The following is a 70545-nucleotide window of genomic DNA, read 5'->3' as shown; positions in this document are numbered from 1 at the left end:
CTCAGAAACGCGACTGGAGGGTCACCGGGAGTCAGAAGCACCTTGACAGCAGTGGGTTGGGTTTGTGTGAGCCTGTCTGTGAGTGCGGTAGATACCAAACAGGGGTGAGCTGTGGAGAGGAGGATCATAACAGGAGCAGAGACACAGCGTGACAGCGTGTGCACGAGTGGTGCCGCAGACCTGCTGGGCGCCGGGTGGCCACAGCCTTCCATTATGAGAACCACCACCGGTGTCTGGGAGTGCAGAGAAACGAGGCCTGCTGTGCTGCATGCACTGACCTAGTCCTCCGGCTGGTGCTCACCGAGCTACTTCTTTATCTGAAGTACAGACACCTACTGGCTGAATAACAAAATGTGACAACGACGTTATTATGCGCAGTTGAGTTGCTTGCAATTCATAGTGACCCTGTATACAACAGCCCTAAACTCTGCTCTGCCCTGTGCCAATCGCACTATCTTTGACACACCCACCCCCATTACCCCAGTCACTGAATCAATCCATCTCATTGAGAGTCTTTCCCTCCTGCACTGTCCCTCCACCCTCCCAAGAATGACGTCCCTCTCCAAGGACTGGTCCCCTCTTGCAATGTGCTGAAAATATGTCAAGACGAAGCTTCAGAGTCCTTGCAGCCTGTTCTCACCCTCTCCAGGATGAACCTGTTTTGTTCTCATAGCAGTCCATGGTATATTCAACACTCTTCTCCAGCACCACAGCTCAAAGGCATCAACTCTCCTTCTATCATCCCTAGTCATTGTCCAGCTTTCTGATGCATAGCACGTAATTGCAAAGACTATGGCCAGGAGCAGGTACACCTTAGTCTCCAGACTGACATCATTGCTCTTCAGTACTCTGGAGAGGTCTCTGACAGCAGACCTTCCCAGTACAATTCGTCTTTCAATTTCCTGGCTGCTGGTCCCAAGAGTGTTGATTATGGAGCCAAGCAAATTGAAGCTGACAGCAGTTTCAATCTCTTCACTGCCTACCATGATGCTACCAATTGGCCCAGTGGTGAGAATCTTTGTTTTCTTGATGTTGAGCTTCAGTCCATATAGAAGGCTGCAGTCTTTGACCTGCAGCAAGCACTTGAGGTCCTCCTCAGTTTTAGCAAGCAAGATTGTGTCATGTGCATAATGCAGGTTGTTGATGAGACTACCTCCAGTCCTGATGCCACATCCCTCCTCATAGAGCCCAGCCTTCCAGAGGATCTGTTCTGCATAAAGATTGAAAAGGTATGGATACAGGAGAGGTTCCTGATGCACACCCTTTCCGATTTTAAACCATGCAGTATTTCCTTCCTCTGTTCTGACGACTACCTCCTGGTCAAAGTATAGGTTTTGCATAAGCACAATCAAGTGTTCTGGGGTTCTTCTCAGAGTCAGCCACAGTTTGTTGTGATTCACACAGTAAAACACCTTTGCAGTAAATGAAACATAAATAGACATTCCTCTGGTACTCTGCTTTCAGCCAAGATCCATCTAGCACCAGCTATAATATCCCTAGTACCACGACCTCTTCTAAACCCAGCCTGCACATCTGGCAGTTCTCTCTTAATGTGCTATTCCAGTCATTTTTGGATAATCTTCAGCAGGATCTTGCTTGCACGTGATAATAATGATATTGTTGGATAATTTCTACACTCTGTTGTATTACTTTTCTTTGGAATAGGAACAGATCTCTTCCAGTCAGTTGGCCAGGTGGTTTTCCTACAGATTTCTTGGCACAACTTGGTGAGCACATTCAGGGTGGCATCTGTTTGTTGAAATATGTCAGTTCATATGCCTGCAATTCCTGGGGCCTTGGGTTTTGCCAGTTCCTTCAGAGCAGCATGAACTTCTTCCTTCATCACCACAGGCTCTTGCTCATACAGTATTTCATGAATTCTTCTATGTCAGCTAGTTTCTTCTGGTACAGTAACTCTGTAGCCTCCTTCCATCTTATTTTAATGCTTCCTGGATCATTTACTATTCTGCTAAAAGCAGCCTTAAGCATTGCAACTCGAGACTTGAAATTGTTCTTCAGTTCCTTCACCTTAAGAAATGCTGAGCAGGTTTGGCCCTTTTGATTTTCTGACTCCAGCTCTTTGCACATATTTCATTTCAGTATTTTGCTTTGTCTTCCCACACTGCCCTTTGAATCTTCTGTTCAGCTCCTTAAGTTCTTGATTTCTCCCCTTTGCTTTGGCTTCTTGACACTGTAGTGCAATATTCAGGGTCTTGTCCGGCTTCCATCTTGGTCTTTTCTTCCTCCTCTGTCTTTATAATGACCTTTCACATTCTTTATGGGTGAGTATAAGCCATTGAAGACTGACCATCTTGCAGGGGATAAGGAGATAGGAAGCCCATCTACAAATCCACAACGGGACCTTTCAGTTACTAACTGAAAAGTCAGCAATTTAAGGCCACTTAATGGAGTCATAACCTCTGGCGGCCTCATAGTAAGGAGGTGCGCTGCAATCCCAAAGGTACACAGTTCAAACCCACCAACTACTCCACGGGACAAAGATGAACAAAGCCTTTTCCGGTTGGTTCCAACTCACCACGGCAGCAGAACAGAGGCTGCCCCTTGGGGTTCCTGGTCTCTAATCCTTATGGAATCAGACGGCCTCATCTTTCCCCCAAGGAGCAGCCGGCGGGAACACTCTGCATCCGCCAGGAGCCCTGCATTCAGGAGTTGAGGAGCTCGTCAGGGTGATCGTCATTCTAGGGAGCCTCCACTCTCAACCGGTCCTGTCGATTGGGTTTTCTGTTTGTGCTTTCATTTTTAGGAATTTGAGATTCCGTTCCCCATTTTTCTCCCATCCTATTAGGGTGTGTCCACTGTGACCCTGCGAGAACCGTTGTTTGATGGCACCGGGGCACCGTTACAGTTCCCCGCTGTATCTGCTTCTTCTGATCTCAGGGCAGATGGGGCTCTGGGACGTGGCTGGTCTTTGATGACCAGGATTAGCGGCCCTGTGTACTCTTCGTAAGGACTTTCATCTGACTAAAACAGTGGTTAAATTAATTTTCTTTGCCAAAGAATTTTATTAGCATACAGTTCTACCCTGTGAGCTCTGTTATCGGTACCCACGTTATAGGCAGGGGGTCTTTTATTTGGAATCTGTCACTAAGGAGTCCTGGCCAAACAGCAGTTAAACAGTTAAGTGTTAGGGGCTGTCCAGTTGCTTTTGAATGGCCCCGTACAGGTTCCTAGGCAGTCATCTTTTCTTCCATGGAGCTGCTTGTGGATTCGAACCATCACCCTTTCTGTTCGCAGCCTGGCACTTAAACATTGCACCACTTGGACCCCTATCACAAAGGTAGGTAATTAAAATTAAACCTCAGTGCATTAGAATAGAAGGGTTTTGGTGTTTGGGGTTTTTTTTTGGTTTGTTTGGTTGGTTGGTTTTTCTTTTTGAGACTTATTACTATGTAGTTAGAAAGAATATGTGAAGCCAGACACTAGAGTCCGTTCACAATGAGATTTGAAAATCTTCTAACTTAGCACATAGCTTATGTTTTTCTAGAGAAGAAAAACAAATGAAGCTGAGAGAGGGAGACTGATTTGTCTCTGGGAAACGACTCCCTGTCGTGTACACTGGGAATCCCCACTTCCTTCCAAGGGTCAGAAGTCAGTTTGGAGGCTTCTCCTGACCCAGGCAGCTGCCGGAGCTGACAAAACCAAGACCAGCAGGTTAGACAGCAGGCTGCTGGCCTCTGAGGCTAAGGAGGCTGCCTGGAAAATCTGGCTCAAGTTCAAGTAACCAGAGGTCACATGGTGGCAGGACAGATACAGAATCCCAGATGAGCCAAAACAGAGAAGAAAAAAAAAGCCAGGGAGCCTTGCCAGATCTTCCGTGTATATTTAATGCGTGCCACACCCAAGGAAACTCCTTTATCAACGGGTTGGCTGCTCATAGCAGATCTTATCATGCCAGTGATTTTATATTCCAGGTCACACCGAGGGAGGTCGCATGGGGGGGGCATACCTCAGAGGGATTGTGGGCTCAGTTCCAGAACACTAGAGTACAGAAAAGTGAGCTACAACAAGCTTTGGTTTCCCAGACTTAGACTATGCTGTAGTCTGCAATAATGCTGTTGTTGATTGCCTTCAAGTCGAACACAACTCATAGTGACCCTATGCACACAAGGCTTGAAGCCCCTCTACAGCTATCGACATTTATCAGAGTTCATGGAGTTTCCGGAGGCATGCCGTTTAGGAGGTGGATGCCCAAGTTCGATCATGTTGTTGTTGTTTAGTGCTGTTGAGTCGTAGACGACTCATAGCGACCCTATGAACGAACAGCCTGAGCACTGTTCGTACATAGAGTTTCCAGAGGCAAGCCATTTCGGAAGAGGATGCCGCTCCTGCTTCCAGGCTTGATTTAGTCGGGAAGCTCCAGCCAACACTGTCCACCATGGGTGCCCATTACCACGATTGGCACATCACTGTCACAGGCTTCAGCATCACAGCAACCACGAGTTACCTCTGTACAGCAACGCACAGACCAGTGCTAGTTCGATCATAGCAGTATGAAAATGTTTCTGACCCTGGGGACTGGGTTTGGCCCCAGAGCTATGTCCTTGTTTTGACCATTTTCCTTCATCTGGTTGCGCTTTGGCAGGCTCCTTTCTGCAGACAGTAGCCCTGTTGTTGAGTCCGTTCAGACTCTGCAGACCATGTAGAACAGAGGAGGCCTGCCCGGAGTGCTCCCAGGCTCTGAGGCTCCATCGCAGCCAACGTCCATCTTTCCTCCCGAGTGAGCGGTGCTGGTGGATTTGAACTGCCAGCTTGTTGGTTAGCCCTTGATTCGTTGAGCCTCCGGGCCTCCTTCTTCTAGGTGACGTGGTAAGAGAACTCTGGTGGCCGAGCAGTCAAGCATCGGGTGCCCACCAGCAGGTGGGTGGGCGCTTGACACCTGCTTACCCAGCAGCTCCATGGGTGAGACACCTGCCAGTCGCGCCTGTGAAGATGGCAGCATGCGAAGCCCCACGGGCTGGTTTTCCTGTCAGCCGAGGTAGCTGCACGTCAGAACAGACTGCACCACGACCAGTGGAATAGCAACATGTAAGCTGGACAGTGACGAGGGAGGATAGAAGGACAGTAGATGCCTTTGAGCTGTGGTGCTGGAGAAGAGCATTGAATATACCATGGACTGCTAAGAGAATGAACAGGTTTATCCTGGAGAGGATGAAACCAGGCTGCTCCTTGGAGGCAAGGATTCTGGGGCTTCGTCTGACATACTTTGCACATGTTGCAAGGAGGGACCAGTCCTTGGAGAGGGACGTCAAGCTTGGGAGGGTGGAGGGACAGAGGAGAGGAAGATCCTCTATGAGGTGGATCGATTCTGTGATTGCGGTGGTGAAATGAGTGTGTCGGAGATGGCGAGTTTGGTACAGGATAGAGCGGCATTTAGGGCTCTTGTACGTAGGATCTCTGTGAGTCACAAGCGACTTGACGGCATATAACAAGAAGCTGGACAGTGACTAGAGATGATAGAAGAATAGATGCCTTTGAGCTGTGGTGCTGGAGAAGAGTATTGAATACACCGTGGATTGCTAGGAGAACAAACAGGTTCAACCTGAAGAGGGTGAAGCCAGGCTGCTCCTTGGAGGCAAGGATTCTGCAGTTTCGTCTAACTAACATACCTTGGACATGTGGCAAAGAGGGACCAGTCCTTGGAGAGGGACGTTATGCTTGGGAGGGTGGAGGGACAGCACAGGAGAGGAAGATCCTTGATAAGATGGATTGATTCAGTGACTAAGGTAATGGGGGTGGATGTATCAGAGACAGTGAGGTTGGCACAGAACAGAGCAGGGTTTAGGCTGTTTCACACAGGGTCACTATGAGTCACAGGTGACTCAACGGCACATAACAACAACAAAAGAGATGTTCGCTTGCTTAATATCTTCCAGACTTGAAGCCTTTGCAGGAGACCCAGGAGTTACCTCCACAGAAGGAGTTTGATGAAGAAGAGTTGTCCTTGGCACGGATGATGGGAGGATTTGGAACCTGTACCCTGGAATGTTCCATAGGAGGAGGAGTCGGGGATTCTGGCGTGGTGCTTGGGAAGCAGAAGGTGAGTAGGCATGAGAGTGCCGTCTTCCTCAGGGGGACGGAGCCACGCTGCCAACCCAAAGGCCGGGCCTCGTCGGTGGTTCAAATCCACCTGCTCTAAGGGAGAAAGCCAGATGTACCACCCCAGACACCCCCAGGGGAGGGTCCGCTGTGAACCCACTCCACACTGACAGTGAGTGGAGAGGGGGTTTGTGGAGGGAGCATGTAACCCCCGACTGCAGTCTCTATGGGGGGAGTTTCTTTTGGAATGTAGGACCTCATACAGACGAGATTCCTGCTTAAGAGGTAAGACTATGTGGTGATACTTGAGAAAAGCGTCATAAAATCAGTTGTGATGAATCACAGACAAGCTGTGCTGTTCACAAACACTTGACATGTAATCGAGGTGAGAGATGTGAGCAGAAGCTCAGCCAGTCCTTGCCCCTTCTCAGAGTCTTAGTCCCGGGAAGAGCCACGTGCGTGCAGATGGGAGCATGTGACTGTGGGAGGGCCTTCGTGTCCATGGGAGGGCCTCTGTCTGTGGGAGGGCCTCCATGATGTCGGGAGGGCCCCTGTGTCCGCGGGAGGGCCCTTGTGTCCGCGGGAGGGCCTCTGTGACCGCGGGAGGGCCTCCGTGACCGGGGAAGGGCCTCTGTGACCGCCGGAGGGCCTCTGTGACCGCTGGAGGGCCTCCGTGTCTGCAGGAGGGCCTCTGTCTGTGGTAGGGCCTCCGTGTCTGCGGGAGGGCCTCCATGTCCGTGGGAGGGCCTCTGTCTGTGGGAGAGCCTCCGTGATATCAGGAGGGCCTCCGTGTCCGCGGGAGGGCCTCCGTGACCGGGGGAGGGCCTCCGTGACCGGGGGAGGGCCTCCGTGACCGGGGGAGAGCCTCCGTGACCGGGGAGGGCCTCCGTGTCTGTGGGAGGGTCTCTGTGACCTTGGGAGGGCCTCCGTGTCCGTGTCCGCGGGAAGAGCTCCATCACCGCAGGACAGTTCACACTACGTGGCTTCTCCTGCTCCTCTCCAGAGTTGCCCTTTCTCACTGGAAGAAACCACAAGGGATCCACTGGGACAGGTTCCTAGAGGTTGTGCAGCTTTCCCAAGGAGAGTGAACAGACACATGTCTGTTATCTGGTGTTGACAGGAGTCAGAAACTGTTCACACTGATTTTCTTTTTCCCTTAAACATAACCACGTATCTCTGTAGTGACACGACCAGACCAGTTTAGTGAATGACTTGGATTCCTCAGGAACCTCGTTGACAACCTGGGTTATGCACATGTTACAGCCTTGCTCACCGAAACTGAGGGGGACCTGAAGTATTTGCTGCAGGTCAAGGACTGTAGTCTTCAATATGGATTGAAGTTTAGCATCAAGAGGACAAAGACTCTCATCGCTGGGCCAACTGGCAGCACCGTGATAGATGGAGAAGAGATTGAGGTGGTTAACAATTTTCAGCTTGCTCAGCTCTGCAGTCAGCTCTTGTTACTAGCAGTCAGGAAATCAGAAGACGAATTGCACTGGGGAAGTCTGCTATCAAGGACCTCTCCAGAGTGCTGAGGAGCAATGATGTCAGTCTAGAGACCAGGGTGCGCCTGATCCAGGCCGTGGTCTTCACAGTTACATGCTGTGCCTCAGAGAGCTGGACAATGACTAAGGATGATAGAAGAATTGATGCCTCTGAGTTGTGGTGCTGGAGAAGAGTCTTGAATTTATATACCATAGACCACCAGGAACACAAATAGGTCTGTCCTGGAGAGGGTGAAACCAGGTTTGTCCTTGGAGGCTAGGAATTTGAAGCTCCGTCTCACATACTTTGGGCACGTGGTCAGGCGGGACCAGTCCTTGGGGAGGGACATCCCTTGGAAGGGTGCAGGGGAGGAAACCCCCGGATTGTTTGACGTGATAACTGGGGCAGTGGGATTAGGTGTATCAGAGTCAGTGAAACTGGCTCAGGATGGGGCGGAGCTCAGAGCTGTTATGCATTGGGTTGCTGTGAGTTGTAGGGGACTCGACAGCACATAACAACTCGGGAAACTTAGTTGCAAATTTTTAAAATTTATTTTCTTGTTGGTGAAAATATACACAGCAAAATGTGCACCCATTCTCCAGGTCCTAAGTATAATGCTCACTAACGTTGGTTGTATAGGGAGCACTGGTGGCCTAGTGGTAGGAAGCTGTGCTGCAATCCCAAAGGCACATGGTTCGAATCCCCCAGCTGCTTCATGGGAGAAGATGGACAGTCTCCTCCCATGCGAGTAACTGCTTCTGAACACCCGTTGGAAGGTCAGCGGTGGATCGGTTCCGACTTGATGGTACACAGCGACAACAACAACGTGGGTTATATTCTTCACATTTTGTCAGCACTCCCTTCTCGGTGTCTCTCTCCCTTGATGTAGGCACTCTACCCTCTGAGCTTCTCATCTGGGATTTAAAACATGCTGTCCGCTTTGTTTTATATAGATACGGTTCTTTTAAATAGCACAGCACTCAAGACTGATAGTCTTTACTCTAGGAGCTAACCTGTTGCTCAGTTTAAACATGTCTTCAGGGGATGGGAGCACTCGAAGGCTTCACGAGCTGCCCAGAGCAGTGGTCTTGGGGATTCCACCGACGTGCGTGGGTCCAATGGGTCTGGATTCTTTGACTGGAAGTGCTCCTTCCGATTCCTGCCGCTTCGGTCGGTGGCGTCCTGAGCAGAGCCCTCACGGCCAGCAGTTGGGCACCTTCTAGTTCTTCTGTCTTGTGGTGGAGGGACCAGCTGTTCCTGGGACAGTCCTGTCATCTGGGTCCTTCTCTCGCTTTCCTTCCTTCTCTTTTGTTCCACATAGATTGAGACTGATTACTGTGTCATTGATGGCCCGGGTGACTCCTCGGATTCTAGGATATAAACGTTCAGTCTGTGATACACCACTGACTGGAATATCCCACAAACGTGGTTACACTTGTTGCTACAGTAACTCCTTGGCAGCGTGTGCACAGAACCTATCTCCATAGAGCTGTGGGGGCCCATAAACACGGGATGCTCAAGAATATGTTTGCCCTTCTCAGGACCTGGGGATTGTCAGGGGCGTGGCTGCAGACTTCTACCCGCTGAAGGATTTCTCTAAGAATGCGATGCAGGAGAACCATGGTGACCCGGGGTCAGCAGGTAAGGAGGTGTCTGTTCCCAAACTGCAATGTTCCTTCCAGGCCTCCCTTTTTCTCTATTTTGAATCCTTGTGGGGAGGGGAGGGAAGAGTGGGGTATCTTCTGAAGAGCCAGTCTCAATCTGTGCTCCCAGTTTCCAAGGTAAGAGTTTGACATTTGTAGAGCTGGTCAGTCTATTGTGGAGGCCTGGAATGATGCAGAGGTTTAATGGGCTCCACTCCTAACCAAAGAGAGTCAGGTTCACTAGAAAGTCCTCCAAAGAAAGATCTGGAAATCTGCCTCCAAAAACGTCCACAGCTGAAGACCAATGAGCCGACGGTCGGGCTCTGACACAGCAAGGAGGCCGCGGTTCACGGTCGGTTGATGCTGGTGAGCACCACTCCCACGGGAAGCACCAGCTGTCATTTATGTCACACGTTCCCCGACTTTCTGTTTCTTCCTGTTATGTCACTTTGAGGACCCAGGGTCAGTTGTCTGTTCTGAATGCCAGTAATCTAACCAAACGTCACCTGTCTTCATAGGTACAGGACGCAGAGTTTCTGAGGCAGACCTGGCCTTTGCAGAGCCCAGGACAGAGCCCCAGGGGGTGAGACGAGAGCAGGCTGGAGGTCCCTTCTCAGGTGAGCTCAGGAGGGTGAGGCGTGAGAAAGCCATGCGGCTTCCAGTTGACCTATTTTCAGGGGACAGAGCCTCCCCGCAGTGCATGGTCACTGGTCGGGGGCTGTCACCTTGGCCGAGACTCCTCGCGGTGACCACACACGCAGCAGAACCAGACACAGCCCGGGCCCGCACCGTCTTCATAGTCCCTGCCGGGCTTGAGCTGCTGCTGTCCTCCGCGTCAGCCCCCTTCACCGAGGGTCTTTATCTTGTGTGCTGGGCCTCCGTTGGCCCTGGGCTCTCCCCTCAACACGCCCCGAGTGTGCGAGGTACGTCTTGCCGTCCTCGTGTGCTGTGGACAGCACCTCCCTCTCCTCCTTCCCACTTTGTGTGAATCCCGACAGTATTGGGAGGAGGGGAGAGAGAGGGTCTTCATACCCTGGAGAACCAAAACCAAGCCAGCCGTTGTCCAGGTGATTCAAGTTCAGAGACCCTTAGCCCAGAGGAGACCTGCCCGGTAGGGTATCTGAGGTCTTTAGTGTTTGGAGAGCAGACCGCCCCGCTCTCTCCTGCAGCAGGTTCAAACCACTGACCTTCGGGTGAGCCCCCACGTGCTTTACCACCCACCGCCCGGCTCCTGTGAAGACGCTCTGCCTCGTCCCGCAGTGTACATGGGGTGGACAAGGGGTGGGTGGCAAGGCAGGTTGTGCTGGGCTGCCGACTGAAAGACTGACCATGTGCACCCCCAGCCTCACTGGGGTGGGGGGGTGGGAAGGTGAGGCAGGCTGGCTCTGTTAGCAGTTAGAGGCTGGGGAGCACAGTGGGCCAGCCTGAACCATCCCTTAGGCCGTCCTGTAGACTGTCCCGTCGACTGTCCCTTAGGCCATCCTGTAGACTGTCGTAGATTGCCCTGTAGGCCGTCCTGTAGACCGTCCCATAGACTGTCCTGTAGACTGTCCCATAGGCTGTCCCATAGACCACCTTGTAGACTGTTGTAGACTGTCCCGTAGACCATCCCATAGACTGTCCTGTAGGCCGTCCTGTAGACCACCTTGTGGACTGTCGTAGACTGTCCCGTCGACCGTCCCATAGACCATCCTGTAGCCTGTTGTAGTTTGCCCTGTAGACCATCTGTAGGCTGTCCCATAGTCCTGTAGGCCACCCCATAGACTGTCCCGTAGGCCGTCCCGTAGACCACCTTGTGGACTGTCCTAGACTTGTCCCATAGGCCGTCCTGTAAACCACCTTGTAGACTGTCGTAGACTGTCCCGTCGACCATCCCATAGACCGTCCTGTAGCCTGTTGTAGTTTGCCCTGTAGACCATCCGTAGGCTGTCCTGTAGTCCCGTCGACCATCCCGTAGGCTGTCCCGTAGACCGTCCTGTAGACTGTCATAGATTGCCCTGTAGACCGTCCCATAGGCCATCCCATAGGCCACCTTGTAGACTGTTGTAGACTGTCCCGTAGACCGTCCTGTAGCCTGTTGTAGTTTGCCCTGTAGACCATCCGTAGGCTGTCCTATAGTCCTGTAGACCGTCCCATAGACTGTCCTATAGACCGTCCTGTAGGCCGTCCTGTAAACCACCTTGTAGACTGTCGTAGACTGTCCCGTCGACCGTCCCATAGACCGTCCTGTAGCCTGTTGTAGTTTGCCCTGTAGACCATCCGGAAGGCTGTCCTGTGGTCCTGTAGGCCGCCTCATAGACTGTCTCGTAGGCTGCCCCGTAGACCATCCTGTAGACTGTCATAGACCATCTGTAGGCCATCCCATAGTCCTGTAGGCCGCCCCGTACACTGTCTCGTAGGCTGCCCCGTAGACCATCTGTAGGCCATCCCATAGTCCTGTAGGCCACCCCGTAGACTGCCCCGTAGGCCGCCCCGTAGGCTGCCCCGTAGGCCGTCCCAGCTCCACGGCAGTGAATGTTTCTGCGTTAGCACTGCGCTCACCCACTTCTCGTTCAGGCGATTCCTCCGTTCCAGCACCCACAAAGGAACCACTCACTTGTCGGTATCTTGCAGGCCCGCAGTCGGCTCGGGAGACCCAGGAATTCTTGCTGAAGCAGGACACATGCAGGGAAGTGGTGTCAGATACGATTGCCAGCACGGACCTTGGGTGTCCCCTCTTCAGAGAGAAGTGGGTCCCTGTTGGCGTGTGTGGAAGGAAGTGTGTGGATCCGGAGACCCTGTCCCAGCGCGAGGTCTTCTCCCATGCCGATGGCCTCTCCAGGGACCCGGGCCGGCTGGTTGGCGGATCTGGGAGGGGATTCTGTTCAGATGGTTCGGAGGCGGCGGTCCACGGTCTTCAGGTGGTGAAGAAGGAGTTCTCCAAACCCCCGCTGGCCGTGAGATGCGCAGGCCTTGGTGCAGGGCAGAGCCCCTTCCGATGCAGCGAGTGCAGGAAGACGTTCATGCAGAGCTCGTCGCTGACTGCGCACCGACGTGTCCACAGCGGGGAGAAGCCCTACCGCTGCGGCCAGTGCGCCCGGGCCTTCAGCGACGGCTCGTCGTTCGCATGCCACCGGCGGGGCCACAGTGGCCGCCGGCCCTACGAGTGCGGCCAGTGCGGCCAGGCCTTTGTCCAGAGCACGGCCCTCGCGCGCCACCGGCGCTGCCGACACGCGGCCGAGAGGCCCTTCGGCTGTGCGGACTGCGGCAAGGCCTTCAGCGACCACGTCGGGCTCAGCCAGCACCAGCGCGTCCACAGCGGCGAGAAGCCCTACGGCTGCGGCCAGTGCGGCAAGGCCTTCCGCTACGGCTCGTCCCTGACCGTGCACCAGCGGGTGCACACCGGCGAGAAGCCCTACGAGTGTGCCGTGTGCCGCAAGGCCTTCGGCCACCACGCGTCCCTCACGCAGCACCGGCGGGTGCACTCCGGGGAGAAGCCCTTCGCCTGCCAGGAGTGCGGGAAGGCCTTCCGTCAGAACATCCACCTGGCCAGCCACCTGCGCACCCACACCGGCGAGAAGCCCTTCGGCTGTGGCGACTGTGGCAAGGCCTTCAGCATCAGCTCGCAGCTGGCCACCCACCGGCGCGTGCACACCGGGGAGAAGCCCTTCCGCTGCCCGCTGTGCAGGAAGGCCTTCACGCAGAAGGCGCACCTGGCGCAGCACCACAAGACGCACACGGGCGAGAAGCCATACGCGTGCAAGGAGTGCGGCAAGGCCTTCAGCCAGACCACGCACCTCGCCCAGCACCGGCGCGTCCACACCGGCGAGAAGCCCTACAAGTGTGGTGAGTGTGGCAAGGCCTTCGGGGACAACTCATCCTGCACCCAGCACCAGCGGCTGCACACCGGCCAGCGGCCCTACGAGTGCGTGGAGTGCGGGAAGGCCTTCAAGACCAAGTCCTCCCTCATCTGCCACCGCCGGAGCCACACGGGCGAGAAGCCGTACGCGTGCCCCGCCTGCGGCAAAGCCTTCGGCCACCGCCAGTCCCTCAGCGTCCACCAGCGGATCCACTCCGGGAAGAAGCCTTACGAGTGCGCGGAGTGCCGGAAGACCTTCGTCCAGATCGGACACCTGAACCAGCACAAGAGGGTCCACAGCGGGGAGCGGGCCTACGGCTGTAAGAGAAACAGGAAAGCCTTCAGGCAGATGGCGCCCTTCGCCCAGCACCAGAGAACGCAGAGCGGACAGGCGTCCGCCCGCCCTGCCCTGCCCGCCCCGGCCCGGCCTGTGGATCTCTTTCCCGCATTTCTCTGGAATCTGCCAGCCCTCTCATGACCACAGCTTCAGGGTATCTTTCCCCCTGGACTGTGTCAAGTTTAAAGACTGTGGTCCTGTCCTTTCTGTTCTGTTCCAAGCTTGTGCCTCACTCTGTACTCACCATGATTTTTTTTTTGTGATTCTTGGCCTCATGTGAAAAGTGTGTTGAGATCATGCGACGGAGTCTTTGATTGTGAGAACCTGGCAGTCTCTGGGCCAGGCCAAGTGTTCAGTAACAACAGGACTGGTAGAAACATTAGTTTTGGACCCTGAAGAGTCATCTTGGTCCACTGTGAAAAAAAGTGTTGCCTAAAATAGGGCTAGGGGATACCAAGGTTTAGAACAGACACAGACGTTCTGAAGGTCGATCAGGGAGGGTCGCCTCTCTGGGTTGGACACCTGGCTCCAGGGTGTGGCGTTAGTGTGGAGGCTTTCTGACTTCACTAAGTTAGGTGATGTGCCCGGTTGGTGAGAAACTCACCCTTCCTGGGGACAGTGCACATCTCAGTGACCAACAGATAAGCTGGCACGGGTCTGTCTAGTGGCTGAGTTCTGAAGGATCTAGAGAACAGGCATGGTTGGGCTCCCTGAAGCAGAACTGCCATGGTTTGCAGGAATCTGTACAGAGGGGGGCCCTAATCGATTTAAGCCCACACAACTTCATGGCGAAGCAAGTCATATTTGTGTCTGGCCCTTTACAGACTGAGTTCTAGAAACACTAGAGGAACCGTTAAAGGTAAACCGATCAGAGCAGGCATCAGTGCTGTGACTCGTGCCCCCATTCCTGCCGGCCGCTTTTGTGTAAGGAGCCGTGGTGGCATAATGTGCCGTACGTTCGCCTGCAAACCCAAAGTCAAGGTCAGGTTCACTTCCTACACACAGGACACCCCCCAAAGCCAGACAGTCTCATGGGTAAGGATTTGCAGGCTTGGGGACCCAGCGGAGGGGCACTGTGAGTCCTGGCAGCTGGACAGCAGTGAGCTTGTGGACGAGCCCCTCGGTGGAGCACTTAACACAGTCGGTAGTCAGCCAGGGTCCTCCCAGAAGCACCGCAGCACATGACTTAGGACCTTCTTTGAGTCACAATTGCAACTGGTGGGTTGGTTTTTTTGTGCGGCTTGTGAGCTAAGACTGGTTTTCCACTTTTTTTGTCATTGATAAAAGTGAAGTATCTTCTGTCACCATTCTATAATTTTAAGGTCAAATCACCTGACATTCATGACCTTGTCTAATTATATGAGATTCACATTTCAGTATTCCTTCGTAAAGTTACATTGGAACATAACTGCTTATTTCTTTAGGTGCTGCTCATGGCTCCTTTCAGAAACCTCTAACAGTGGGGTTGAAAAGAAGCGATGGCAACTGTATGTCCAGCAAAACCAGAAATGACTAGCCGTCCCTGTAAAACATTAGCCAACTCCTGCGGTAAACCAGAGGCCCCTAAACTATAAATCACAGGACACATCCACCTGCTGCAAGTTTTTGAAAATGGAATTTTACGGGACTACAGCGCTATTTTTTTATGGTGGTTTACACACTGGTAGTGAATACTTCCTTGGTACCTTGGTGGTACTGAATACAGCTGACCCTTAAACAGTAGCGTTTTGAACTGCACACGTCCACCTACATGCAGATGTTTCATTTCTTGCTGCTGTCACAAGATCGAGCATTGTGAGATCTGCTTAAAACGCCATTAAGTGAACAGTTCATCTCTCCGGTCGATGGCGGCTTCTCACACAGTTGGAGAACTGCAGATGAGGACTTTGTGGAGAGAACTGCTCACGCAGGCATGAGCGTCACGTGGCGTTTGGAGCAGATCCTCAGTGCGGGGGCTGACTGAACCCACAGTGAGGAGAAGCTCTGCGAGTAGGTGAGTCCACGCCACTCAGAGCCGAGCTGGGAAGGGTCTGCTGGAGGTTACACAGGGGTTTTCAGCTGCACAGGGTGTCATGCCTCCTCCACACGTTTCAGGGGTCAGCCGTTAACCACAGTAACACCACATCCACTGCCATTGTCGTTGTTGTGTTCTCCCGAATCGGAACTGACCCACAGCTGACCCTCCGGCAGGTTTTCAAGGCTGGAACTGGCATTGCCCATTTTTCTTCCACAGAATCCAGAGGTGGATTCAAACTGTGTACCTTTCGGTTGGCCACGCACCTCCTCACCACTAAGCCACCAGTGTTCCCTCACTGCCACTCCGGCGATTCTGAGTCATGGTGACTGTCACCAGATTTCCAAAGCTACAGATCTTAGGAGAGTGGAGGTGTGCACTCACACGCATCACCTTTCTGTTGGCAGCCCTCCGGTGACGCATTGTGCCACCAGGGCTAGGAGCCCACAAAGTCACGAATAACTTTCATTTTACTGAGCAATGTTTGCCGACCACCTTTTGGGGCAGAGACGTTTTTAAGCTTTCCACGACAGCACTGCAAAACAAGAAAGCAAGTTTTAAAGCAGTTTGTTGAAGAATGTCAGTGAAATTAAATGACTGTCAGACGATAAGAAAATACAGTAGTCCATTACTCCACCACACCCCTTGTTTTGTTTTCTGAGGTTGCGGTTTCCCAAGGTCTCAGAACATTTCGATCAGGTGCTGTTCTGAGCGGTGTGCAAAATCTCACCCGTGCCAGGGACATCTGGGCGAGGAGCTAGCTGTGCTGTGCCAGCAGGTGTCCAACAGTGCCCACCTGGGGCAGCCTGGATACCTGCTGTTTGTGTGCATAGGAAGAATTACATGTACAGGGCTCACACTGTCCATGGGTTCAGGCATCCTCTGCGAGTCTTGGAACTTACTCCTATAGACAGGGAGGCACTGCATCTCCCAGCCCTGAGGGAAGATGGGCAGTTTACTCCTGGGCAGTTCACAGCCTATGAAAACCAGCTCAAGGGTCTGCTATGAATCAGTTTGACCCCATGGCTATGAGTTTGACTAATAAAGACAGAAATAAGGTATTTTTCTAGATAAACAATTCTGTTAATTTTTTTAAAAAATTGTGATTCTAAGCAGAATCCCAGTGGAATGTGTTTACTCTGATTTTTTTTATTTGAACATGTCGGGCAAGATTTTTGTTGTGTACCGTTGGGTCGGAATCGACCCATAGCTGACCCTCTGGTGGGTTTTCAGAGGCAGTTAGTTGCAAGGGAGGAGATTGTCCATCCTCCCCCACGTTCTGGAGCCTTCTGGTGGCTTTGAACCGTGTGCTTTCAGGATTGCAGTGCCTCTTCTTGCCACCAGGCCACCAGAGCCCCCTAGTTGGGCAAGATTTGTGAAATCCATTTCTGTGCATGTGAAATATTGTTAGATAATAAAGCTGGTCTTTAAGTAAATGCTGGTAAAGAGTCTTTGATACATTCTTGTTCCATCTCTCCCTCGAAATTGGATGCATGCTTTGGGTCTTCAGAGCAGCTTAAAAAAAGTCTATTTAAGGTCTCTAACAACCAAGTGTTAGAGGCGAATAGAATGTGTTGCCCCCTGAGGGACTGTCCAACTCTCACATGCATCCTTCCATGTGTCTTGGCACTGTGGGTCTAGGAAGTTCTCAGCAAAGTGACCTCAGATCCAAATGATGCCCATTCTACTCATGGCTCTTCCTTATCGGTAATAGTGAGAGGTAACCCTTCCTCTATGTCTTTTTCTCTCTTATAAGATGAAATGTGTGACTCAAAAAAGAGTTTGGCTTAAGTAAGGAAAGTACTTAAGTCATGCCTTCTTTGTAAGGCTGTGACTCATGACAGAGCCCACATTGATCCTAGATCATTAACATATGTTGTTATGTGCCATCAAGTCGTCTGCAACTCATAGCGACCCTATGCGCTGAACTCTGCCCTATCCTGAGCCAGTCTCATGGACTCTGACATTCCCACCACCATTACCCCAGTTACTATGTCAATCCATCTCATCCGGGGTCTTCCCCTCCTGTGCTGTGCTGTCCCTCCACCCTTCCAAGTGTCCCTCTCCAAGAACTGGTGCCTCCTGGCCATGTGCCCACAAAGTATGTGAGAGATGGAGCTTCAAAATCCTCGCCTCCAAGGAGAGGCTTTATCTCACCCTCCCCAAGACAGACTTTTCTCTCGGCCCCTCCGCGCGCCGCCCCTTTCCAGCCACATCCTCCTCCCCCCTTCATCCTACTGTCCTCCTTCCCACCTTCAACCTCCCTGTCCCCTCCCCCATCCTCCCTGTCCTCCCTCCCCACGCCCCCGTCCTCTTCCTCTCCCCCCCAGCACCCCTTCCTCCTCCTCCCCCGCCCCCATGCCCCCATCCTCCCGGAGCAGAAGGGACTGGGCGGCGCGCGGGCTTCTGGGACCTGTAGTCCCGTGTCGGCTGCGCATGCACACTGAGCCGGGCGGGCCTGTCCGGCTCAGGTCATTGTCCCGGCATAGCGGCCAGGTGAGTCCCTGTCCCGGGCGGTCATGGGGACGGGGGCCTGGAGGACAGCCCCTCTCCACGCAGGACCTGTGCGGGGCTCGGCCTGTGCTCGGGCGGGAAGAAGGGAGATGGGCGTGCAGGGCGGGGGTGCGGAGAGAAGGGGGTGCAGGGTGGGGAGAGGGGCGTGCAGGGCGGGGGTACGGGGAGAGGGGCGTGCAGGGCGGCGGTGCGGGGAGAGGGGCGTGCAGGGCGGTGTGCGGGGAGAGGGGCGTGCAGGGTGGGGCGCGAGGAGAAGGGGGTGCAGGGTGGTGGCGCAGGGAGGGGGCGTGAGGGATCTGGGTGCAGGGAGAGGGGCGTGCAGGGCGGGGGCGCAGGGAGAGGGGCGTGCAGGGTTGGGGTGCAGGGAGAGGGGCGTGTGGGATCTGGGTGCAGGGAGGGGCGTGCAGGGCGGGGGCGCAGGGAGAGGGGCCGTGTCTGCCCCGGTGAGGGGAAGGTGAATATGAGGGACAGGAAAAGTCGGGGAGAATGGGCATTCAAGGATGCAGTGACCCGTGAGAGGGGACCTGGGGTGAGAGGAGTTGGGAGGTGAGGACTTGAGAAGGGGTCTCCATGAGAACTTTGGAGAGGGGAGACTTGTGTAGGGGAGTGAGAACCGGCAGGGCTGAGAAGGAGGAATGCGCAGAAGGGTGGGTGGCCATACAAGCTGAGGAGGGCCACGCAGACAGAAGTGGGGGTGAAGCTTTGGGAAGAAGGACCCTGTGGTGTGAGAGAGGATGACTTCTTGGCTGCCTGGACAAAGGAGCCATAAGGCATGAGGAGTGTCACTGGGATTAGAGAGGAGTGGGTGGGGCTGAGGGGTTTTGTGACACAGAGAGTTAGGGGAGGGGCTTGCTGGTGCACTGGGGTGTGCTGCAGAGAGACTTCTGGGCTGCATAAGGATGTTGGGTCTTAAGGTACGGGGTATTTGGACCCTAGAGTGGAGAGAGGAAGCTGTCATTGATGGTAGTGGTCCTGGGAGGAAGGTGAGTGGGGTATGCTTGGGTGTGTGTATTGATACAGTCCCCGATGATCTTCCCGTCCAGATGTGCCTGTGAGTGTGTTGTCTGCACAAGGTGGGGGGGGGCGCAGGGGGGCCTCTGCTGCCCCTTTCATGCATGCTGCCTGTAGGACGGAGTACAGCTGCTTCATAGGAATTCCAAGGCTGTAAATATTTTTCTTTTTTCTTCAAAAGACAAGGTTTATTTAGTTGCAGTGTGTGGTGTGTCTAGATGCTAATGGAGAGGACAATGACTAGAAAGGTATATTCGGATCCAGGTGACAAAGGATCTTACTGTCCAATTAAGAAGGTGACACTCTAAGCACACTACTTACTTATATCCACCACTCTTGATGCCACATTCTTTACAGAGGCCAAATTCTCCAATGCTTTATAAACTACCACCACTGACCTCCCTAAAGGAGATTAAGACACTAAAAGTCTGAATATAGGACACTCGTTTCAAGGGAAGCAAAGGACCTTGTCTGTTTCAGTTTCTCTTCCTAGATTTCTTGATGATCTTCGCATGGCATCTGTCTTTCTTTCTCTGTGCTTCCTTGCTTCTGTGTCTAATCTGCTCCCCTTGTATGAAGTAATTGGTGTAAGACACAGCCTGCTATGCCGCTGTGTGTCATCGACTTGGAAGCAACTCAGAGCTGAACTTCCAGCAAGTTTTCAGAGGCGGTTAAGGCTGTAAATCTTTACGGAAGCAGCTTGCCGCATCGTTCTTCCGCGCCAACATCCAGGAAAAAAGGATCATGTAATGTTTCAGTGCTGTCGTTTCTGTCATCAAGTCCATTCGTGACTCAGGTTGACAGAGTAGAAATCCCTCCTTGGAGGCGAGGCTTTGGAAGCTCCGTCTCACATACTTTGGCACGTGGCCGGGAGAGACAGGTCCTTGGAGAAGGACATCAGGCTCGGAAGGGTGGAGGGACAGCACAGGAGGAGGAGGACCCTGGATGAGATGGATGGACAGAGTAAATGGGGCAATGAGGGTAGGTGTGTTGGTCAGTGAGACTGGCTCAGGACAGAGCCGACTTCAGAGCTACTGTTCGTAGGGTCACTGTGAGTTGCAGGAGACTTGACGGCACAAAACAACAACAAAAATAACAAGGCTGTAAATGTATTCTTTCCCCTTTTTTGGTTATTATTTTTTAAAAATATTTTTTACATTTTATACTGGTTTACTTACACGTGGGACCATTCCCATTTCCTTGACCCCACTCTCCCTCCCCTCATCCAATTGTATGACCCTATAATTAACCCCTCCCACCCTACCCTGCCCATCCTCACCCCTCTGCTTCCCCCCCCACTTGGATCCTCATACTCATTCTACAGTAATGGTCTTATACAGTATTTGTCCTTGTGGGACTGAGTTAGTTCACTCAGCAAAGTTAGGTAATAATTTACAAAATCATTGCTCCTGCATGCTGCGTAGTATTCCATCATGTGATTGTACCATGATTTCTCGATCCATTTTGTGGTGGTTGGGCATTTGGGCTGTTTCCATGTTTTTGTGATGGTGTATAATGCTGCTGTGAACATTGGTGTACAAATCTCCATTTGTGCCTCAGTTCTCATTTTATTGGGGTGTATTCCAAGCAGTGGGATAGCTGGGCCCTATGGAATTTCCGTGTTCAGATTTCTGAGGAAATGCCAAACTGCCTTCCAGAGTGGCTGCACCAAGGCTGTAAATCTTTGTGGAAGCAGACGGCCTCACCTTTCTCCTACAGAGCAGCTGGTAGATTTGAATGACCGGCTTTTCTGTTAGTAGCCCATGTTAATCCACTGCACCACCAGTGTATATTTGCCTAGTTCCTACATGTCCTAATCACCGTCAGGATTTGCTGTTTCTCTACGTGTGTGTGTGTGTCTTGTCAGAAAGGCCTGGTCTCTCACTGTCCCTCTGTCCTCCTCCCACCCCTCACAGCCGTCTTGGCCCAGAAGGCCTGCCCACCTGTCACTGTAGGCTGCCCAGCTGCCGATGAGGTTTAGTGGACAGTGTTTGGTGGAACTCCCCAATTAAAACAAGCTTGGAAGCAGGAGTGGCATCCACTTCTGAAATAGTTTGCCTCAAGAAACCCTGTGAACTTGGAGAAACGATGAAAGTTATACAAGTGTTCAGGTCTTTCGTTCATAGGGTTGTTATGCATCGTCTATGACTTGATGGCACTTAACAACAACAGTGGCTTTTATGTACCAAGAATGGATGTGTAGGAGCTAGGGGCAGGCAGGAGTCCTTGACCTGGTGGATTTCACCTCCCAAGGGGTAAAGATGATAATAAACAGATAAAAGGGTGTCCGAGCTTCCAGACAAAGGAAAGACTCAGATCAAGTCTGGAAGTCAACTTGTAAAAAATTATCCACTGTTGAATAGAAAACTAGTTTGTTCTTTATACTTTTGTTCACATTGCATTTTTTTGAAAAAAATAAACAATAAAATTCAGCCTATGAAAACTGTCATGGATCACAACAATCTGGTCTACTTCTGTCTTAGTTATCTAAGAGAAATACCACTAGTATAACTAAATTCTCTTAGTTATCTAAGAGAAATACCACCAGTGGATGTCTTTAACACACAAATTCCTTTTCTCACAATTTTGGAGACTTGAAGTGTGAATGCAGCGTGCTGGCTCTAGGTGAAGGGATTTTCTCTCTGCTGGCTCTGGAGGAAGTTCTTTGTCTGTTTTTTACCATCTATGAGCCCAGGGTCCTTTGAAGAACTCATTGTAGGTAGGAATTGATCTCCTTTTGGGTCTGGAAAGTTCTTAGCATGAGGACCCCAGTTTCAACCAGCCCCTGGATCTTCCTTCTTGTGAAAGTAGGTCCTTCTACTCTCTGTTCTTTTAATCTCTTTTCTGTGTCAAAAGAGATGGACGCAGAATACAGGATGATCTTGTAGACTGCACTCTGCTGCATTAACATAACACAGCAGACGATTCACAAACACATAGGATGAGGGCATCAGATCATACATCATGGGACGATTACAGAATGCTCAGAACTTGGACTGGTCAAACTGACACATGTATCAAGGGGATACAGTTCTGTTCATAGCCACAGCAACTGACCAGAGAGATGGTTCTGGACCTGGTGGCATCTTGTTCCACATGATCAAAATCAGCAGGAGGTGAGTGTCAACCCGATGACTGGTCACTACGATGACCCATTTGTGAGAACCTCCCAGTGTGTTCTCACCATCCCCAACTTACTTCCTGTTGTTAGTGTCTACGTCACTCTCTTCTGAGCACTCTGCTGGCTGTCCTTTGATCCCTTTCCCAGAAGAACATTTCCTGTTCTCTCTCCTCACTTGGCATGTTGATCCTACCACCTTAAACCACTGTTGTCTTCACTTCATGGCCTCCTTTCATCGTCTGTAACTGAGAAGTTGTTATTTGAAACTGCTCACCTGTGCTGTAAACTCACTGAGTCAGTTCTAACTCATGGTGAACCTCCATTGGGTATTTTAGGCTGTGAATCACACCAGGAGGAGACTCCCTGCCTGTCTTCCTCCCGAGGAACTACTGTTGGAGACAAGCAGCCCTGAGGTTAGCAGTGCAACTCAACAGAAGACTACACGAAGAACTGATGCCTTTTTAATTGTGGTGTTAGTGAAGAGTATTGACCAAACTACGGGCTTCCAAAAGACCAAAGAAGTAGGTCTTGGAGGAGGTGCAAGCAGAGTGCTCCTTAGAGAGGAGGATGGTGAAACTTCCTCTCACATATTTGGGCTTGTCAGGAGGCGCCAGTCCTTGGAAAAGACATCATGCTTGGAAAATTAGAGGGTCAATGAAGAAGCAGAAGACCCTCAATGAGACAGATTGACATGGTAACTCGAACAACAGGCTTGAGCGTGGTGGAAATTGTGAAGAGGGCAAGATTGGGAGGGATTGAATAACAATGAAAGAGTTTTTCTTTTCAAGAAGAGTGAATTAGGGGAAGGGGGCGGGTAGGGAGAAAAGTGCAACAATGAATGACTGGAAACCCTAAGTCTCTGTAAACTTTCATTAAAATGAATTTTGTTGTTGTGTTGTTAAGTGCCGTCAATTCATAAGTGATTCATAGCGACCCTATGAACGAAAGTCTTCGACACTTGCGTGCATGACTTTCATCCTTTCTCCAGGTTCATAGGGTTTATGGAGGCAAGCTGTTTACGGAAGTGGATGACACTCCTGCTTCCACAAAATTAATGTTAAACACTTTTTAAAAGAGAAAATAAAAATCCTAAAGAAAAAAAAAGAAGGCAAAGTTTTGGCCTATTTTTCATAGAGTTGCTATGAGCCATTGACTCAATAGCAACGAACAGCCACATCTGTTCATTGTTCATTTTGTTTTCAGAGAGGAAGATCAGCAATGATGGCTGCAGCAATGGGGATTAAGCACAACAGAGTTTAGGAGGACGATGCAGGACGGGACGGTGTTCATTCTACTGCACACAGGGGTGCTGTGACTTGACAACGTTCAAGAACAACCATGTCTTATCCTATTTTTGGTTTCATCTTTGCCACCTCCATCTGTGTCTTGCTCACCACTGAGAGGCTGTAATTTGCAAATCTGCCTTCATTGTACTCTATCTTGGGTTTCATATCTTTATTTCCAACTTCATGAGTCCCAGGTAGCTATGTGTACATATTTATATCTTCTGTTTTGTTTGTTTTCTTGTTTATTTCCAGATTTGGGCACTAGACCTGACATGAAAGAAGCAGATCCAAAGGAGGGCATTTTGGAAGACAGACTGGCTTGTTGGGGGTTCATATTGGGGCCTACAAGGAATGGAGGTGGGGGGTCCCACCTCAGAAGGAGGATGGAAACAAAATGACTGGAGGGAAAGGCAGCCAGGAAGCACAGTGACCTGTTTGAACCCCCTGGAACTCCCCTGTGAGAATCAGCTCAATGGCTATAATGAGCTGAAGGCAGATTTCAACCAAAGCCCAATGGTGGTTCCACCAAAATTGGAAGACCCAGTGGGAAAAGGGAGTCAAACATTTGACATGCACAGACGGCACTTCTCGAGTAACTCAGACTTCAGTAAACTCCCCAGACTCTGTGTCGAGAAGAGATCCTACAACTGCAGCGAGTGTGGCAAGGCCTTCAGCCGGACCTCCTCTCTCATTAAGCACCAGCGGATTCACACAGGGGAGAAACCCTTTGAGTGTAACGTGTGTGGGAAGCACTTCATTGAACGCTCCTCCCTCACCATCCACCAGAGAGTCCACACAGGCGAGAAGCCCTACCAGTGCAGCGACTGTGGGAAAGCCTTCAGCCAGCGCATGAACCTCATCGTGCACCAGAGGACTCACACCGGAGAGAAGCCCTACATGTGCACCGTGTGCGGGAAGGCCTTCCGGAAGACCTCGTCCCTCACCCAGCACGAGCGAATCCACACGGGAGAGAAGCCTTACCTGTGTGGGGACTGTGGGAAGGCCTTCAGCCAGAACATGCACCTCGTAGTCCACCAGAGGACACACACTGGTGAGAAACCTTATGTGTGTGGTGAGTGTGGGCGGGCCTTCAGCCAGAACATGCACTTGACTGAACACCAGAGGACTCACACAGGAGAGAAACCCTACGAGTGTAAGGAGTGTGGGAAGGCCTTCAACAAGAGCTCATCCCTCACCCTCCACCAGAGGAACCACACCGGGGAGAAGCCGTACGTGTGCAATGAGTGTGGGAAAGCCTTCAGCCAGAGCTCGTACCTCATCCAGCACCAGCGGTTTCACATTGGTGTGAAGCCCTTTGAGTGCAATGAGTGCGGCAAGGCTTTTGGCAAGAACTCATCCCTGACTCAGCACCAGAGGATTCACACGGGTGAGAAGCCCTACGAATGTTACGTCTGCAGGAAGCACTTCACAGGACGCTCGTCTCTCATTGTGCACCAGATAATCCACACGGGGGAGAAACCCTACAGGTGCAACGAGTGTGGGAAATCCTTCAGCCAGAGCGCCTACCTCATTGAACACCAGCGGATCCACACGGGGGAGAAGCCTTACCGGTGCAGTGAGTGTGGGAGGTCCTTCATCAAGAACTCCTCACTCACCGTCCACCAGCGGGTCCACACGGGGGAGAAGCCATACAGGTGCAGCGAGTGTGGGAAAACCTTCAGCAGGAACACAAACCTGACCCGGCACCTGAGGATCCACACCTAGGAGATGCCTAGGGGTCGGGAGGGAGGGTACCTCTGTGTGGAGCTCTCTGTGGGATTCCCACTGTGCTGCTGTCTGCTGTGGAGTCATCTCAGAACATGTCCGAGGGCAGTTCAGTGGCTGTGATCACAGCAGAACTAGTTCACCTGGGCTTTCTTTGAGCCAGCAACCTTTAAGGTAGTGGCCAAGTACAACCACTGGGGAAGTCCAATCAACATTGTTAATGTAAGAGGTCCTTACATTGGTACACACAGGTAGATTGGTATTATGGAGGTCACAGGTGAATCTTACAGATGAGGGAGAAGCTTCAGTCCACAGACTTAGAAGACCTGTGAGGGATCAAGCCCATGAGTGTCTCTGCCATCTGTCACGTTTGTTTGCGGTTGTGTCGTGGTAACACAGCAGGCTATTAAAAGAATGGTCAGTGGTTCAAATCCATCAGGTGCTTCACAGGAGGCTCAGAACTATCTTGACATGGTGAATTTGCGTTGTGGTTGTGTGTGGCAGAGGTGGTTTGCCCTTAACCCTGGCCTAGCTCATGATGACCGCTCTGTAGGGTTTTCAAAGCCATGACCTTCATGCCACCATTGCTTCCAGTTGGTGGCTGATCCCTCAGCCATTCACTCCACCCTGAGTCAGAATCGACACCATGGAGGCTAATGTCATGTAACCTACAGGTCATCCGTTCAAACTTACCCATTGGCTCTGTAGAATATACCATCAATCTGATCCACCCAGAAACTGCACCGAGTGTGCTTTTGCTCTGCAGTATGCAAGGTTGTCATGAGTCCATTGACTCAGCCACAGTGCGTCTGGTTCTACACTGTGGTATCAGGTAGGAACCTAAGACATCTGAGTTGCACAGTCTTCTTTCTAAATAAATTGTTACACGACCCTGGACAAATATCTTCCTGTCTCCAGGTTTGTCTCCTCAGTGGTAAGGTGGAGGAGAGTATGCAACTGATGAACACGAGGGACATGTTTCCCTCTGAAAGCTCCACCCCAGCAGCCCAGGTGTCCAATTGATCCCTACCTGTGAACTGCCTTGATGGGTCAGGAGCTAGAGGGGCTTCAGTCCTCACTATATCTCACCCCCTATGACTCACCCTGTGGGCCACCAGGCATTGGGCATGTTCAAGTCTTCCATGGAAAAGAAACATCTTTTCCTGAGCTAGCAAGCAACAGATACTGCTTCAGATGCCAGCCCTCCTTAGAGCACTGTTGTATTTTTCAGTGAATTAAACTTACTTGAGGAAGGCCATGCCCCGTGTTGAAGAGGGACTGAGGGAGTGCTGCTGGTCTAGCTGGGCTGCCAACCAAAAGGCTGGTGGTTTGATAATGAGGCACAGCAGCTCCGAGGAAGAGAAGGCCTGGCCGTCCTCTTCCCTAGATTGCTGTTGACTGCTGTCGAGTCTGCTCATAATCAGAGTGACCCCCTGTACAACAGACACTGTCCTGTCCTGCATCCTTCTCATCATCTCTGCTGGGCTTCATTAAGCCCTGGGTGGTTCTTACTGTCAACACAGCCCTTTGAGGACTCTCCTCTTTTTGTCTGGCACTCTACCCATCCTGATATCCTTTCCAGGACCAGACCCTCCTGATAAGTCCCACATGCATGAGATAAAGTCTAGCCATCCTTGTGGGCAAGGACCAGCACTCTGGTTGCAGCGATTCCAAGGCAGAAGATCCAATAAAGGTTACAGCTCAGGAAACATGATGGGACGTTATCCCCTGTTCACCAAGAGTCAGAATCTGCTTGAGAGCACACAGCCGCCACAGGACAAGGAAGCAGGCTGCAGGGATAGGAGAGACAGACACTGGATTGTAGGGGAAAGGAGGGAAATCATGCTTGACAGCTCTGATGTTCAGGCTTAAATACACACAGGAGTTAATGAGTCTCTGGGTGATGCGAGTTAGGCACGTGATCACTCTCAGAGAGGTTGGAAGTTCAGCCCTATTCAGAAGAAAAGCCTCCAAAAACCACTGTCTTGAAAACCCTGTGTCCGTCGTTCAGCCCTGCACACATGGGGCCCCCTTGAGTCAGAACCAACTGGACATCAAGCAGGTTTGCAGAATGGGGTTCATGAATGAGCAAGGTGAACACATCCCACATCTGTATTGTGTTCTTCTCTGCCCACTTAGGTTAACTCCAGGCCACATAAACTTAGCTCCCCAAGGCTCACTTGAAGAAGTTGCCTGCAGCCTGTTTACACATGGAGCTTCTGCCTTGCCTGAAGTCTGCTTTCACTGGACCTTTAATGCCACCCCTTTTAACATCTGATGGTGTTTGGGGGCCCATCAAGTCAATTCCAACTCTGAGCAACTTTTTGTGACAGAGTTGTAGTTCTAAGGTGCCACAGAGTCAACAACAACTCACAGCAACCCTATGAACAACAGATTTGAAGCTTGCCTTATCCTGCTTCATCTTCAGTGTTTCTGGTATTCTCAAGACCCTTGTTATGGTGTGTCAGTCCATCTCATGAAGGATCTTCCCCTCTTTCATGGACCCTTTGCTTTTCCCCAGCATGATGTCTCTCTCCAAGGACTGGTCCCTCCTGATCATATACCCAAAGTACATGAGACAAGAGTCTTACCTCCAGGAATTGCCTTGGTGACACTTCCTCAAAGACAGAATTGTTTGTTCTCTTGGCAGTCAAGTACTTTTCACAAACACCACAGTTCTTCTGTCATCCTTATTCAGGGTCCAACTTAATTGCCTAAGAAGCAATTAAAACTATCTTGACTTTAGTCAGTCTTTATATGCCTGCCTTTGGCTGGTTTTTGTTTTTCTGAGAGTAGGGTTTATTAGGGAAGTAAGTTGGAGAGGGTTGGTGTGTCAGAATTAGTGAGACTGGCTCAGGACAGGGATGGGTTCAGAGCTGCTGTACGTAGGGTCACTGCTTCACAGGCGAATCAACCAATAACATTCTATGACAGGTTTGGAAGCCGGAGTGGCATCACCTTTCTAGCAACATGCCTCCAGAAATTCTATACACTTTGATAAATGTCGATAGTTGTAGAGGGGCTTCAAGCCTTTCGTTCATAGGGTCACTATGAGTCATGCTTGATTTGAAGGCAATCGAGAACAAGAAGAAGTTGGGAGACAAAGAACATCACCCAATACAAATTCAGGTTTTAATCCAGCAGTCCCAAGGCACAATTCCTCAATCAGTCCAAGCTCCAGTTTCAGCAGTCAGCTTTCCCTTCCATCATCCTGCAAGAACAGCAAAACCTTTAACTGTGGACTTTCTTTCAGGACTCCTCTAGTCACACACCTTGCCACAGTTTCTCCACAGCAATGCCACAGTCTCTCCACCACTATCACCAGGGTCTCACTCTCACCAGGATCTTGCTCCAGTCTCCCTCAAGGCTTGCTACTATATTTGGTCTTTTAGCACTTTAACAAGGTTGTGGACAACAGATTCTCTGAGGGCCACATGCCTTCTGATTTTTGACTGCTGCCACCATGGTTGCTGATTATAAAGATTCAAGCAAAACAGAGTGTGAATCATTTGTACCACCTATTTTTCTTGTCTCTGAATTGTTGTGTGCCATCAAGTGAGAACCGACCCATAGCTAACCCTCCAGCAGGTTTCCACAGGCTGTAAATCACATGGGAAGAGACTTGGAAAGGTGGAGGGTAGGTGAAAATGAGGAAGATCTTCAGCCAGATGGATTGGTGCAGTGACTGCTTCAATGAGCTTGAGTGTGTCAGCAAGCGTGAAGATGCCACAGGATAGGACAGGATAGGACAGGGTTCCAGATCTGTTGTTCATAGGGTCGCTATGGGTCATACTCAATTCAGTAGCCCCTAACAACGGTGAATCTCATGGGAGGAGATTGCCCATCATTCTCTGTCTCGGAACAGCTCGCCAATTCAAATCACGTGCCTTTGGGATTAGTAACACCCTAAAAAAATCCACTGCCTTCGAGTCATTTCTTACTTAGCAATCCTACAGAGTCGTGTTGTCCCATAAGGTTTTCAAGGCTGTATATCTACAGAAGCAGACCTCATCTTTAATTCTTTTTCCAGGAACAGCTGGTGGGTTCAAAATGCCAACCTTCAGTTAGCATCAAAGAGCTTTAAAGACTGTGGCACTGGAACTCCTCTATCCCTGAGTAAACTCCCTCTCACCCCCACCTCCCTGCTAATAAAAAAACCCCACAGAATCTCGCTGGTGAATTTATTCTTACTAAAGAGAGCCTACAGGACATGGTAGAGCTGTCCCTGAAGGTTTTTAAGACCAGTTTTTGTTTTAAATAGGATTTGAGTGAAAATTGACAATGTGTATTTGCTTTCCATTCCACCATTAATACACATTTTTGTTTTGTAACATTAATTGCAGTACTTGCAATGATTATTGTGGATATTCTTAATACCCACAGGTAATAAGTACATGGAGTTTTAATTAATACCCACAGGTAATAAGTACATGGAGTTTTAATTAATACCCACAGGTCAAATGAGAAATACTCCTCCCATTTCTTCTTTATACCCCTCATTTTATCAAATAACCATGGTTTCCCAAAGTAGAAAGTGTTTGGTGGAGCTCCCAAGTGTAAAACAGATTTGGAAGCAGGAGTGGCACCCACTTCCTAAACCACATGCCTCTGGAAACTCAATGAACTTGGAGAAACGACGAATAGTTATGGAAAATCATTAGGTTTTTAGTTCATAGAGTAGCTGTGAGTCGTGCTCAACTCAACAGCAATCAACAACCACCTTTATTTCTAGTAATCCTTTTATCCTGCCCCTTCTGCCTTCTGAGCTTTGGCCTTGAGGCAGATGGTGTTCTTTTTCTCTTACATGGTTATTGGTCACCTTACGGTAGCCGTTAGGGGCCATCAAGTCGAGTACGACTCATAGCGATCCTATGAACAACAGACCTCAACTCTTCCCTGTGCCATTCTCACAATCGGACACACTTGAGTCCATTCTTGTGTTAATTTATCTCCCTAGGGGTCTTCTGCTGACCTTCCACCTTTCCAAGTATAATTTCCCTTTCCAAGTAATAGCCTGTCCTAGCAAAATGTCCCAAAGTACGTTAGATGAAGCTTTACCATCTTTGCCTACAGAGCAGTCTAATCACACCTTGTCCAAGGTGTTTCTGTTTGTTCTTTTGGCAGTCCATGGAATATTCAGTACTCTTCTCCAACACCACAGTCCAAAGGCATCAACTGTTCTGTCATCCTTATTCACTGTCCAGTTCTCAAATGCATAGCAAGTGATCGGAAAGACCATGGCCTCTTTCAGATGCACCTTAGTATTCAAACTGACATCACTGATTCTCAATAATCTGAAGAGGTCCCTGACTGCCATCTTTCCCAATGCAATATGTGCCCTGATCTGACTGCTGGTACCCAGTATACTGATTGTGATACAAGTAAGATGAAGTTGTTGACAAATTCAAACCTTCCTCCTTCTATCATGATGTTGCCTGTTGGGCTAGTGGTTTGATTTTTCATTTTCTTGATGTTGAGATGTAATTAATATTGAAGGCTGTATTCTTTGATCTTCTGCAGCAAGCATTTCAAGGCCTTCTCATTCTGAGCAAGCAAGATTGTGTCATCTGTATAATGCAGGTTATTGATGAGTCTTCCTCCAAGCCTGACACCACATCCTCTACACAGAGTCAGGCTTCCTGAATGCTTTGCTTAGCATACATGGAATGGGTATGAAGGAAGGATACATCTCTGACAAACACCTGCTCTGTTTTTCAACCATCTTATAGGTCAGACCATTGTTTGGTGACAACAGAGCAAGAGGGGCAAGTTCCCGGTTCTGAGGGTGGCCAAGAGCTGTTGTTGTTGTTGTTATGTGCAGTTAAGTTGCTTGTGACTCACAGCGACCCCATGTAAAACAGCCGTAAACTCTGTCCTATGCCAACCACACTATCTCCGATACACCCATCCCAATTACCCCAGTCACTGAATCAATCCACCTCATAGAGGACCTTCCCCTCCTGCGCTGTCCCTCCACCCTCCCAAGCATGATGTCCCTCTCCAAGGACCAGTCCCTCCTTACAACATGTCCAGGGTATGTCAGACGAAGCCTCAGAATCCCTGGTTCCAAGGAGCCACCCGGTTTAACCCTCTCCTGGATGAATCTGTTTGTTTTCTTAGCAGTTCATGGTACCCTTAATACTCTTCTCCAGCACCACAGCTCAAAGGCATCAATTCTACTTCTGTCCTTCTTAGTCATTGTCCAGCTCTCTGATGCATAACAAGTGATTACAAAGACCATGGCCTGAATCAAACGCATCTTATTCTCCAGAGAGACACCATTGTTCTTCAGTACTTTGTAGAGGTCCCTAACAGCAGACTTTCCCATCACAATATGTCTTTTAATTTCCTGGCTGCTGGTGCCAAGAGAGATAGGACCCCACAAAATTGCCTCATCTGTTTGTTCTCCTTGCGGTCCATGGTATATTCCATACTCTTCTCCAGCACCACAGTTCAAAGGCATCAATTCTCTTCCTATCATCCCTAGTCACTGTCCAGCTTTCTAATGCCTGGATCAAGCACACCTTAGTCTCCAGCCTGACGTCATTGCTCTTCAGTACTCTGGAGAGGTCCCTAACAGCTGACTTTCCCAGTGCAATTAGTCTTTTAAATTCCTGGCTGCTGGTACCAGAGGGTTTATTGTGGAACCAAGCAAGCTAAAACTGTTAACAATCTCAATCTCTTCAATATGGTGCCAAAAACTCTTTGCCGTCACATCAGAGCCAACTCATAACTGACCCCCCTGTGTGATGTTTGAGGCTGTAAAATGGCACTAGAAGAGATTGTCCATCTTTCCAGTGATGGACTGGTGGGTGAATTACAAATGCCAAAGAGGCCCCAACTTTTGGGTTAGCGGAACAACTTCCTACAGACTCCCTAAGAGCCTGCAGGTGGTGCACAGAGGTTGGGGCTAGAACCTGTCAGGTGTGGAAGGGCCTGTCTGCTTTCGTGATTACAGGGTGGTGGGGGTGATGGGAAGGGGGTAGTTCCACACTGTAACACAAGGGAGCAGTCGGAGTTAGCGCTGACTTGGAGGTGGTTCCTCTGGCTGGGTTTGGTCTCACCTCTCCCCACAGAACCACTAAGGAAAGGCTGACACATAGAATCTATCTGGGAGGGAACACAGGGATGGGAAGAGAGGAAGAAGGGAGTAAAAATGACCAACCAGAAAAGCTGAGGTGACGGCAAAGGCAATATATAATAGGGGTTCATTAAAGGTGTTAGGTACCATTGAGCTGAGACTTATAGTGACTCTGTGGATCCGAGCCCCGTCCCATCCTGTGCCGTCCGAGCCCAGCTGCAGTCACTGGGTTGGTCTAGCTTATTGAAGGTCTTCCTCTCTTTCGCTGACTCTTCACTTTCCCCAGCACGCCGTGCTTTCCCAAGGTCTGGCCCCTTCTAACATACTCCAGATGTTGTTTTTGTTGTTATGTGCTGTCGAGTTGTTTGCAACTCATAGCGACCCTATGTACAACAGCCCTAAACCCTGCTCTGTCCTGTGCCAATTGCATTGCCTCTGACACACCCATCCCGATTACCCCAGTCACTGAATCAATCCACCTCATAGAGGGTCTTCCCCTCCTGCACTGTCCCTCCACTCTACCCAGCATGATGTCCCTCTCCAAGGGCCTGTTTCTCCTTGCAACATGTCCAAAGTATGTCAGACGAAGCCCCAGAATCTTTGCCTTCAAGGAGTAGCCTGGTTTAACCCTCTCTAGGATGAATCTATTTGTTTTCTTGGCAGTCCATGGTACATTCAATATGTTGCAATTAATTACATTAATCAGTGGTAATGAGTGTAATAAATTTGTCTATGAAAACCCATTTTGACTTGTTAAACTTTCAAAAAAGAAAGTAATGAGAGAAAAAAAACTACCCCACCCCAAGCCCCTGCTGTGTGATTCCTAGTAGGGCACTCTAGTGGCCTGACCCAAAGCCCGTACCTCTTCGAGGGTTCAAATCCACTAGCATCTCCATGGGAGAATGATGGGCACCCTCCTGTCCGGTGACTTACAGCCTCGGAAATCCACCGGAGGGTTGGCTAGGAGCGGGTTCTGACTCAGGGTGTTTTGTGGGGCCTGATACAAACCCGGAGACCCCGTTTATGTTCTTGTCCAATACATGGAAGGGTCATGTATGTTGGGGGGCCTTCCTCACTTTCAGCGATGGGGCAGCACTTGTTCGGGAAATGGAAGGTGGGTCACTGGTGGGAGCAGGACGGGTGGTCTGTCTGTGTGTCACAGTCACGGGAACTGGGGCAGTTCTGCTAAATCTGACGGGTTTGTCTGAACTGACTTGATGGCAGTGGCCTTGGTTTGCGTGTGGCACAGGCAGCAAAGCTTCTTGTCTGAAGAACTCCAAGGTGACAGCCAGGATCCAGCCAGGCCTGGGGCCCTTCTGCCGCGGGGGGTGCAGGTCTCTGTGCCAGGCCTGATCCTTGCCCACACAGAAGTGTCAAGATCCGGGGTGTCCTGTCTGCTGACCCTTCTACCGAGCTATGCAGACAGGAGTTTAGAAAGTCAGGTTTGCTGGAACGCTGCGTCCAGCAAGTGGACAAGCCCTGCTTCTCCAACAGCTCTGTTCCCTTAGCGTCCCTCTGCCCCTACCTTGGACATGCTCACTTCAAGCTTTCTGGAACCACGAGGGGTGTTGGATGCTTCATAGACTTCAGTGCAGTGCAAAGGCAATTTTTCTACAGCTGGAGAACTAGAGGGGCTGGCCACTGCGCTGCGGCCACTTCTGCCTGCTCAACTCTATGGTGGTGTATGGTGGTGGCCTGGAGCTGAACCCCTCTTTCTTCTAAAACAAAACACCCAATGAGTACGGAGCGAACGTAAATTTTCTACAAACTAGTAAAAGACAGAGGCCACCTGAGTGGCCCGCTTTGGTGGGAGCTGCAGATGGAACCTCTGATCTCTCATAGGTGCCCATTACAGCACATGTGGTGACAATGCTAGCCAGTGCCCATAGCGTTTATTCGAACTAGGAAACGAACAGAAGCCACCGTATTATGACCTGCCTTGGTGGGAGACAAGCGAACCGAACTCTGATTCCTCCTAGGTGGGGCACAGCTGGTTGTGGGGGCGCACGGCTGGCTGTGTGGGGCACGGTCGGCTGTGGGGTAGCACACGGCTGTCTGTGGGGCACGGCCGGCTGTGGGAGGCATGACCAGCTTCGAAGGACACAGTTGTCTTTGGGGGGCACGGCCGGCTGTGGGGGAGCACACGGCTGTCTGCGGGGCACATGGCTGTCTGTGGGGCACATGGCTGTCTGTGGGGCACACTGCTGTCTGTGGGTGGACATGGCTGGCTGTGAGACAGTTGGCTCTAGGCATGAGGATCGCTGTAGGGTTCACAAACTGAACCCACGACTTCTCCATCTAGTACCTTTCCTGGACACTCAGTGGACAAACACTGGTGTAAGTGTAGCTTTTACGCATCCTTGAACACCCAAACCTCTGACTGCCTTTATTGCTCCGTTTTATTCTAATACTAGCTTTATGACAAAGTCCTCTCTATCGCCACATACACTTTATTGCGATCCCTCCAACACATGCGCGCTGACCTCACCCTCCGGGCAGCGTCCGGTCTGTCACAGAGGGACAGTCCAGTCCAATCGGCATCCTGGAAGCCACCGCGCTCACTCCACAGTCACGAGGGTGAAAGCGGAGTCCTCGCAGGCGCGGGGCGCCTCCTCGTTGGCGCGCACCGCGGCTGCCGCCTCCTCTTCCTCCGCGTGCATCTTCTGGTGGCAGGTGAGGTTGCCCAGGCGGCGGAAGGCCTTGCCGCACACCTTGCAGGGGTAGGGCTTCTCGCCCGTGTGGATGCGGCGGTGCGCCGTGAGCGTGGGCTGGTGCCGGAAGGCCCGGCCGCAGTAGCCGCACGTGTAGGGCTTCTCGCCGGTGTGGATGCGGCCGTGCTGCACCAGTGTGGACTTGCGCACGAACGCCTTGCCGCACACGCCGCACTTGAAGGGCCTCTCGTCACTGTGGATGGCCTGGTGCTGGAAGAGGAAGGAGATCTTGCGGAAGCAGCGGCCGCACTGCGCACAGCTGTAGGGCTTCTCGCCCGTGTGGATGCGCAGGTGGATGGACAGGTGCGCCTTCTGGCTGAAGGCGCGCTTGCACTGGCCGCACTCGTAAGGCTTCTCGCCCGTGTGCGTGCGCTGGTGCACGGCCAGGTAGCCCTTCTGGCTGTAGCACTTGCCGCACGCCGGGCACTGGAAGGGCCGCTCACCGGTGTGGCGGCGCCGGTGCACCACGAGCTGCACGTTCTGGTTGAAGGCCTTGCCACAGTCGGCGCACTTGAAGGGCCGCTCACCCGTGTGGATGCGCTCGTGCAGGATGAGCGCCGAGGACTTGGTGAAGCGCTTGCCACACTCGCGGCAGCGGTAGGCGCGCTCGCCCGTGTGCGTCTTCTGGTGCTCCACCAGCGTCATGCTCTGCGTGAAGGCCTTGCCGCACTCGTAGCAGCGGAAGGGCCGCTCGCCCGTGTGGATGCGGTGGTGGTTGACCAGGTCCGACTTCTTGCGGAAGGCCTTGGCGCACACAGCGCACTTGTGCGGCTTGGCGCTGGCCGAGGCCTTGCGGTGGCTCAGGAGCGAGGAGCGCTTGGCGAAGCGCTGGCCGCACACGTCGCAGGCGAAGGGCTGCTCACCCGTGTGCACGCGCTGGTGGTGGATGAGGTGGGTGACCAGCGTGAAGGACTGGCCGCAGTCCCCGCAGCGGTAGGGCCGCTGGCCGGCGTGCGTGTGCAGGTGGCCCACCAGCTGCATGTTGTGCACGAAGGCCTGGCCACACTCGCCGCAGCGGTAGGGCCGCTCGTCCACGGGCGTGCGCTGGCCCAAGGCGCTGTCTGGCCGGCACGGGAAGGGCTGGTGGCCCGCGTGCGCGCGCCGGTGCGAGGCCATGGTGGCGTTGCTTTGGAAGCGGCGCCCGCAGTCAGGGCAGGAGAAGGGCTTGTCTACGGGGTCCGCGCGCTGCTGCCGGGCCAGGGCCGCCTCTCTTCCCGGGGCCCACGGCTGCTTCTCTGGGTTTGTCACGAAATGACCATGCGCCTGCAGCTCCCATGCGCTGTGGTCCTGGCCTTCCGGAGTCCTCGGGGGCAGAACTGCCCGAGGCTCTCCCTGCAGAAGCTCGGAGGTGCTGTCCTGTCCCCCGGGGCTCAAGGCACGGCCCCCGCCCTGCTCCCCGGACTCCAGCGCTGGTAATGGGCCTGGGCGGCTGACTCCTGCTGCGGCCTCGTTCTCCGGCCTCGACTCCAGTTCTGAAAGAAACAGAGGGTGGATGGCACCTGCGGCCTGGGCTCCGGAGGGTGGGCAGGGGCCCGGCAACAAAAACGGGAGCCAAACCGAACCCCGCTGCCCGCAGGCGGGCCCCACAGCCTCTCCTGGGCTGTCCACAACCCCTTACTCTCCAGGCAAGCACTCCGGAGGAACACTCTTCTATCTATTGGTAATAATTATAGTACTGTTTGACTTATCAACGTACGCCGGTGTGTAGGCACTGTCCTGTGTGTGCCATAGTGTGTAACCTTTCTGGCTGTGAAACAAAGGGTCAGCTGTGTGAGGTACCCGCGGCTCCAGGGAGAAGGCCTGGCAGACGCCTCCCTAAAAGACTGGCGCCTCAGAAGCCCAAGGAGAAGCAGCTGGTGGCTTCAAACTATGTACCTCTTGGGATTACAGCGCGGCTTCTTACCATAAGGCCGCCAGAACTTCCCCGCAAACTAACACGTCAATTGTTACTGTGTCCTGGAAAGGGTTAAACCGGGTGGCTCCTTGGAGGCAAGGATTCTGAGGCTCCGTCTAACATGCTTTGGACATGTTGTGAGGAGAGACCGGTCCTTGGAAAGGGACATCATGCTTGGGAGGGTGGAGGGACAGCGCAGGAGATGAAGGCCCTCTATGAGGTGGACTGATTCAGTGACTGGGATAATTGGGGTGGAAGTGTCAGAGACAGTGCGATTGACACAGGACAGAGCGGAGTTTAGGGCTGTTGTACACAGGATCACTATAAGTCGCAAGCGACTCAACGGCACATAACAACAACATCAACAACAAACCACAGAGTCAGAACCGAGACCCACAGCTGACCCTCTGGTGGGTTTTCAGAGGCAGTTAATCAAATGGGAGGAGAGTGCCCATCCTTCCCTCATATGTCAATTAGTGTTATAATTATTACCAATTCACGTACCAATTACATACATACTTATATGCCAGTTAAATGGAATGATGAGTAACATGTACACACGTCAATCACGTACCCATCAGTATATGCCAATTAGGTTGTAATTATAACCGGGACATGTGCCAATTACATCCATACTGATATACACCAGTTGATGTTTTACTTCAGGGGCCCTGGTGGCCCAGTGTGTAGAGCACTGGGCTGCTGACCAGAGGGTTGCAAGCAGCCGGACCCACAGAAAGATGAGCTGGTTTCTGCTACAAAGCTCTGCCGGCCAGAAGACGCCGGGGGCTGCTCTGCACAGTGCCCGGGGCAGTGAGCCGGCAGGCCCTGGACTGGAGTGGTCTGGCTTTTCGTTCTGTTTTCTGACTAGATGGCACTTCAAGAGCTGCCGGCAGCCAGCTCTCGGTTGACCGTAACGTAGGGACTGACATCCTCTGTCAGGAGGCTGTAGATGACGGGCTTAGCTAGGAAGGAATGGGCCGGTGGAGATCTCCATGAGCTGGGTGGACATGGAGAGTGGACAGTGCTCGTGGGCGTGGTGGGCATCATGGGGACAGTGCAGGGCAGGCAAGGTTTTGTTCTCTCGCTCCCAGGGTCACTGTGAGTCCATGTGACTCGATGGCACCCGACAACAGATGGGTTCCCGGTGCAACTTTAAGACACAGACAAGAGTGCTCTCCAGGGACCTCTGGGGCACCTTCTGAGAATCGGCTGACCGCCAAAGGCACATGCTTCCCAGCACAGTTGGTCAGCGGGCAGCTGCAGCCCCGGTTCTCAGTCGGCAGAGCTGGGGCAGAGTCTGAGAAGTGATCAGAATGGAGTGAGGTCTGTGTTACGCTGGAGGGCAGTTCTGCGCTGTCCTGGGGGGACGGTGAGTCTTAGCTGACCATCGTGAACCACAACCAGTTATCACATGACCGCAACTGTGGTTATAATTAATGTCATCAGCCTCACATAATATAGAATCACAACTGGCCACAATGAATGATCACATCACCCTAATGATTAACAATTAAAGTCATAGCTAATATACTACTAATAATTATAAGAGATAGTCATTTTAATGACTTATCTAATTGACTGTAACTGTCATTAATGATGGTTAATAATTATATATTATCATAAAATAAACGATAAATATACAGTAACAAGGAGTATATAAAAATTAATAATTATTGATGATCATGGTTATAAAGATGGTAATTTTACATGATATAACTGACTGTAATTAATTATGATTTAACCACAATTGTGGTTATACTATGATTACAGTTATATAACTATGCTACATAGTAACCATAACAGTTGTGCTTGCGGCCTTGTGTACAATAGCCCTAAACTCTGCTCTGTCCTGTGCCAATCGCACCGTCTCCGACACACCCATCCCAGTGACCCCAGTCACTGAATCAATCCACCTCATAGAGGGTCTTCCCCTCCTGCGCTGTCCTTCCACCTTCCCAAGCATGACGTCCCTCTCCAAAGACCTGTCCCTCCTCACAAAAGCCGAACTGCATTGGGGAAAATCTGCTGCCAGGGACCCCTCTGGAGTATTGAAAAGGAACGATGTCAGTCTAGAGACTAAGACGCGCCACGGTCTTCTCAATAACTTGTTATGCTTCAGAGAGCTGGACAATGACTAAGGATGACAGAAAAAGAATCGATGCCTTTGAGTTGTGGTGCTGGAGAAGAGTCTTAAACATCCCACGGACCACCAAGAAAACAAATCGGTCTGTCTGGGAGAGGGTGAAACCAAGTTTCTTCTAGGAGGCTAGGATTTTGCAACTCTGTCTCATATACTTTGGACACGTGGCCAGGAGAGACCAGTCCTTAAAGAAGGACATCATGCTCGGAAGGGTGGAGGGACAGCGCAGGAGAGGGAGGCCCCGGATGAGATGGACTGATACAGTGACTGGGGCAATGGGGGTAGGTGTGTCAGAGTCAGTGAGACTGGCTCAGGACAGGACAGGGCAGGGTTCGGAGCTGCTGCACATAGGGTCGCTGTGGGTCACAGGTGGTTCAACGGCACATAACAACAACAACAAACTGTATAAAACAGTGAGCTCTGGTGACCGAGCCCTCAGGAAGCTGTGCTGCTGACCTTGGCTGTGCCAAGTTCAAATCCACCGGCCACTCTGAGGGAGAAAGATGAGTAGTCTCCTCCTGTGGGATTTACAGCCTCTGAAAACCTTTGTGTGTGTGTGTGTGTGTGTAGGGTCAGCTGAGGGTCGCTCTGACTCGATGGCACCGAGTAGCAGGAATAGAGTGGGAGCTGTTACGTGGTGTCCAGTCGGCAGTGACACACAGCTGACCGCTGAATGGCCTGCCTTTGTCTGTCCTCCAGTGACCAGCTGGTCCACACTGCAGACCTTTTATTGCTGCTGTCAGGAGCTGTCGAGGGACTGGGACCTGGGGGCCCTGTGCCACCTTCCCCGCGATCTTCTCACGGCACGTTCATCCCTGCGGTCACTCCGTCTGTCCCGCTCCCTGCCACCCTTCCTCCATTTCCCTGACGCTCTACTTTTCCCAGCCTGATGCCTTCCCCGCACCCCCCCCCAAGGACCGGTGCATACAACACCCCCCCCAGAGTTCCTCGTACTAAAGTATGTATACCAAGTCGCATACCCGACCCCTATGTTTTTTTAACCCAGGGAGGCTCCTTTTGGGCGATGACAGGTCACGAGCCTCCTTCCCCCACCTTACCCAGCGAGCTGAGGTTCTGGAAGTTCTCCAGCATCACGTCCTTGTACAGGTCCCTCTGGTCGGAGTCCAGCTGCTGCCACTCCTCCTGGGTGAAGTTCACGGCCACGTCGCTAAAGGTCACCAGTTCCTGCAACAGCAAAGGCGTCCTGGTCACTGACTTGGCGGGATGAGGTTGGGAGGTTCAGGGAGCAGGGAGGAGGGCGCTGGCTCCGGTGGGTCAAAGCCTTGGGCAGTGTGAATGGCTATAACATTCACGGAAAGGCTGGAGGTTCAAACCTGCCCAGAGGCACTCGGGAAGAAAGGGCTGGTGACCCACCTGCAGAAAGCTCTGCAACTGAACAACCCCCTCCACACCGGGATACACACGTGGGTCTCCAATAGGCAGGCCCAAGTCCACGGCACCAGGGCAACATTGCTGTACGTCCCCCAGGCTGATGCAGGTGCAAGGGACGTAGTTGTTATAGGTGTGCCCCGTGTTCATGGCACCCAGGTGACACAGATGCCAGGGACATAGTTGTTCAGGTGTGTCCTGTGTTCATGGCACCTGGGTGACTGTACTGTAACGTCCCCCATTTTTTGTAATCTAAGTGATGCCATCGGGTATGAGTGGATTTTATTAGGCCTTCTATTCAAAAGTGCATTTGGTCACCAGTATGGGGCTGGAATTCAGATTGGGAAGTTGTCTGGAGCAGCTGGATTCTAGAGGTTTAGTTTCTGGTTCTGGTGAGGGTTAGGATGGAATGTCTACTTGCCATTAAGTGTGAGTTGATTTTGTTAGGCCTTCTATTCTAAAACTGTGTTGGCCTCGTGGATAGAAAGTGATGCGACTAAGCCAAAGGTGGGTGATTTTAATCTGTGGCCCTCGAGCCTGGTTTAAATTGTGTTGTGTTTTTTTTTGTCAAACATTCTTCTAGGTGGTATAGCCCTGGTCTGTCCATTTGCTGTACAGAGGTAACTTGTGGTTGCTGTGAAGCTGAACACTGTGACACTGATGTGTCAAACGCGATCATGGTCACCCATGGTGGACAGTGTCTGGTGGAGCTCCTTGACTAAAACAAGCTTGGAAGCAGGAGTGGCATCCACTTCCAAAATAGCTTGCCTCTGGAAATTCTATGAATGTGGAGAAACTATGAAAATTATACATGTGTTTAGGTCTTTCGTTCGTACAGTCGCTGTGAGTCATCTATGATTCAAAGACTTAACAACAACAGCAATCTGAGTGAACATTTACAGGGTATATTCAATAACCATTCCCAAGTCTTTTCATCTTCTACACTGACTCCAATCCCCACTTTTTGCTCTTTTCCTCCTGTGCTTTGCATTGCAAGTAACCATTCCCCCAACCCCTTCCGGCCTCACTGGCAAATGCTGCCTTTTTTTTTGTTTTTTTTAACTTTGATGGTGGCCGTGAGTTTGGCTTCTGGTTTTGGCCACCACCTCCAGGCTAGGTGTGACCTGCACCCTCGGTCCCTCTCGCATCTGCTCTTTGTTGCCAGCTCCCTCAGCATCAGCTCCGGCTCACGGCGACCCCAGAGACAAAAGCAGACGTGGGCGCCCAGTCACCCTGTCCTTCCTCCCCGTCGCCGGCCTGCTGGGACTGTTGCTGCAGCCTCGGTGTATTTTGAGTGTCTTTCAACCTTACTTGTATGCATGCGAATGCCAGACTGCAAATAAAGAAGACAGCAAGACAGCTGAAGAACCGACGGTGCCTCTGAGTGGTGGTGTTGGCGCAGAATGTGGGACACGCCACAGGCTGCCAGAAGAACAAACAAATCTGTCTCGAAGGAGGTGAAGCCAGAATGCCGCCTCACAGGGAGGGTGGCAGACTTTGTCTCAGACTCTGGATGTGCCATCAGAAGAAGCCTGTCGCTGGGGGAAGGACATCTAGCTTGGTAAAGCAGAGAGGGTCAGACCCTGGACTGGCACAGTGGCCGCAAGAGTGGGCTCAGACGCAGCAGTGACGCTGGGCAGCTTGGGGCAGGGCAGCGCTCCGTCCTGTCCTACGTGTGCCATTCATTATAAGTGGTACCTGATTAGATGGCACTGACCACCGCCACCAAACAGCCCCACCTAGAAGGCGGTCTTCCCACTCCAATGGCCACATAGCACTCGGCTGGGATGCAGAAGGTCACAGAGCACAGAAAAAAAGACAGGATGCCCCTCGAAGAGAGGGGCTGCACCGAGAGGCCCGAGGGTGGCGGAGATGGTGAGGGTTAGTGCAGGACAGGGCAGGGCTCCACCTGGGAGCCCACTGTAGGGCCCCAGGGAGTCACCAGGTCATTTTGTGACTCTCTGGGTGGATTTGAATCCTTAACCCTTCAAATGCCACCAGAGAGATGGCAACAGGTCCCCCCAAGACCAGACCAGATGCCCTTGAGCCCACCCCGGGATTTTCAGAAGCTGGACACAGGGAAGACAATGGCCATGGCCTTTTTGAGGGGCCCTGGGTGGGCCTGAACCACCAACCTCTCTGTCAGCAGCGAGTGCGTTAACTTTTTGCACCACCCGGGGACGGGCACCGCCCGCATACAGGCACGCATGGGAGATGCCACAGGTTCGATTCCTACCTCTGCGAGAAAGTGACTATCATGATAAAATCACACAGATTTTTCTAGTTTTCCCCCACGTAAGTGACTCATTTACAGACTTGGGTGTACCTGGTCTACTTCATGGTCTTTTCAGGTGCTTCCTATGCTTCTGGAAGGGGGGCAATGAGTAAGGATGACAGAAGCAGCAGCAACGTCTTTGAATGGTGGTGCTGGAGAACAGACCATCTCCCCTTCCTGTCACCCAGGACTGACAACCACGAAGAGTGTTTGGTAGAAAGCGTGGCCAGGGGGCTTCTCAGAGGCTAGGATGGCGAAGTTTTGTCTCGCACACTGTGGGCACGACGGGAGGAAGGGCCGGTCCTTGGGAAAGGCCTGCACGCTTGGCAAGGTGGAGAGGCAGAGAGGAGACCTTCAACAAGAGTGATTGACACACAGAGCCTGCAGCAACGGGCTCAATGATGTCAGAGAGGGTGAGGAGGAAACGGCGAAGGGCACGGTTCCAATCCGGGGTTCACGGGGTCGCTGGGAGTGGTGAGCGACTCAACACACACAATCACAACAACAAAACATACATTTGTAAACATACATCTATGTATCTAATACATATCATTACGTATATACCATTGTTGGGAACCGTAGAGTTGGAACAGACCCATAGCTGACCCTCCAGCGGGTTTTCAGAGGCAAGTAATTGCACGGGAGGAGACTGCCCATCCTTCTTCCACAGAGCAGCTGGTGGCCTCGAACAGTGTGCCTTCAGGATTGTGGTGTAGCTTCTTGCCAGTAGGCCATGATGGTTGTTGTGACGTGCCATCGAGTCACTTGCAACTCATAGTGACCCTATGTACAACAGCCCTAAACCCTGCTCTATCCTGTGCCACTCTCTCTCCAACACACCTACCCCAATTACTCCAGTCACTGAATCAATCCACCTCATAGAGGGCCTTCCCTTCCTGTGCTGTTCCTCTCCAAGGACTGGTCCCTCCTTACAACATATCCAAAGAATGTCAGACGAAGCTTCAGAATCCTTGCCTCCAAGGAGCAGCTTGGTATAACCCTCTCCAGGATGAACTTGTTCGTTTTCTTAGCAGTCCATGGTACATTCAACACTCTTCTCCAGCACCACAGCTGGAGAAGTGTATTGAGTACATATATTGTTGTTGTTCATTGCCTTCGAGTCGAGCAAGACTCAGAGTGACCTATGAACAAAAAGCCGGAAGCCCCTCTACAACCACTGACATTTATCAAAGTTCATAGAGTTTCCGGAGGCATGTGGTTTAGGAAGTGGATGCCTCTCCGGCTTCTAAACATCTATATTATACAGCTATGTCTCTTACATACGTAGTTATGACTCAGTGAACTGCAAACTGACCCCAGCCGCCTATGTGGAAGAAGGGACCATCGGGGAGGGTGACTCACCACGACCTTGTCTGTCAGCAACTGGGTGGACATCCCTCCACTGTCCATGTTGTCAGAAGGGGCTGGTGGGACGGTGGGGTCCAGAGGCCGTGATGCTAAAGGGAGAGAGAGGGTGAGGAAGGGGCTAGCTTCGCCTCCCTTTGGGATGAAACATAGAGCTGCAGACCTGCAGGTACGTGCAGACACACAGATAAACAGAAACATATCCAAAAATAGACACACAGAGACCTAGACAAACACATGTACACACAGAAACACCCACCAACCCACACCCGCACAGACACACAGTGAGACGGGGACACACACCTCACACAGACATGCCAGTACCCACCTGTACACCCCCACCCCCATCTGCACACACAGACCTAGACAAACTCACGTACACACAGGCATGTGCACCCACCCACACCCCCCAGAGACACACAGGGACACACACCTGCACACAGATACACCTGTACAGCACACCCCCATCTGCACACACAGACCTAGACAAACTCATGTACACACAGGCACACGCACCCACCCACACCCCCCACAGACACACAGTGACATGGGGACACACACCTGCACACAGACACACCTGTACACCCCCACCCCCATCTGCACACACACCCAAGCCCACCTGCACATAACAAACACACATACACACAAACACGTCCAGACACCCATACCCCCCCACAGATACACAGTGACACGGGGACACACACCTGCACACAGACATGACCACGCACACCTGCACAGACACGCCAATACCCACCTGTACACTCCCACCCCCCATCTACACACACGCCCATGCTCACCTGCACACACACATGCCCAACCACCCACAGCCCCACTGATACACAAAGACATGAGGACACGCATCTGGACACACAGACACACCCACCTGCAAATACAGACATGGCCACGCCCACCTGCACACAGACACGCCAACTTGCATACATAGAAATGCCCATACCCACCTGCAGACACACCCACACGCACTTGCACACACAGACACCCCCGTGCACACCTGCGTGTGCACTCACCCATCCCGCCCCCGTATCCTCGACACACCCCTGTGCACACCTGCACACGCACAGACATCAGCAGGCAGAACAGGGACACTCCCTCTTCTGTCTGGTGTGTTTCATCACAGCAGCAGCGTCCACACCCCACACGTCTCACACATGGGCACACCACAAGCGCCTCACCTGTCCCCTGGGTGGACAAGGAAGCAGCCAGGACGGAGGCTTCTCTCAGAGCATGAGACCCAGACCTAAAAGAAAAACAGCAGGCTCGTGGAGTGGACACCCACCTGCTGGCCAGCCCCGTGTGTCACCAGAACTGCATGCCAGGGGGTTCCCTGGACCGCTGGGGGAGGGTCTCCAGGCCCTTCCTCTGAGGTACCTCTGGGTGGACTGGAACCCTCAACCTCCCAATTAGCAGCCTGAAACGTGAGCTGCCTTCTCTCACTGTCGTGAGAAGCACCTTCCTAAACATAAAGGCTTAAAGCAGTGCCTGACTCCAGTGTGGCTGGGACCAGCTCACAGCCGACCTGCCAGCGGGTTTCCCAGAGGTAGAAAGTTGCCCAGGAAGAGACTGGCCACCCTTCTCCTGCAGAGCAGCTGGTGGATTCAAACCGTGTGCCTTCAGGATTGCGGCTCAGCTTCTTACCACGAGAGCTCCCTAAACCCAGCTAATTCTTGCAGCAGTCACGGGAGGCTTTTCCTTTCTGTGACTCAGTTTCCTTCTCCATAAAATGGGGGAAATAAGATCTATCTGGTGAGGACAAAGAGAGCTTTGAGCTGTGGGGTTGCAGAAGAGCACTGACTATTCCCATGGGCTGCCCCAAGAACAGACAAGTCTGTCCTGGCAGGAAGCAGAGCCAGGGTGATCTGCAGAGGCACGGAGGGCTGAGCTTGGTCTCACCTCCTTTGGACATGTTGTCAGAGAGACTAGTCCTTGGAGAAAGATATCATGCTGGTAATGTGGAGGGGCACAGAAAAGAGAGGAAGACCCTCAATGAGATGGTCTGACACAGGGACTACGTGGCTTCCAACATGTCAGAGACGGTGAGGAGCGTGTGGAATCGGGCTGTTCAGATCTGCTGGGCACAGTGACTTAACAACGGGAGAGGGCATGCATGGCAGAAACGGGGAGGACAGGGGCTTCGGCCCGGGATTCACAGGGGCGCTGCGAGTCCAGATGCTGGACAGGCGTCAGCAGAGAGAGCTTCCAAAATGAAACGGATGAGGACAGGAAGCCGGGTGACCGACGTCTGAAATCAGCCAGGCGCTGCCCCCGCCCCGTGGACTGGCCAAGGTTTCTTCTGTTGTGCCTGGGACGGCTGACAAGAACAATGCCCCTCTGTTGCTCCTCCGTGCAGCTGGGTCAGCTCAGACCCCAGTACAGCCCACACACGAGGCAGAAAAGAACGCAGTGCCCTGACCCACACCATCCTCACCAGCCAGGCCCATGGCTGCAAACAGCGCGATGCCTGTGTCCATCCATCTTGTGAAGGCCTTCCCTCTCCTTTCCACACATGATGTCCTTGCCCAGAGACTGACCGTCCTGAAGACAGAACCACAACACCTGACACGAAGGCTGGCCACCCTGCTTCTACGGAGCACCCCCTGGACTCCCTCCAAGACAGGCTTGCTTGTTCGTTCTGGCAGCTTGTGGGATTATCAATACGCCTCGCCAGCACCATAGCGATGCACTTTTAGGGCCTCAGAATACCCGAGGATCTGACTCTTCAGGGAACCACCCTCCTTTTATGGGAACAGTGAGTACACAGACATTGATATGTGGCCCAAACCCAAATCCCTGATCCCCTCTGCAGACTCATAACAGACTTGGAGTGGAGAGCACAACCAGCCCAGAGTTTCCGCAAATCGTTATGGGAATCAAACTGGCTTATCTGTCTCTTGCAGAAGAGCTGCTGGGTTCGAACCACAGTCCTTTCAATTCGCAGCCAAGTGCTTTAAGCACTGCACGTCGACAGCGCACCCAAAAAACTCCCCTTAGATGCTGAAAACCGATGCTGTTTATTATTATTATTATTATTATTATTATCATTAATTATTATTATTACCGGGTGAGCAAGAACAACAGTGGTGACAGCTAGCCACAGCCCCTGGCTAGCAGCGCACCTGCCCAACGGGCTGGAATGCGGGCCCAGAGGCTGGGCATTCGAAGCCACCCAGAGGCACCTCGGAAGAAAGGCCTGGCGAGATGCTAGGGAAAGCTCCCAGCCTTGCAAGCCCGGCGAGGCCAGTTCCACGCTGACCCCAGCAGGGGATCGCCATCACAGTCTACCCGCAAGGACACCCCAAGTGGGGAGGGGAGGTCTCAGAGAGGGGAAACTGAGTCACGGTGGGGCAATCAAGGCATGCAGGAGAAACTAAGGCATGGCAGGGAAACTGAGGCACGGAAGAGCAACCAGGGCCTCGCGGGGAAACCGAGGCACAGAGGGGGCGGACACTGAGTCGTCACTACAGGTCAACAGAGAGAGGGATGGGGAATCGATGCACCATCGGGGAAATCGAGGCACGAAGGCTCGGCCCAAGACCCCAGCCCGGGCTCCGGGCGGATGCTGATGCCGCCTCCCCGCCCTCCCGCGCTCCAGCCGCGGGCAGCGCCCACTCACCGCCGGGGTCAGCGGGCAGCTACGGCCCGGGGCTGCGGCGGGTCCCGGCGAGCAGAGTGCGCCTGCGCGGACCCGCCCCACCTGCCCCGCCCTCGACGGCGGGATGCGCCTGCGCGGAGCCGGCCTCCGAGATGGAGTACGCGTGCGCAAAGGTGGCCCCGCCCACCCCGCCCGCCCAGGCCGTGTGCGCCTGCGCAGAACCGCCCTGTCGGCCCCCACCCTCCCAGCTTGTGCGCGCCTGCGCAGACCCTGCCACGTCCTCCTAGTCCTGCAGCTATTAAAAGGCGTGCTACTTAACCCTTTTCTGGTTAAATGCGGGTGAAATGGGCCGTCCAGCGGCCTCCCACAGCAGAGCCGTATACCGCTGTTGTTGAGAGAGGCCGTCCAGTCACTCTGAGTCGCCGTCACAGCGAAGGAGCTGCCCCATAGGACTTTCTAACCAGAGCTGACCGCCAGGCCTTTCTTCCGCGCAGCCTGGCTGGATTCCAGCTGCTCACTTTTCACGTAGCTGCAGGGTACTGACCTGTGCATTCCTAGGTCTCCTTCCTGGGGACAAAAACCAAACTGACAGCCATTGAGTCGTGTTTCTGAGACCAAATCCGTACAGGAGGTGACTTCTTTCTCATGTGCAAGGCTTGGGGGATTCGAACCTCTGACTTAAGTTACCAGTTCAATACAAAACTGTGTACTATGCCACTGGGGCTTCTTTAGAGGTGACGTCTTGTGAGAGGCCGTTGCATCGACCCCTGTTCATAGTGACCTTACAAGCAACAGATCTGAACCTGGCTGCACCTGGCTCTGCCCTGTCCCAACCTCCCATTCTCCACCTTCTTCAAAGCTACTGTTCCAGCCGCTGTTGTCTGTCCATCTTGTTGAGGGTCTTCCTCTCTTTCTATGACTCTCCGCCTTTCCCAGCATTATGACTTTTTCAAGGGCCTGTCCTCTCCTGACAACATGCCCAAAGTAGGTGACACAAAGTCTCACCAAAGTTGCCTCCAAGGAGCACCCTGCTTGCATTTTCTCCAAGACAGATCTGTCTCTTTATTTATACCAGTCTGTATATTTTCTTGGCAGTTCATGGGGTGTTCAATGCTCATCTCCCAACACCACAGCTCAAAGCCATCGATTCAGCCTCCTTTACTGATCGCCTGACCTTCACAGTCAGGCAAAATAAGTTAAAATAAAATGGCTTGGGTCAGATGTACCTTACACTTTTACATGCTTTCTGTTTACCGCTTTAGAAAAGGTCTTGACATCAGCCATCTCCTTAGTAAATAATGAATCCTTAACCAAGGCAAGAATATTCAAAGGGAAAATTTTCCCTTTTCCGCCTTTTTTCTTTCTTAAGAAGAGCTGCCACAGGGGATGTAGGTGTTTATTTTTAGGTAATCATCTGCTTTATGAGCATGCTAAGAGGTGGAAGGAAAGAAAGAGGAGAGGACGTGATGTTGGCTTTTTCTCACTGTTGCATGTGATGTCCTACCAGCAGATTGGTGTGAAAGGAAGTGTGAGGAGATATTTGGGTCAAGAGGGAGCCCATGAGAATTTTCTTTGTTCCTTAGGGGTAGGAGAGAATATTCCAGAGTTAAGAAAGTACCTTATCAAAACTATGTTGTTGCTGACTTCCTTTGAGTTTATTCCAACATGTAAAGATCCAATAGGGTTATAGGGAGCAGACAGCCATACCTTTTTCCTGGGGATTGGTTTATAACATTGACCTTTCTGTTGGCAGCTGATAGCTTTAAACCCTGTACAACATGGCTCCTTAAGCTTTATATAGAAGGCAAAATAATAATTGTTTACAAGGAGGAAGATACATACATTTATACATGCTGTTGTTTATATACATCTCTCATCTATATCTATCTATCTATCTATCTATCTATCTATCTATCTATCTATCTATCATCTATCTTTCTATAATCTACCTGTCAGTCTATCATCTATCTATCTCTCTCTATCATCTTTCTTTCTATAATCTGTCAGTATATTATCTATCTATCATCTATCTATCTATCTATCTATCATCTATCTATCATCTTTCTATAATCTATCTGTCACTCTATCTATCATCTATCTCATCTATCCACACAAACTCAACTTCTTTTAATCAACTTGGCACCAAGTCATATCTGACCCTCTGAGGGGTTTTCAGAGACAGTAAGACACACAGGTTGGAAGCAAGAGTGGCATTCACTTCCTAAACAACATGCCTCTAGAAACTCTACAAGCTTTGATAATGTCATTGTTTGTAGACGGGCTTCAAGCCTTTCATTCATAGGTCGCTATGAGTCGTGCTCTACTTGAAGGCAATCAACAACAAACAGGCACACAGGAGGGGATTACCAAACTTTCTTCTGTAAATGTGGTGAATCTGAAACACCTGCCTTTGAGTTGGCAGTTCAACTCCTTACCTATGAGACATAGAGAGATAGGGAGCTCTGGTGACCAGGTGTTAAGGAGTTGTGCTGCTCACCCGGAGGGCTTAAATCCACCACAGCTGCTTCATGAGAGAATGATGGGCAGTTTCCTCCCGTGTGATTTTGTGCCTCTGAAACCCCGCTGGAGGGTCCACTATGGGTGGGTTCTAACTCAATGGTGCATAACAACAGCAGCATGATATATTCAATACTTTTATCTAACACAATCCTTCAGCTTCCTTTATTCATCATCTAACTTTTCAGATACAAAAGAACAAGATGATGGTTATGTCAGTTTTAGTCTTCAAACTGACAAACTGACCTCCTCGCTTTTGAGCCCTTTAAAGGGGTCTTTGGAGCCCTGTGAAATATCTCTCTTCTGTCCTACAAGGATTTTAGGATTCGGGATGGACAGCACTGCTTTTTTGTTTCCTCCTTGACACTTTCAAGGGAGATTGTATGCATTTTTTTTCTGTCTCTCACTCTCATGTACATATGCAGCTGTGCACAGGCCTCATCGGCTCCTAACAGAACCAAAGAAACTAACAAGCGAGGCAATCAACTGCCAGGTCTTCCTCCTCCCAGGTGGTCTAGATCAGGGATGTGGGTTTCTATAGCAACCGGCCCTCTCTGGAGGATGGAGAGAGAAAAGAGGGGTTGGCCATTCATAGGACAGATGGGGTTGTTCCCTGGGAGAAAACGGGTTCTACATAGGTGCAGGGTGAGTGGCACAGGACGCTGGCACCTACACCTTCAGTCCTTTCCTGGGGAACAGCCTCCTGAGAGTAGAAAGGGTGAGGAATGGGAGGAGCTTCCCTCCTGGCTGGAGAATGCAGGTTTGAAGCACAGTCTTACTATTTCCTGACTGCTGAGTAGTCAGAACCCAGTGATAGGCCACCTTCCAGCGGGTTTCCAAGGCTGTAAATCGCACAGGAAGTGATTGTCCATCTTTTGCCTGCAGAGTTGCTGGTGGATTTGAGCAACCAGAAAGGTGGGTTAAAAGTGCCACTCACTGGAGGCTGTGCTCCCAGAGCTCTGTCTGGGCAAGCTAGGGGTCTGAGAGCATGCTGGCCACCAGCCCTGCCGGACTCTGGGAATTAGACCTGAGTTCAATTCCCATTCCCATCACTTCAAAGTCAGGACCACCTTTACCAGATATTTCAAAACATCATTTTGTTTTACGTCTTCTCTTTTAAAATCTATTTTATTGTAAGGGAAATTTACACGTCACACTGGTTTTCTCATTCAATCATTCACAGATGTTTTGTTTTGAACGTTAATGACAACTGATTAATATAATTAATTAATTGCAATGTCTGATCATATTGTCATGGGAAAGTCTGCTGTTAGGGATTTCTCTAAAGTACTCAAGAGCAACGGTGTGTTTCTGGAGACAAAGGTTCGTCTGGTACAGGCCATGGTCTTTGCAATCACTTGTTATGCATCAGAGAGCTGGACAATGATCAAGGAGGATAGAAGGAGAATTGATGCTTTTGAGCTTTGGTGTTGGAGAAGAGTGCTGAAGGTGCCATGAACTGCTAAGAGAACAAACAGATTCATCCTAGAGAGGGTTAAACTAGGTTGCTCCTTGGAGGCAAGGATTCTGAGGCTTCGTCTGACATACTTTGGTCATGTTGTAAGGAGAGACCGGTCCTTGGAGAGGGACATAATGCTTGGGAGGGTGGAGGGCAGGCACAGGAGGGGAAGGCCCTCTGGGAGATGGATTCATTCAGTGACTGGGATAATTGGGATGAGTGTGTCAGAGGCAATGAGATTGGCACAGGATGGAACAGGGTTTAGGGCTCTTGTACATAGGGGTCACTATGAGTCACAAGCAACTAGATGACACATAACAACAACCACCTTTGACAAAGAAAATATGTTATGGACAAAAGGCAACAAATGATAAAACATCAATTGTTGTTGTTGCTGTTGTTGTTATGTGCTGTCGAGTCGCTTGCGACTCATAGAGACCCTATGTACAACAGCCCTAAACTCTGCTCTATCCTGTGCCAACCTCATTGTCTCTGACACACCTACTCCCACTACCCCAGTCACAGAATCAATCCATCTTATTGAGGGTCTTCCTCTCCTGCACTGTCTCTCCACCCTCCCAAGCACGACGTCCCTCTCCAAGAACTGGTCCCTCCTTGCAACATTCCCAAAGTATGTCAGATGGAGCTTCAGAATCCTTGCCTCTAAGGAGCATCCTGGCTTCACCCTCTCTAGGATGAACCTGTTTGTTCTCCTAGCAGTCCATGGTATGCTGCCAACATAAGGCAGGGAGTTCAAATCTACCAGCTGCCCCAAGAGAAAAAGATGACTTCATTCCTAGGCTTGGTTGGTGTCCAGGGGCCATAGTCTCAGGGTTCTTCCAGTCTCCATCCACCAGGAAAATTAGGTTGAACATTCATAATATAAGCAATACATGCAGAAGCAAGATCTTCATGTTCTTGGATCTGCACAGGGAGGAAGAGATAAGAGTAGCAGGCCACAAAGAACAAGCAAAGGTAAACTTGATCAATTTGGTAAACTTCCAAGTGTTTGGGTTTGGGTTCCCCCCCCCATTTAATTAACTGTTGCCTTTTAAATTTGGCAAGCCTTGACATGCATATCCACACTAAAGCGTCAACATCATCGACACTGTGAGTCTTTTTAAAATTGAATTTTTTTTTATTTGAATGAAGGTTTACAAACCATACTGGTTTTGCTTCAGCCACTTGTAGACATTTTGTTACCTGACATCAATTGTAACTGATTAATATAATCCAGTTATTAGAACATTGAATCAAGCACTGTGTATTACCTTTTCTATCTCCAGCAATCTCCTCCCGTGACATTTACAGACTCTGAAGACCGGCTACATGTCAGCTATGAGTTGGTTCCTACATGTTGGCATTGAGGTTTTGTGTTGCCTAATTTATCTGTTTATTATTTTTTCCTCTCTTTTCCCTCCCTTTACTAACCCTTCAAAATAGATTCTTTCTGAGTGTAAACTTTTCCTTCGTATTTTGTCATAGTGGACTTTTACAACAATAGTCTCCTTGTAACAGATTTACACCACTCAGCATTCTTTGTTCTAGATTCATCCACATTGTGCAACATTTCAAGGACTCTTGGCTGCTTTTTGGCAATGTGTGATCAGTTTCTGTGGCTGTTCATCTGGTGATGAACACGTGGATTGTTTGTAGCTCTTTCTGAATGTCAGTCTTTGAGGCTGTAAATCTAAATGGGAAAAGACTGCCTGTCTTTCTCCCCAAGAACTTCTGCGAGATTCGGTTTTACGTCTTGCTGGCTTTTCCTTTAAGTGATGTCAGATTGCATCTGTGGTCTCGCGGCGTGCTCCTCTTCCATGATACAATGCATCCTGGAAATGTTTCCACATTCATCTGTGAAGCTCTCTTTTGTCCTGTCATCTGAGCGTAATGGTACCGTTCACCATCATGCGCGGAGGGAGGCATCATGAAGACACCGCCAGGCTCCTGTAAACATCACTGGATGTGGACTGATTCTGCAGTGAGATCCTTGCCTCAGTTCTAACCCTGAGGGGTTTGGGTGGGGAGCAGAGCTCTCCGTTTTTAAAAAAAGTACATCTGATGACTCACTGTCCTAGTGACTGTATGATTGAAGATCATTAAGCACCAAGTATTCCGAGGCAGTAAATTGCCTCGAAGGAGGCTGTTCACACTTCTGCTGCAGAGCAGCTGGTGGATTTGAGCCACGTGTGTGCCTTTGAGCTGTGGTGCTGGAGAAGAATATTGAGAATACCATGGACTGCTAGGAAAACAAACAGATTTGTCCTGGAAAGGGTTAAACCGGGTGGCTCCTTGGAGGCAAGGATTCTGAGGCTCCGTCTAACATTCTTTGGACATGTTGTGAGGAGAGACCGGTCCTTGGAGAAGGACATCATGCTTGGGAGGGTGGAGGGACAGCACAGGAGGGGAAGGCCCTCAGTGAGGTGGATTGATTCAGTGACTGGGATAATCAGGATGGGAGTGTCAGAGACAGTGCGACTGGCACAGGACAGAGCAGAGTTTAGGGCTGTTGTACATAGGGTCGCTATGAGTCACAAGCAACTCGACAGCACATAACAACAACAACAACAACAACAACAACAACAACAACATGTGCCTTTGGTATTGCAATGCAGCTTCTTACCATATTACATCCCCAGAGCTCCAGTTAATAGTCACGTACAAATTAATCAGACCACCCAGAGAACTATTCACATCCACACATGTAAGTGACATTCCACATACACACTGAGTATTAAGAACTAATATTCTTAGAACTAAAGTGCTAAGAGGCCCCATAGATTTCATTCCCAACAGAAATTCAGATTGGGATGGGAAAAGCCACACACTGCAAGTAAGGAAAAATGTGACTGGGAATTAAGATCCAAACCCAATCTCTTGGCCCATCCATTCCTAGTACTCATACTCACTCCTCCTTCCACTTCCACACCTCTCTCAGGTAGGCTTCCCCACTCAGATCGTGTCTCCTCATTCCTCACTCCTTCCACAGCTGTTTCTCTACCCTCTGACTCAACAGCACGCAGCATCACCGCCACCGTCACCAACTGAAAGGTGTTTGTATAGTTCAATATGTTATGGCTAATTGCTGTCAGGTCAGTCCTGACTGACATTCATGGAGTCACCATGAGAAGGAATTTATTTCCTAGCAAATGTTGGCCAGAAACTATTCTGTAGCTATATTGACTTAAATGGTATCTTGCTATTGTTGTTATGTGCCATCGATTTGGAAACAGGAGTGGCATCAACTTCCTAAACCACATGCCTCCGGAAATTCTATGAACTTTGATAAATGTCTATAGTTGTAGAGGGGCTTCAGGCCTTTTGTTCATAGGGTCGCTATGAGTTATGCTCGATCCCAAGACAATCAGCAACAAGTATTCCTTCCTACGTCAACTGTTCTTCTTCTCTTTCATAGTAAATGGGAGAGTTTTAAATAGTAGTGGAATAAGGTTTTTTTTTTTTGGGGGGGGGCGCAGATTGCTGTCGGGTGCTGTAAGTCAACTATGATTCATAGTAACTCTATGACCAACACATTGGAGCCTTGCCTCACCCTAAGGCATCCTCACAATTTCCACCACACTCTACCCAACTGCTGTCACTGTGCCAGCCTACCTCATGGAAGATCTTTCTCTCTTTCACTAATCTTCTGCTTTTCCCATCATGATGTCTTTTTTCCCCCAGGACTCGTGCCTCCTGAGGCTCTCTGATAGCTTTGTGATAAGAAAGTGTGCTGCCAATTAAGTGTACCTTTGTATCTAGACTGACATCGTTGCTCTTCAAAGGAAAACTATTATGGTCAAGGTGTTTCACATTCAAAAGGGGCAAAAGAAACACCTTCCTGTGTGTGTGGGGTGGTTAACTTCCTTTTCACCTCACATAATATAGTAGGTTAAGTGATCAATTGTTAACTGAAGCGTCAGGGGTTTGATACACCGTTGCTCCTCTGTAGAAAGATGAAGCAGTATGCTTCCGTAAATATCTACAGTCTCAGAAGGCCTATTAGCGTCATTCTGCTTTGCTCAGTAGGCACTCTGTGAGTTGGAACTGACTAACCAGCAGGGAGTTTCTAGTCCCAGGATTGTCCAAAATCAGAGCCACCTTCAGTCACATGCACAGCATGGATGGCTCTCCCATAATATTGAACAAAATAAGTCAAACGTGACGGAGTATACTCTGGATGATTCCACTTGTGTACGTTTGTAGAGCAGACAAAACCAAACTGTGTCAAGCAAAGTCAGCATAGTGTCAATCCTGGGGGTGAGAGGTGGCTGTAAATGCACCAAATGTCCTAGCTTAAGTTGGGAGTAATATCTTGATCCAGATGTGTTCACTTTGGGAAAACGTATGAAAATATTTCCTGCTATCCTGTCAGCTCTGACTCGTAGAGATTTTATTTTCAATAGACCTGAAATCCTGCGTATCCTGTAAACTTTCACCAATCATAACACAAAAGTAGCAAGAAGGAAAGCCCCGTGGAATAACAGGAACAAAATAACTAAAATTAACAAAATCCATGGAGACAGTTCTACTTATTACACATGAGAGAGCTAAGAGTCACAATTTATTTTTGCAAACCTGAGAGGACTGCTATCCTGAGCCCTGTCCAGCTCTTCTCGCTTTTATTTTTATACATCTTGTCCTCTGCATAGGGCTGTTTGGGAAATCCCATGTTAATAATTTCAGTTGGGTTGCAGCCAGCCTTTGTTGTTCAGACAGCCAAAGCTGTCACTGGAATGATACTGCAGTTTCTTTTCCTCCTTCTGCTTTCAACTCACGTGCTCCACAGCTCAGAGAGCTCAGGCAGCAAGCAACTGGGGTTTTTCCCAGGGAGATTGGTTCTTGGAGGACAGAGAAAAGGAGACCCCTTCCAGCTACTCTAACTAGCCAGTCCTCAGCACCGGGGACAGCGCCAGTAAAGTCGTGCAGCACCATGGACAGTTCCAGCGTTTATGGCGTTCAGCACTGCGGACAGCGCCAGTGAAACCATAGAGCGCCGTGAGCAGCCCAGCCTTGCGGAGTTCAGCACCACAGACAGCTCCCGTGAAAGCCGTGCAGCACCATGGACAGCTCCAAATGTTTGGCGTTCAGCACCACAGGAGGTGCAGGGGGGTGGGTGGGGAATTCCTGTCTAAGTATTGGCCTCCTTTCAGCACCTTCAGGCATCTGAGTCCAAGGAGTTTGAAATCAGCTACTAATCCAGGCGATGCAATGATTGCGCACTTGCCTGCTAACGAAAGTTGGCACTTTGAACCCATTCAGCAGAACAGACTCCTAACTTCATTCAGCTCTTGAGATTGTAAATTGCAATGGAAGTGGTGGTTCCATTAGTGGATTTGAACTACAGTAGTCACACCACCTCTGTAGCAGTGCAACTCCTAATGGACTAGGCCATGGACTCAGCGCTGGACCTCTGGATTTTCAAAGGCAGTAAATCGCATGGAAGGAGTCTGTCTATCTTTCTACTGCCAAGCAGCTGGTGGATTCAAACCACGTACCTTTGGATGGGTAGCACAATTGCTCACCACTAAGCCTCCAGAGCTACCTTCACTACACTGTTGTTGCTGTCATTTGCTGCTGAATCATTGCATTAGGATTTTTTTAAAAAAAACGATTTTTATTGTCTTTTCAGTGAAAGTTTAGAGAGCAAAAGCAATTCTTTAATTACAGATCCCACATTGTAACAACATTCTTCCCGTTTCTCCCCTGTGATTCTCATTTCCACTTACCCTTCAAGCCGGTCCATTCTTGCTGTCCTTTTGATCTTGTGTGGTTGGTTGTTCTAAGAACTTCCCTGGTGGTGAACATGGTCTATGGTTTTGCCATAGAGGTAACTTTACTTCCAGACTCAAAGCGTGATTAAGGGCCCTAGTCTTGGAGACTCCACCAGTCTCTATCTGATTAAGAAGTCAAGGGCATTCATTATTTTTAACATCACCTCTGTCGATTGCCTTCAAATTGAGCATGACTTATAGCGACCCTATGAACAAAATGTCTGAAGCCCCTCTACAACCATTGGCATGTATCAAAGTTCATAGAGCTTCTGGAAGCATGTTGTTTAGGAAGTGGATGCCACTCCTGCTTCCAAATTGGGTAATCATAATGATTCCCACTTTATCGACTGGAAACTGAGGTCAAGGAATTACAAGGGACTCAAGAGGACACAGTGGGAGGAAATGACATAACTAGAGTCTGGCCTCAGGTGGTTTAGACTGAGGGACCCTGGAGAGCTGCCTCACTCCAGCCTAGCCACTTCCCCTCCCAGCTCCAGCCACTTCCCCTCCCAGCTCCAGCACCTCCCCTCCCAGCTCCCCCAGGTTGGTAGACTGGAGAACCAGGAAGGGATTGACGTGTCAGCTCCGGGGAACAGGCAATCTAACCAACATGCCATTGGCCAAGGATGGGTGACACAGCCCACTTTGGGTGACCCTTAGGGCAGGAGCCGAGAAAGCGCTTACGCATTTGCTCTCTCAAAACCAGCAACCGCTCCCAGGGCACATCCTCCTCCGGCCCACCTCCCCCACCCCCCACCTGCAGTCAGGGGCCTCCGGGGCGGGGCCGGCGGGAGGAGAGGGGCGGGGTGGCCCACCCTCCTCCCTTCCCCTCCTCCTCCTCCTTTCCACTCGCAGCCTCTGCGTCTGCGCAGCGGTTCTCAGTGCGGCGCTGGCTCTGCAGTGCCGGGCGGGTCTGGCAGGGGAGGGTGAGTCCTGGGGGGACCCCTGGGGGGAGGGTCGGAGCAGGGGAGGGCTTGGGGGCACGAAGAAGAAGGGGCGCCGGCGGGAGTGTGTGAGTGTATGGGGGAGGCCAGAGCAGGTGGAAGGATGGAGTCTGGGGAGGGGGCCCCAAGCCGATTTGGTGGGAGAGTCGGTGGACAGGGCTGGCTCTCAGCCAGTGTCCTGGGTCTGCGGAGTGAAGGTGAACTTCAGGGAGGCGGTGAGAACCTGTCCTACGTTGAGCGCGGTGCTTGCCTGGGCGCCCTCGCGGGTCTGTGTGCACGTGTGTCCTGCGTGTGTGCCCGCATGCCGCTGCCCCCGAGACGGTACCTGTCCACGCGCGGCAGGTGCGCAGGTGTGTGCTCTGGCCCGCCCGGCAAGCGCGCGACAGGAAGTGGTTAGGGGCTGGGGTCCTGAAGTCACAAAGGGGAGGGTGTCCCCGCCGCACTTCTCAGCCTTTGATGGAGGGGTTTCCTGCCTGCCAGAGGCACCGGCAGCGGACAGTGAAGTCTGTTCCAGGGGCAATGGCAGTGGGTGACCAGGCGCCCCATGACTAGCAGCTCAGGACGTCCCTGCTGTTACGGTTGGAAAGTGCACTGGTGGCTTGGCGGCTTCCTTACTGGGCTGCTGACTGAAGCTGTTCGAAGCCCCCAGCCCCGCTTGAGGAGAAAGATGGGCCGTTTCCTCTCTCATAACTGATGCAACTGCTCGATCAGACTGGAGGGCATGGATTTCCTTGGTTACTTACTATCGGAAGGCGCTTTGGTGGACATGGTCATGGTAATCTGGGGCGCTGCTGACCCCATGGTAAATTGTCTGAATCCACCAGCTACTCCAGGAAGACGAGGCAGTCTTTACCAGTGAAAACGGACAGCCTTGGAAACGGAGAGTGTCCACGAGCCGGAGTCAGAATCCATTGGCTGAAAAAGACTTGGGTTCATTATTATTGTTGTTACTGGTGTTGGTGGCTCGGCCACGGCCAACCTCAAGGCAGGCAGTTGGAAGCCAGCAGCAGCTTGGCAGAGGAAGATGAGGCACTATGCCCCACTCAAGGTCCACATCCTCAGAAGCCCTGTGGGGTAGTTTTACAACGGAGCACTTCTGCTGTGACCCAGAGGGTGTTAGGAGTCTCAATGGCTGTGGGGTTTTGTGTGTGGGGGGGGTGTTGGTGGTAGTCTTCATGGTTGCTGGGGACGGGGGTGTCCCTTGGTGGCATAAATGGTTTGTACTCAGCTATTCATGGGAAGGCTAAAAAGTTTTCGCCTGCCCAGCGGTGTGGCAGAAGAAAGCCCGGGCGACCTGCTTCTGTAAGGTTGTTGTTGCCGAGTGCCCTTGTGGGGATCCAGCTCACAGGTGGAGTGGAGCACCTGGCAGGATTCCCCAGGCTGAGGTCTTCATGGGAGGAGCCCTGGTGACCCAGTGGCTCAGAGCCAGCTGCTAACAGAAAGGCCGATTTGGGGAACTCACCGGAAGCTCTGAGAGACAGACAGACAGGTGTGTTGGTCAGTTCATGCAGAAGGTAAGAGGCTTGGAAACACTGCGAGTGGTCTTCCTCCCAGAGGGTCAGTGCTGTTGTTTGCCCTGGGGTTAGAACTCACCCATAGCTGACCTTCCAAGTGAGACTTTTGGAGGCAGTAAGTCTCACAGAAGGAGAATGGTCATCTTCCTCCCTTGGGGAAGCTGGTGGACTCGAACCATGCGCCTTTGGGCTTGTAGCACAGCTTCTTACGAGCAGGGCCACCAGAGCTCCGAGAGGGTCCCTGTGAAGAAGGGCAGATTCAACAGCAGTGGGCTTGACTGGTTTGAGGTGCCTGGTAAAGAAGCTGTGGCTGGACAAGGGTTAAACACTGCTGGCAGCCCAAAGGGAAAGGCAGTGGCTGCAACTGACCTGTTTCCGTAACGATCATATCCAGGAGACCCTGAGGGACACTTCTACTCTGTCACTTGAGGTCACAATGAGTTGGATGCACTTGGTGGCAACTCACAAAAAACAACAGCAACAAGACATGGTGGATTATCATTTTCTTAGATGTCGGGTGGGGTGAAAGAAGTGGCAGCCAGCTTCATTCCATGAAGGTTTATAGTCTTGGGAACCCCACGGGGCCATTCAGCTCTGTCCTACAAGACCCCTCACCTTGGCGTCTACCAGGCAGTAGTAGTTTGTTGTTGTTGTTCTTTTATTGTTATTGTTAGATGATCTTGAGTCATAGATAACTCATAGTGACTCTATGAACAAAAGACCTGAGCACTGTTCATAGAATTTGCGGAAGCAAGCTGTTTTGGAAGTGGATGCCACTCCTGCTTCCAAGCTTGTTTTAATCGGGCAGCTCCACCAAACACTGTCTGCGGTGGGTGACCATCATCGCATTTGACACATCATTGTGACTGTTCACCATCACAGCAACCAAGAGTTACCTCTGTACAGCAAACAGATAGACCAGTGCTATGCTACTTAGAAGAATGTTTGACCAAAAATTTACACCAGGCCTGAGGGCCGTAGATGAAAATCACCCCCCTTTAGGCTTGGTAGCATCAGTTTATTTTCTGTCCACTAGGCCAATGTAGCTCTTTCTATGCTGTCTTTGTTATTGTAGGGGGCCTTATGTCATTGCCTCACTTCCGTTAGTGAATCAACACCTCCGTCCTACTGCTCACCAATCCCAGCCAACAGGCTTCTGTAGAACCAGCTCCTGAAGATGACTTTCAAATTGGTTTCCAGCGCCATGCTGCTGACCCAAAAGGGTTTTTCAATAGCAGGCCTGAGGGTACAAAAAAGGATCGAAGTGGTTGCTGTCAAGTTGGAACTGACTACAGCTGACCCTCCAGAGAGTTTTCCGAGGCTGTAAATCATGAGGAGGGGAGGAGATGGCCCCTCTTGCTCCCGTGTAGCGGCTGGTGGGTTCCACCTACTGGAGCGGCACCACCTTTGGGTTGGTTACCATCACAACGTTCAGCCTGTTCCATCACCAGTGCGCCCAGGGCGCACGCGTGTTCTGACACATGTGACACCTTCAGGTGTGTGTGTACGACACTCACTGGACACTCGCTATGTGCTCACCCATCCTTTCTGCCTTATCCAGGAAGAAGTCCAGGTGGTCATGGTGCAGTGACCCATGATCCGCTGGCAGTTCACTGGCTTAACTTGCTTTGGCAGGAAGACGGGGCCACTTGTAAAGATCGCAGCTGAAGAAATACTACAAAGCAGCGCCACCCCCCCCCCCATTGTCCCACAGGGTGGGTGTGAGTCAGCAGGGGATGTGGTGGTTGGTTGTTTTTGGTTTTTTGTGGTGGTGGTTTTTATTTTTATGTTTTAAAATACTTTCAGCCTTCATGGATGTTGCCAAATATTTCCCAAAGGGGTTGAGCCACTATGCACACCCACAAGGACCTGCTCTTAGAAATCTCTCTCAGTGCATTGAAGATGCAACATTTGCTTCACTTGCACAAATGGAGAGCCAGAATCCATGTGTGCATCTCTGTATTTCCGGCTGTGGAGGGTGATGACGCAGATGAACACAGTGGAGGTAAAACAGTGTGACTGGCTGCCTTCTGATTCTGAGTTGTGGTTATGCACTGTCGACTCAGAACTGATTCATGGCTGGCCCTCTGGTCAGCCTCTTGGGTTTTCAGAGGCGGTAAATCATATAGGAGGAGATTGTCCAATTTTTCTCTACAGAGTAGCTGGCACATTTGAACTGTGTACCTTTAGGTACACAGCTGATGTGCCATATGCGATCATGGTCACCCACTGTGGTGGACAGTGATTGGTGGAGCTCCCTGATTAAAACAAGCTTGGAAGCAGGAGTGGCATCCACTTTCAAAATGGCTTGCCTCCGGGAACTCTTATGAACAGTGCTCAGGGCTTCTGTTCATAGGGTCGCTATGAGTCGTCTACAACTCGATGGCAACTAACAACAACAAGAAGTAATTTAAAACATCATTTTTATGATGTCCTATTTGGAAGCAAGAATGGCATCCACTTCGTAAACGACATGCCTCCATAAACTCTATGAACTTTGATTAATGTGGGTGGTTGTAGAGGGTTTTCAGGCCTTCTATTCATAGGGCCACTATGAGTTATGCTCGACTCGAAGGCACTCAACAACAACAATGCATATGAAGATTACGCTTACACTGTACAGGAGTCTAATAAAGGATATGAGATAGTGTGCTGGCTTACATGTTGGGCTTCAAATAGTAAGGTCATCAGTTCAAATCCACCAGCTCCTCTGTGGGGGAAGATGAAACAGTCTGCTTCTGGAAATAGTCAAAGCCTTGGAGATGCCGGGGGCAGTCTGTCTTGTCTGGCTGTATTGAGTCACCAAGGACTCTGTGGCAGTGGTCCAGGCTTTGGTTTGCTAGTCTACTAAGTGTGCAAAGGCGTTACTGTTTGATAATGGGAAAATGAGAGAATGGGAAGAGTGACACGTGGGAATTGTAATCAAGACCATAAAACAGGGTATGTGTGAAGGGTTGGCTGGAATATCAATCTGCGCTGTAAACCTTCAATCAAGTTACAACAAAAGGTTTTCTTTTTTAAGAACAAATATTGTTCAAGTGTTAAAAAGCAGCTAGGTAATTTTACTCTAGAAGTAGGGCTGATTGTCAGAGACAATCTGAAAAAGGAAAAGTGTGAAATATGGTAAAGATCTCTAAAACGCGACACAGGCATGCAGTGTACATGTGCGTGGTAGGAAGACTGGCACCAGTAGGGTGGCCATACAGGTGTGTGCATGCAGGTGTGTCCACACAGGTGTGCCCTCATAGGTGTGACCACGCAGGTGTGTCCACACAGGTGTGACCACGCAGGTGTGTCCACATATGTGTACCCACGCAGATGTGTCCACACAGGTGTGCCCATGCAGATGTGCCCATGCAGGTGTGTCCACACAGGTGTGCCCATGCAGGTATATCCTCATAGGTGTGACCATGCAGGTGTGTCCATGCAGGTGTGTCCAAGCAGGTGTGTCTTCATAGGTGTGACCACGCAGGTGTGTGCACACAGGTGGGCACACAGGATGGTCACAAACCTTCCATTTCAAAACAGAAGGATAATTAGAAGAACATGTATGGGAAACCCGGGAGGCGGGGGTAAGGAGTGGGAGCGGAGGGGTGAGGATGGGTTGGGGTAAAACCACAGGGCTGCATGGTTTGGTGGGCGGAGGAGGGGGAAGGAAATGGGAAGGATCTGGTGAGAAGACAGGGGAATGATGGACAAGGTGCACTGGCGATTGACTTTATAAAATGTAATGCATGAGAATGGTTGTAGAAAACACAATAGGAATGAAGTATGGTGTGACACACAACGTATGTGAACTTTGTCAGCAAACCAATAACACAAAACCAAACAAAAAGCAGCAACTCCCTTCACACACACTGCCCCCCACACCCCTCAAACCACAGTCTCAAAGTTCAGTGAAGTGTGCCCGTACCACCTTCCATTTGCCCATTTACTTGGGTGGACACTGGCCTTGTTTCCCACCTCTCTGTCACTGTGACTAATCCTGCCATCAGCAACGGTGTGCCTTTCTCAACGACCTCATACGCCTTAGCTCCCGGCCTGTCTCCCCTCTCCCTCATCATGGAGTTTGCAGAACTGTGCTCAGTACCCAGCTGCTGTTGGGTGCTGCCCATTCGAGGTCGGTCCACCAGCTGCTCTGCAGAAGGAGAGTGGACAGCTGCCTCGCACACGATGAATCGCCTCTGAAAACCCGCTAGAGAGTCAGCTGGGCATTGGTTCTGTCTCAACAGCACACAACAACAACAGCAAAGCCACCCTGGGCACGGCAGATACGAACCCTGTCCTTCCCTCGCCGTCCTTACCAGCTCTGACATGCTCCCACCTCTCGGTAAGGTCACTGTGTCAAGCCATTACTGAGGAGGATCTTCCTCTTTCTCTGACCCTCTTCTGTCCCCAGCGTGGTACCTTTATAAGGATTTGATCCTCTTAACAACATCACCATCCTGGCCTGTAAGAAGCACCCTAGCTGCACTTTTTTTCCGGGACAGATTGGCCAACACTATTCAAAGGCATTTCTGGCCTTCCTTGTCCTTTACTCGATTTCACATGTGTTCAAAGCAACTGAAAACCAAGGTGGCATGCATCGGGGTGCTTCGGTTTATAAACTGACACCTTGCCCCTCTCCAAAGGCGTTCTTCTTGAAAAATTGTTATTCGAGTGTAAAAGTTTACGAATTGAGTTTCTTTCCCACCACACCATCCACACACATTTTATTTGATAGCATCAGTGACAGCACTCACCATGTACCCTCACTCTTCCAGCTTCTTCCCTGTAATTCTCACTTCCATTAACCCCTCCATCCTACCCCTTCCTGCTCTGAGGGCTTTGTCCCCAGGGAAAATGCTTCTTTCTTTGTTGCAGACCGAGGGTATTTTTATAATTATTAATAATGGGACAGACAGTCAGCACTGAGATAGAACAGAGAGGTAAAAACAGGGGCCCAGCAGTTCTCCACTGAAGGGCCTCATTCCATCTTCCTTGTATCTTTAATGAAAAGTATCAGGAAGTAAATCACAAAGAGAATTCAATGCAAACGAAGCAAAGCTCTTGCTATTGAAAACCTTCCCCTTGACTCAGGAGGGAGGGGTCAGCAAACACAATGCGAGAATCTGGTAAACCCTTAAGGATTTCGCTAGTGCCTCAGTGTGAACTCCAGCTTGTACCTGAAAAAGCATTCGGCTTATTACAAATTCGTATGGGTTTCCCATATTTCTTGATCTTAAATGGCTGCGTATTTTAAGGAGCAAATGCCTTCCAGGTGCCCATAGAGATAGGCATGTCTTGTTTGAAAGTTGGGCCATGGGGGTGAGTTTTGGTTCAGCTCTGAAGCCTGGCTAAAGACCACAGTCTCTGGGTTCAGCCATTCTCTTTGGGACCAGGAAACCTTATTTAACTTTTCTTTTATTTCGCATTACACCCCTTCCCCATGGAGAGTCTCATTCCTGGTTTACTGCCCCTGAACGGTCAGCTCCCATTGGAGCCAGAGGGTCAGCTGAAAACCCACTGGAGGGTCAGCTGTGATGCAGCGTTGCCTTGATGACAATGACTTTGAGGACCTTCTACAGTGATCCGTGATCCATTTTTAGAATTTTCCGCAGTGATAGTCCGTCAGAGTCTCCTTCACCTGGTGTCAGGGTTGTGGACGTTGAGGTTCACGTGGGACCCTAGTTCTTTGCACTGGTTTTATTGAAGCACCTTTGACTTTGCTGATGGCCTTGTGGGTAAGGAGAAACACTGTCGACTCAAAGGCAGGCTGTTTGAATCCACCAGCTGCTCCCTGGGTGAGAAATGGGCAGTCCACCAGTAGGACTGACAGGTGCTGCAAACCTGCTGGAGGGTCACTTAGGAGTTATTCCCAGCTTGGCAGGACTTAACAACTACATTTCTGTTTCTGACAGGGAGAGATCAACAGTTTCACCCCTTGGCAGATGTTTGTTGAATGACCGTCAGTCCTCAGGTTCTGAACTCTGTGCCCAGGGAGCTGGTCAGGAACCTTGAACTGGAGGCAGCGGAGGCAGCGAGTGGCTTCCTGCTGACCCTGTCCCCAGCCTGTCCCAGCAGCTCCACTGCCTGCAGAAATGCAGAGTCTCAGGCCTGAGCAGCTCCGGGGGCTGCTGGAGCCCGAAAGAACCAAGACCTTGCTGCCCCGGGAGAGCCGGGCGTGGGAGAAGTCAGCGCACCCCACCTTCACCAGGGACTGGGAGGCTGTGGATGTCGGGGCCACCAGCTGTGACAGTGATGAGAAAGGTGAGGAGTCAGGGTGCCTGGGGGACAGGGAGACTCTCACTGTTCCTTCCTTCATTAATTCCACTGGTATCTGTCAGGCACCGGAGGAGGCCGAGTGGCACAGTGGTTCATGAGCCCAGCTGCTGACTGAAGGGTCAGTGGTTCAAACCCACTAGCCCTCCCGCTATCCTCTTCCAAAGCTGGGCCATCTCCTTGCATGAAGATTTGCAGCCTCTGTAATCTAACGGACGGTCACCTTGAGCTGAAGAACCGAACCTACAACAGCAGGGTCGTTTGTTTTTTTTAGTTTTTATAGATAAGCCTAAACGTGTGGCATCAGGATTGGTGGGAAATCCATAAACAATCTGCGTTATGCAGATGACACAACCCTGCTTGCTGAAAGTGAGGAGGACCTGAAGTGCTTGCTACAGAGGGTCAAGGACCGCAGCCTCCCATATGGATTGAGGCTCAATGTCAAGAAGACTAAGATTCTCACCACTGGACCAATTGGCAGCATAAGGATGGATGGTGAAGAGATTGAGATTGTTCAGAGCTTTAGTTTGCTTGGCTCCACAGTCAATACTCTTGGCATCAGTAGCCAGGAAATTAAAAGACGTATTGTGATGGGAAAGTCTGCTGTTAGGGACCCCTCCAGAGTACTGAAGAGCAATGGTGTCTCTCTCTGGAGACTAAGGTGCACCTGATCCAGGTCATGGTCTTTGCAATTACTTGCTATGCATCTGAGAGCTGGACAATGAGTAGGAATGACAGAAGAAGAATTGATGCTTTTGAGCTGTGGTGTTGAAGAAGAGGATTGAGTATCCCATGGGCGGCTGAAAGAACAGATATATTTTGGGGAAAACACAGCCAGAGTGCTCCTTGGAGGCAAAGATGATAACGCTTCATTCCACATACTTAGGGCATTGTGCTCAGAGAGGCTGTCCTTGGACAAGGACATCATGCTTGGAAAAGTAGTTGGTAAAAGAGAGGAAGACCAAGGTGGTTTGACTGAGGGGCTGCAGCAAAGGGCCCAAGTGTATCAGAGACGAGGAGGGCACAGGAGGGGACCAGGTTCAGATCTCTTGTTTATAGGGTCACTGTGAGTCATGCTCCCACTCCACGGCACCTAACAACACCACCCCCCAACACGTGGACATCTATCCCTAGTCCTCTATTCTAGTGGGAAAACTGAGAGTTGTCCTTTTGGGTTTGACTTTATTCACTCAGCACAACGTCCTTCAGCTTCATATTCATCAGGGGTGTGAGATGTTTCACGGAGTTGTTCCATTTAGTTCCATTGTTAAGTATGCACCATGTACCACATAGTCTATCCACCTTATCCACTGATCGACATGGAGGCTGTTTCTTTAAGCTCTTGTGAATGAACTCAAAGGTACAGAAAGATGTACACATTCTTAGACGGTTACGGGGGAGAGGAAGAGAGGGAAAGTGGCATACAAATGACCAAATAGAGCCTCTCCTCTCCTCTCCTCTCCTCTCCTCTCCTCTCCTCTCCTCTCCTCTCCTCTCCTCTCCTCTCCTCTCCTCTCCTCTCCTCTCTTCTTCTCTCCTTTCTCCTCCCCTCCCCTCCACTTCCTCCAATGTCTCTCTCTCTCTCCTCTCCTCTTTCCTCTCTCCTCTCTCCAATCTCTCTCCCTCCCTCTCCCCCCCCAATTGTTATTAAACCAGAACCGACTCCTAGCTGCCCCTCTGTAAAATGCACAGGAAGAGATTTCCCATCTTTCCCCTGTAGAGCTGCTGCTGGTAGATTTGAACCCCCTTTCGGTAACTAGTTCAGCTCCCTGCTGGCGACCCCACCGTTGATGCTGTTGTTAGGTGCCGTTGGGTCAACTTCGTTGATTATCCTTTGCCACCCTCCTCGTCTTTGATCCACTGCTGAGTCAGCCCATCCTGTTGAGGGTCTGCCTCTGTTTCACTGACCCTCCACCTTTCCCCAGCGTTGTGTCTTTTCCCAAGGACTGGCCAGCAAGGGCTTGTTCCTAATAACGTGCCCAACGTAGATGAGAACAGTTTTCACTATCTTGCCTCCAAGGAGCTTCCCTGGACTTTCTCCAAAACATATTTGCTTGTTCTCTTGGCAGGCCATGAACTATCCAGAACTCTTCTCCAGCACCGCAACTCCAAGGCATCGATTCTTCGGTCATCTTTATGCATTATTCAACTTTAGGATACATAGCAAGTAGTTGGGGGGGGGGGAACCCACAAAACCCCAACAACATAGCTGTTTTGTTTTGTTTTATTTTGTTTTTCAAATACCCGCAGGATTATTCAAAGTGGACAGATTCAGTGGAACCTTCAGATTAAGACAAAGTAAAAAGAAAAAAAAAATTGATTATCAACCCTACGTCTCTGTAAACGTTCATTAACATTAATAAAAATGAAAAAAATTGACTACCTACTTGTGAAATAATAGACCTTTAGAAATCCGATAAACAATTTGCCTGCTGTTTGCGGTTGTGCTGGAACCGACCCTAGCTGACTCTGCAGTGGGTTTTCAGCCACAGTAAGCCAACGCAGGAAGAGACTGACCATCCTTCTGCCAAGCAGCTGGTGGATTTGAACCGTGTGCCTTTAGGATCACAGCATCACTTCTTACCATTAGACCATGGGTGAAGTCAAGGGCAGTATACAGCAAGGAGATGGTCAGCACAGCATGACTAAAAAAGCAGAAGGTGCAGGGAGCTATAGGAAGATGCGTGGGAATAAGGACTACAGGGGGTACGTGGGGAAAGCGAGAATTCAGTGTGGATCTAGAAATTAACCCTAGAGAATAAAATGCATACGAATGGTTGAATGAAAAGTTTGTTTACTTTGTAGCTGTCACACAAATGACAATAAACTAGATAAAACCAAAATAGCTACGAATCACCATAAGATGGACCAGCATTCATGTCCAGCATTCTCTCAGCTTCATCTGAGCTGTGGGGACCAGAGTGGACTGGGGTAGGTGAGGATGCCGTGGGACAGATTCTGTGAGGCCAGGCGGGGTGGGCAGGGGTGCCGACGTCTCTGCTCTTGGCTGTGGACCCCACGGATCCCTTTCTCCTCGGCTCTCATCTCTACTCAGATCTGTCTTCTCCTGACACGGCGCTTTCCCAGGACTGGAGCTCCATGGATGAGGAAGACGAGTCTGAAGATTCTCAGGTAACTTGGGATGTCTTTCCTCCACTGTCAGGTGCTCCACCCTGAAGCACGCAGGAGGCCATCACATTTCATTCTTCTTGTTATGTGCCGTCGATTTGCTTGCAACTCATAGCCATCATAAGTACCATAGCTCTGAACCCTGCTCTATCCTGAGCCAACCTTATCATCTCTGACACACCTACTCCATTACCCCAGTCACAATCAATCCACCTCATCGAGGGTCTTCCTCTCCTGTGCTGTCCCTCCACCCTCCCAAGCATGACGTCCCTCTCCAAGGACTGGCCCCTCCTTGCAACGTGCCCACAGTATGTTCGATGAAGCTTCAGAATCCTTGCCTCCAAGGAGCAGCCCTGCTTCACCCTCTTTAGGTTCAACTTGTTTGTTCTCCTAGCAGTCCATGGTATATTCAACACTCCTCTCCAGCACCACAGCTCAAAGGCATCAACTCTCCTTCTAGCTTGAGATTTCCCTGTCCCATAAATCATCAAATCAGGGACATGAGCCCCAGGTGGGGCATGGACAGCTTCCTAGGGTACCCACACTTGGAAAGGAGAGAGAGTCTCCATGTGATTCGTATCATGCCAGCCTGGGGTGTGAGTGCTGAGAGGAAGAGAGGGATTAGAGATGCTGTCATGAGAGAAAGAGGGAGCTGATGGGAGGGCAATCTCGGGAGCAGGGAACCTGGTGAGGAGCAGATATTAGGATATCAGGGAGCCCTGCCGGAGCAACGGGTAAATGGCTGGCTGCGAACTGAGAGGTTGCCAGTTCCAAGCCATCAGCCTCGTTAAGAGCAAAGACTAGACCTCAGGCTCCTGTAGAGAAAGACTTGTGGTGGTGGTGGGTGCCATCACGTCTGTCCCAACCACAGTGACCCTGTGTACATGAGGGTCCTTCACATTCTCACAGGACACAGCTGGTCCTCCCCATCCTCACAGGACACTGCCCTTCACATTCTCACAGGACACTGCTCTATCTTCCATGTCCTCACAGGACTTCACCTGGTCCTCCTCATTGACTTTGTTTTTTTAAAATGTTTTAATTTTTATTTTATTGGGAAAACATATTAGGGGTACAAGGAGGCGAGGGTTGGGGGCAGAAGGGTGAGGATGGGCAGGGATGCAGTTGCAGAGCTGCAGAAGTTGGTTGGTGGGGGGAGCAGGTGAAGGAAATGAAAAGGATCCAGTGGGGACCAGATGCTACAGGGTAATGATAAGCATTTTCCAGTAGTATTTAAACCAACTGACTTATTGATTTGGGAACTGGATGCAGACTCTCTGGCTTCTTCATGCTGAACAGGGGCGTTGATGTGAAGGGGGAAAGGGAGGACACTTTATCACCTTACTGGTGGTCATGGGTTAAGGCTGCTTGTCTTCTTGCTCTGTTAGAAGATATTTTCCTGTCATTTGCTCCCCTCTGGACTGCAAAGTGTTTTCCCAGGTGGGTCCAGTGGG

The 70545-nt window shown here is 50.9% G+C and overlaps 3 protein-coding genes across 3 annotated transcripts; 2 read left to right on the top strand and 1 right to left on the bottom strand.

The window, feature by feature from the left end:
* Positions 1-5974: 5974 nt before the first annotated feature.
* On the top strand, positions 5975-25031 carry LOC102869169 (zinc finger protein 850-like). Its single transcript, XM_006901838.1, has 7 exons — positions 5975-6058; positions 9084-9183; positions 9704-9802; positions 9863-10108; positions 11799-13108; positions 23973-24716; positions 24783-25031. Exons 1-7 carry the CDS (start codon positions 5975-5977, stop codon positions 25029-25031), a joined length of 2832 nt encoding a protein of 943 aa, XP_006901900.1.
* A 9639-nt stretch (positions 25032-34670) lies between these two features.
* LOC102868772 (zinc finger protein 135-like) lies at positions 34671-40399 on the bottom strand. The gene is made up of 6 exons (XM_006901837.1): positions 40235-40399; positions 39919-40045; positions 37916-38017; positions 37608-37682; positions 35301-36295; positions 34671-35132 (listed from the first exon to the last, which is right to left on the bottom strand). The coding sequence occupies exons 1-6, from the start codon at positions 40397-40399 to the stop codon at positions 34671-34673; spliced, it is 1926 nt and encodes a 641-aa protein (XP_006901899.1).
* Positions 40400-65781: 25382 nt separating this feature from the next.
* Positions 65782-69094, top strand: LOC102868360 (small integral membrane protein 17-like; the record flags this gene model as incomplete). Its single annotated transcript, XM_006901836.1, has 2 exons — positions 65782-65950; positions 69018-69094. Coding segments are annotated over exons 1-2 (246 nt in total), but the record flags the coding sequence as incomplete, so codon positions are not given.
* Positions 69095-70545: the final 1451 nt, after the last annotated feature.

Source organism: Elephantulus edwardii, unplaced genomic scaffold (genome assembly GCF_000299155.1).
Source record: "Elephantulus edwardii isolate Elephantulus edwardi_28Jun2011 unplaced genomic scaffold, EleEdw1.0 scaffold00348, whole genome shotgun sequence".
Taxonomy (NCBI): domain Eukaryota; kingdom Metazoa; phylum Chordata; class Mammalia; order Macroscelidea; family Macroscelididae; genus Elephantulus; species Elephantulus edwardii.
The sequence above is the reverse complement of the archived record's forward strand: the minus strand, read 5'-3'. Positions and strand labels throughout refer to the sequence as shown.

Bases quoted from the DNA above. Each gene is read 5' to 3' on its own strand.
- LOC102869169 (XM_006901838.1), top strand. From the start codon at position 5,975: ATGGGAGGATTTGGAACCTGTACCCTGGAATGTTCCATAGGAGGAGGA. The intron at 9,184-9,703 runs GTAAGGAGGTGT...CTGTCTTCATAG, and splicing joins TGGTGACCCGGGGTCAGCAG to GTACAGGACGCAGAGTTTCT. The intron at 24,717-24,782 runs GTCTGCAGGAAG...CACACGGGGGAG, and splicing joins AGAAGCCCTACGAATGTTAC to AAACCCTACAGGTGCAACGA.
- LOC102868772 (XM_006901837.1), bottom strand. From the start codon at position 40,399: ATGAACACGGGGCACACCTATAACAACTACGTCCCTTGCACCTGCATC. The intron at 36,296-37,607 runs GCAGCTCTTGAA...TGTTTCTTTCAG, and splicing joins CAACCGAGAGCTGGCTGCCG to AACTGGAGTCGAGGCCGGAG. The intron at 35,133-35,300 runs GTGCAGCTCGTG...TTCAGCCAGAAG, and splicing joins GCAAGGCCTTCAACCAGAAC to GCGCACCTGTCCATCCACCT.